Source organism: Triticum urartu, chromosome 1 (assembly GCF_003073215.2).
Source record: "Triticum urartu cultivar G1812 chromosome 1, Tu2.1, whole genome shotgun sequence".
NCBI lineage: Eukaryota > Viridiplantae > Streptophyta > Magnoliopsida > Poales > Poaceae > Triticum > Triticum urartu.
The window spans coordinates 21,736,006-21,808,094 of record NC_053022.1 but is presented as its reverse complement, the minus strand read 5'-3'; the positions used below and the strand labels follow the sequence as shown (position 1 = coordinate 21,808,094).

Genomic DNA, 72,089 nt, shown 5'->3' with positions numbered 1-72,089 from the left:
GGTTCGTCCATAGGCCGAGTGGCTGCCGAGCACTATTTTGAAGAAGTTCTTGAGGGCGCTCATACGATAGAGGCCGAGTGCTCGAAGAATATTATTTTTGAGTGACATGTATAACCATTGTAAAAACAATGTTTTATTGAATTTATCAAGGCTGTATTTATACTTTTGCCCGAAAGTATTGTGATGCCTCATGTGCGGCCGTTTATCTATACATGTATATAACCTAAAAGATTGCAGTCGTCGGCTTCAGCCCCCACGCATGTAATGCGGGGGTGTTCGTGGAAGACGCGTATTCACACTTAATCCAACGTCTTGGTCCTAATAAGGAGGTGATAGCACAGTGAACTAGGCAACCGGACTATAATGCTTTAACACTTTCACTTAGCCATAGGAGTTTGACGGTGGGGCTACTATATAGCCCCTGGTGGCTCCGCATTCGTCCGGATTCGGGGTGCGTACATGCCTGGCCGGGAAACGGCCCTTCGTTAATGCAGAGGAATCCTGAATATTCCAATAGGTCATCAAGTGGTTGACCAGTCTCATGCTATATCATGACAGTCAGTTTTCGGCTTTCTCTACTGAGGTGCTCGTCCGGATGAACCAGGGCACAATCGCAGTAGTTATACTAGTGCCGCCTTAGCCGATAGAGCGGAACGTAAGGCAGCAAAATACAGCAGCCGGGCAAACCCAACATTTCACCAAAGACATGATTCGGAGCTGATGCATATAAGGACAAACTCGTGACGCCGAACACTCCCTAAGGTATTCGGTCTTTATGGTGTAAACCGGGTATAAACAGTACCCTTTGTAATAAGCCCCTGTTGTCCAGGTACGTGCATTATTCTGGCGTGGCCACATGCCAAGACGTTAGCATCCTTCTCGGTTGTACTGAGAATCCGAGGGATGTAAATCAACAAGAGACGGTAAAAAAGGTTTACGCAGGGTCTTAATCTACAAAGAATCCTTGGAACGGGTCCCTGCTGCACGTCTGTGCCTGTGTCTCCGTTGGGCCGTATCCTAGACGGGTTTAGCACGATGGTCATCTGAAAAGAGAGGAACTTAATTGAAAAGTTGCCGTGCAAAAGTTAAGTTATACTAAATAAACAATATATAGTTGAAAATGAGTAAAGCTGAGCCTTATTGCCACTTTTGCGCGCGCGTTGAGCCACTTGTATTGTAATAGGGGTGTAGCCATGAAACCTATATCAATTACATATAGCTGAGCCGGACTCGTCTAGCCGTGTCTGTGGTCTTAACGACCTGTCAAATGCTTGAGTTGGTGAGGCCGTTTAGTGTGCGACGGCGAAGGCGGCCGCACCGTCTTCGGTGCGCAAGGAGCGCTCAATATTTCCATTTACTGTAATGATGTCGCATGGACCGGGCATCTTGAGCATGAGGGAAGCGTAATGCGGTATTGCGTTAAAGCGAGTGAAAGCTTCGCGTCTGAGTAGTGCTTGATAGCCACTTTGGAACGGAGCGACGTGGAAAGTTAAATTTTCGCTGCGGAAGTTATCGGGGAAGCCGAATATAACCTCTAGTAGCAGGGAGCCCCTGTAGTGAGACTCTGGGCCTGGCGTTACTCCTTCAAAGGTAGCATTGCTGCAGCAAATTTTTGTTGGGTCTATCCCCATTTTGCGGACTGTGTCCTGATATATCAGATTTAAACTGTTGCCGCCGTCCATTAGGACTCGGGTGAAGTGGTATCCGTCAATTATTGGATCTAATACCAAGGTAGCCCATCCTGCGCGCCGGATACTTGCCGAGTAATCCCGATGGTCGAAGGTGATCGGTTGGGATGACCGGTGGCGGAGCTCCGTGGTGATAGGCCCTAGGGCATGTTCCTCTAAAGGTGCTGCTTTGTTTCTCCCTTTTATCACGTGTAACACGTTGACTGTTTTGACTTCTGGTGGGAATTTCTTCTGTTCCCCTGTGCTTAGCTTGTGAGGCTCGTCCTCGTGTTCACTTAGTGTATCCTGCCCCTTGTGTTCGGCGTTGAGCTTGCCGGACTGTTTGAAGACCCAACATTCTCTGTGGGTATGATTTGCAGGTTTAGCAGGGGTGCTATGGATCTGATATATTTGGTCCAGAATTTTGTTTAGGCTGGACAATTCGTCTCTGTTGCCTTTGGAGGGCGGCTTCTGCTGCCCTGGCCGAGAGCTTCTAAATCCGGCGTTTACCGCCATGCTCTTCGGGCTGTCTTCTTTATTCCGACGCTTATTCTTGCTGCGTCATGATTTCCCATTTCCATCCCTGACTTCGGATGTGCTTGGGTCGCTGGTGCTGCATCGGGCTAACCAGCTGTCCTCGCCCATGCAAAAGCGGGTCATGAGGCTTGTTAATGCTGCCATTGTTCTCGGCTTTTCTTGACCGAGGTGTCTGGCAAGCCATTCGTCTCGAACGCTATGCTTGAAGGCTGCTAAGGCTTCGGCATACGGACAGTCAACTATTTGTTTCTTTTTAGTGAGGAACCTGTTCCAAAGTTTTCGGGCTGACTCACCGGGCTGTTGAGTTATATGACTTAAATCGTCTGCATCTGGTGGTCGGACATATGTCCCTTGAAAAATTGCCTGAAAGGCGTCTTCGAGCTCTTCCCAGCTTCCGATGGAGTTTTCAGGGAGGCTTTTAAGCCAGTGCCGAGCTAGCCCTTTGAGCTTGAGGGGTAAGTACTTGATGGCGTGGAGATCATCTCCTCGAGCCGTATGGATATGGAGGATGTAGTCCTCAATCCAGACCCCAGGGTCTGTTGTTCCATCGTACGCCTCTATGTTTACGGGTTTGAATCCCTCTGGAAATTCATGATCCAGCACCTCGTCGGTGAAACATAGAGGGTGTGCGGCACCCCTGTATTTGGGTGTACCGTGGTGTTCGGATGTTTGTTGTGTTGCTTTGTATGTTGGAGCGCGCCTGCGTGGTCCAAAGATGGATCTGGTTGCGTCGTCCTTTTGATGCGAGCCCTTACGCGGATCGCGTACTGGTTTATGTGCGGCATCGATTGCCGCTTTATGTTGGCTATGAGGTCGTCTATCCGATCGGATGGCCGTTTTATTCTTTAATTGTGGAGGATCTAAGGCCTCCTCATCAAATTCGCGTAGCAACTTTCGCTTCGGATAGCTCTTTGTGTGGCCAGGGGCATAACTTTCGATCTGCTCCAGATGGCCAAGCGAGTTGGCTCGCAGTGCGAAGCCGCCCAACACAAAGATCTGTCCGGGGAGAAAAGTCTCACCCTAGACTGCATCGCTATCGGTGATCGTAGGAGCCATCAAGCCTAATGGCGACAACACAAAGGAACTCTCAATGAAAGCACCAATGTCGGTATCAAAAACGGCGGATCTCAGGTAGGGGGTCCCGAACTGTCCGTCTAAGGCGGATGGTAACAGGAGGCAGGGGACACGATGTTTTACCCAGGTTCGGGCCCTCTTGATGGAGGTAAAACCCTACGTCCTGCTTGATTTATTCTTGATGATATGAGTATTACAAGAGTTGATCTACCACGAGATCGGAGAGGCTAAACCCTAGAAGCTAGCCTATGGTATGATTGTATGTTGTCCTACGGACTAGAACCCTCCGGTTTATATAGACACTGGAGGGGGCTAGGGTTACACAAGGTCGGTTACAAAGGAGGAGATATACATATCCGTATTGCCTAGCTTGCCTTCCACGCCAAGTAGAGTCCTATCCGGACACGAGACAAAGTCTTCAATCTTGTATCTTCATAGTCCAACAGTCCGGCCAAAGGATATAGTCCGGCTGTCCGGAGATCCCCTAATGCGCCAAGGAGGACGGAAAGTTGGCCAGTATGTGGATGACTTTAGTAAGCTAGCACGTTATGCCCCAGATGACATTGCTACGGATGCAGCTAAGCGGGAGAAGTTTCTGGAAGGACTAAATGATGAGTTGAGCATGCAGTTGATGGTAGAAAGCTTTAACAACTACCAGGAATTGGTAGATCGTGCTCTTATGATTGAAGGGAAGCAGCACCAGATTGAAAACCATAAGAGGAAGTATGGACAAGGGAAGTACAATTTTGGAGCTCAGCAGAAGCCGCGTTTTACCCCTAAACCGGGAGGACCTTTTCAGCATACCCATGGGGGAGGAAGCTCGCACAATCATAATGGCCCCAAGAAGGTAATGGGAATGGGGGAAGCAACGGCCAGAACCGTACCAACCCATCAACACCAACCAAGAGAGACTTGAGCCAAGTCACTTGTTTAAGTGTCAGAAGACTGGACATTACGCCAATGAATGTCCTGAATCCCAGAATGGAAATGGTAATGGAAGCTCTGGGAAGAAGCCGAACCCTTTCAATAGGGGACAGGTGAACCACATTAACGTGGAGGAGGTCGATGCTCGGCCAGATGCAGTAATAGGTAAGTTTTTGGTTAAGTCATTTATTGCACTTGTTCTTTTTGATACGGGTGCATCGCATTCATACATCTCAAGGGGATTTGTGGATAAGTATAAACTGCCAACCCAAGCCCTTAGGTCACCCATGTTAGTAACCTCGCCTGGAGTAGAGTATATGGCTAGTCTATGGTGTGATCGGTTAGCATTAAGGATTGGTAACTATGTATTTCCCTCGGACCTAATAGTATTGGAATCTCAAGGATTGGATGTGATATTCGGCATGGATTGGTTATCGAAGTATGAAGGGAACAATGAATGCGCTAGTAAGTCAATTTTGCTTACGACGCCAGAAGGAAGAAGGATCAAGTATGTATCCCAGCATGTGCCAAAGAGGACTCAAGTAAATTCCTTATCAGGAGTTGTGCAGGAGGAAGTACAAGTGGTGAAGGATATCCCTGACGTATTTCTAGAGGAGTTGCCAGGCATGCCACCGGATAGAGATATTGAGTTTTTGATTGAGCTTTTGCCAGGCACAGGGCCAATATCTAAGAGACCATACAGGATGCCCGCAAAGGATTTGGAGGAGATTAAGAAGCAGATTAAAGAGTTACTGGATAAAGGTTATATTCACCCAAGTTCTTCGCCTTGGGGATCGCCAATACTTCTAGTGGAGAAAAAGGATGGATCGTTAAGGATGGTTGTTGATTATCGAGGATTGAATGAAGTAACAATCAAGAACAAGTACCCACTACCGATGATCAATGATCTGTTTGATCGATTGCAAGGAGCTAAGGTATTTTCCAAGATCAATCTGCGATCAGGATACCATCAGTTGAAGATTCGAGAACAGGATATACCTAAGACGGCTTTTACCACCAGGAATGGGCTGTATGAGTATACTGTTACGTCATTTGGTCTGACTAACGCACTTGCCTATTTTATGAACATGATGAACAAAGTGTTTATGGAGTTTTTGGATAAGTTCATCGAGTTCATCGTAGTGTTCATTGATGATATCTGGTTTACTCGAAGAATGAAGAGGAGCATAAGGAGCATTTGCGTTTGGTACATGAAGCTCAGAGAACATCAGTTATATGCCATGTTAGCAAATGTGAGTTTTGGTTGAAGGAAGTTGGATTCCTCGGACACTGTTATATCCGGAGAAGGATATAGCAGTAGATCCCACCAAGGTTGTCACTGTGACAAATTGGGAAGACCAACAACAGTTGGAGAGATCCGGAGTTTTCTTGGACTCGCAGGATACTAGAGATTCATTGAAAATTTCTCGAAGATTGCAAAGCCTATGATGGAGTTGTTGAAGAAGGATACAAGTTCAAATGGACTGAGGAATGTGAGGCCAGTTTCCAGGAGTTGAAGAAACGTTTGGTTACATCACCAGTGTTGATTTTGCCGATCAGAATAAGGATTATGAGGTGTATTGCGACGCTTCACGTCGAGGACTTGGAGCAGTGCTTATGCAGGAGGGAAAAGTTGTTTCATATGCCTCACGACAGCTTAAGCCTCATGAGTTGAATTATGCCACGCATGATTAGGAGTTAGCCGAGGACCTTCGTGAGCTATGTTTGGAGATAGTTCCGAGAGGCTATGTAGTAGCATTGGAGATTCAGTCTACCTTGATGGATAAGATCAGAGAAGCTCAGAAGACTGACAAGGAGATTGCCTCTATAAAGGAGAAAATGAGCAAAGGAAAAGCTAAAGGATTTCGTGAGGATGAGCACGACACCCTATGGTTTGAAGACCGTGTTTATGTGCCCAATGACCCGGAGATCAGGAAGTTGATTTTGCAAGAGGCACACAGATTCACCATATTCGATTCACCCAGGAAATACCAAGATGTATTTGGATTTGAAGGATATTTTCTGGTGGACCGAATGAAGAAGGATATTGCGAGTATGTAGCAGTTTGTGATGTATGTCAGAGAGTAAAGGCAGAGCATCAGAAGCCAGCAGGATTGCTACAGCCATTGCCAATACCCGAATGGAAGTGGGATAAGCATGTATTTTATCACAGGTTTGCCCAGAACTCGTTCAGGCTATGACTCGATTTGGGTTGTAGTCGATCGTTTGACAAAGGTAGCTCATTTCATCTCAGTAAAGACTACTTACACCAGTGCTAAGTTGGCAAAGATATACATTACCAGGATTGTATGTCTGCATGGAGTTCCAAGGAGCATTGTATCAGATAGAGGAACCCAGTTTACCTCAAAGTTCTGGAATCAGTTGCACGGAACTTTGGGTACCAGGCTAGAGTTCAGCACAGCTTTTCATCCACAGACAGATGGACAGACCGAGAGAGTCAATCAGATTTTGGAGGATATGCTGAGAGCTTGCGCGCTAGATTACGGATCTAGTTGGGACGAGAATTTGCCATATGCAGAGTTCTCTTACAACAACAGTTATCAATCCAGTTTGAAGATGGCCCCTTTCGAAGCCTTGTACGGAAGGAGGTGCAGGACCCCATTGTCGTGGGATGAAGTTGGAGACCGCCAGTTGTTTGGACCGGATTTGATTAAGGAGTCTGAACAGAAGGTGAAATTGATTCACGACAGGATCAAGGTAGCCCAGTCCAGGCAGAAGAGCTACGCAGATTTTAAACGCCAGGAGACAGTTTACGAAGTCGGAGACCGAGTTTATCTTCGAGTATCTCCACTTCGAGGAGTTAAGCGCTTTGGAGTTAAGTGAAAGTTAGCGCCACGTTTTGTAGGACCATACAAGGTTTTGGAGCGTATGGGAGAAGTAGCCTACAAGTTGGAATTTCCTGAAGGATTGTCAGGAGTTCACGATGTATTCCACGTTTCCCAGTTGAAGAAGTGCCATGCTGAGATGGCTGATATACCGCTGAGAGATACAGTGCCGCTAGAAAAGATTCAGTTGGACAGTGATTTGACCTATGAGGAGAAACCAGTCAAGATTCTTGAGTATGCCAGGCGAGTCACCCGAAGCAAGGTTATCAAGTTTTGCAAAGTTCAGTGGAGCCACCACACCGAGGATGAAGCCACCTGGGAGCGAGAGGAAGAACTGCTGAAGGACCACCCTCACCTATTTTCTAGCCAACCCGAATCTCGAAGGCGAGATTCATCTTAAGGGGGTAGGTTTGTAACATCCCAAATTTTCAATTTGGAATGTTATACATTAGATCATCACTGCATATCATATTTTATTTGCTTTTGGGTTTGATCCTAAGAAATTCTACGCAACTCAAGGACCCTCGGAGAGAGTTGGGGATTTCGTAATTTTCATATTTGAGTTTTCTCAAATTTTGAAAATAGAATCATTTGATTTTATTTATTTTATCTTCAATTATTTCTATTATAAAAATATGAGGGAGGGAATAAAATGACTTTCCCGAAATAAAGAAATATTAAGATTTAATAATAAAATCAAATAAGATTTTATTTTGGAGTTTTGCTATTTTATTTGAATTTAGGAAAAATTTACGTTTTTCATAATTGCATTGAGGCCCCAAATAAATGTTCATCTTGTCCGGATTGATTTCGGAAGTCGGGGAAATTTTATTTCGGGATTTTTGGAGTCCGCTTAGTATTTCTTTTATTTGTTTTTCTGTGCGTAATTATTTAAAAAAACGCGAACCGACATTGGGCCATGTTGCGCCAGGACTCCGTTCGACCGGGCCTTTATAAGGCGCCACCCCCGAGCCCGTCAGCCCAAGACGCGCCACGCCAAAAGAACCCTAACCCTAGCCTCGATCCGCCGCGTGCCGCTGCCGCCGCCGGACCCCGCCGCCCGAGCCGCCGCCACCCGCCGCCGCCGGACCCCGTCGCCCCATCCCGCCGACCCAGCCGCCCGCCGCCGGAGCCACCCCGCCGAGGTTGACCACCGCCCCGTCGCCGGCGGTTTTCCTCGAGAAAACCGTTCGGTTTTCCGTTTGGTTTTCGTTCAGTTTTTTAGATCGGTTTTTTAATTAGATCGGTTTACTTCCGGTTTAGTTTATTTAGCGAGCGTTCGCTCGTTCATTCGTTTTAACGGACGCGTTCACCGTTTAGTTCTAGAAAATGAACATTCGTTTGTTAATCTGTTCGTTGTTTTTCTTTTTCTCGAATTTTTCGATTTTCGTTCTAGTATAATTTTTCGCTCGTTTTTCGGAATCAGGCGATTCAAGCGCCTGGAGTTTCGTCACGAAACCCTCTTTCCGTTTAACCAACTCAAACAAGATTTTGCTTCTGTAAAATTTGATTTAGGTCCAGATTAGTAAACAAAGTTTGTTTCTTTTGTCGTTTGACTTTCGTTGCTTCGTTCGATTTGATTCTTTTTGCAAACCGGAGTTCTTAAGTTGAACTTTCTGGTTAGATCTCTTATTTGAGTTTTACCTGTGCGTTATATGAGTACTTATTGTATGCTTGTTTGTTTGCGATAGAGTACCCGGAGTGCGCCGCTTGTTACTTTGAATCTCTAGGTTTCGCGGATCATCGGCAAGGCAAGTAACACTTTGGTCATATCTCTTTACTACCCAGTTTTTATTGCATTAGATCAATCCTCAAACATTTCATGATTATGATCTAATTAGATTGTGGGTTTTGGGAAGTAGATGAGGTAGTACCTATTTCCTGTTTTATTATCAAACTTTTGGGAGTTATTTCCGCGTTTGCTTATATTGCCATGCTATGCTAGTAGACGTGGATTGGGTGAGTGTATCCATGACAGATGTGACATTTGTAAATTAATGGTTTATTTAAGGTGGCAACTTAAACACACATCTGGGTGGATTGAGGCACCGGGTATTCCAGCGATTGCCTATTTTTCTTTATGGACCGCCACCCAGGCACAAAGGGATCATGAGATTATTCATACTAGAAACTTCCGTGTGCAGCCACAAGCTCCTATGGGCTCTAGCATAGTTGAGTAAGTCGTGCGAATTCTTACAGTGGTAGACTAGCAGATGTAGGGGATGCAGGTTGGTATTGTCTACCCGATCGTAAGGTGATAGCGCTTCTGAAAGACTATGTCTCGGTCATCCGTTTCTCAAACATCATGTAGTACGAGAATCCCAACGGAGGAGATCGAGTTTTGTGGGTAAAAGTGCGCAAACCTCTGCAGAGTGTATAAACTAATCATGGTTAGCCGTGTTCCCAGTTATGGACGTCTTGAGTATCTAGTACTTGGATTATCATGTGAATCTCATCATGTTACTTTAATTAATTTGTTGGGTTTTAATGTTGATGCTTAATTGGGATTGAGAGGATGTCTATCTTCTCAATGTTTAACAACCACCATGATAGTTAAATAAAATTTATTCCGTTGCAGTAGGGAAAAATTGGCTTTATGCAAAAACTATAACCATAGAGCTTTCCACCAGCCATATATGCATGTAGTATGGCTTTATTCTTTCATTACTCTCTATGTGTTACATTGCCAGCATATTCCATGTGCTGACCCGTTTTCGGGCTGCAACGTTCATGTTGCAGACTTTTCAGACGACGAGTAAGGTACCTTTAGGTCGTGGTTCTATACTCAGTGATGCCGTTGGAGTTGATGGACTCGCTTATTTTCCAAGCCTTCCGTTGTTACCGTTGTTAGATGGCTTTAAGCCATATTTATTGTAGTAAGTTCTCTTTTGAGACATTCGATATAATAAGTGTGTGATTGCTACTCTGTTATAAATCCTTCAAGGACTGTGCGTGTCAGCATTACTGATCCAGGGATGATACTGATGCACAGAGATCAGACAGGTTGAGGTCTGGTCGCTACACTACATTTATAGCACTAATAACAAGACTATATCGAACAACATTAACACGGGCCTGGCAAGAGATCATCATGACAACTTCATTGCAGGGGGGACCTGGACCTTGCCCCATGTTTCTTCGGTGGACTCGGCAGAAATAAATGCAATCCGTTATGGGCCGATTCTTGCTGCAAATATGGGATGCACAAAGTTCCCCATTGAATCTGATAGTATGGTGGCTCTCAAAGTGGTTTGCAACCCTGATGCGTACATGGGCACAGATGTGCCGATCAACATGGAAGCAACCCTGCTGGCTATGGATTTTGCAAATATTGCTTTTGTTCGATGATGTAGGGAAGCTAATCTTATTGCCGATTGTTTGGCAAAACACTGTTTTAGATCTAGTGTGTCTGAATTCTGAGATTCTATTGCCCCTGGCTTTATTCTTCTTTTTTTGAGGGAAACTAAGCTTTATTCATTCAAATTCCACAGTTTGTGGGATACAAAAAGGATCATGTGGGACCGACATCCAGACGTGCCTCCCTTGATCCAATGAATAAGCAAACTTGGCTAATCTATCAGTGCCATGATTTGCCGCTCTACCTTCGAACATGAAATTACATAAAAATGAGGAAGATCTAGCTATAATCTCAGTGATGATTGCACCATATCTCCCGTTGTTGCCTTTCTGAATATCACTAACGACTTGCTTTATTATTCTGCAATTGTAAATGATACGACTATTATTTGAGGAATAAAGTTATCTTATGTAAAAAAACAGGGCAACGATAGGCGCCGGTGCGCCGGCCCAAATTTGGGCCGATCGCTGCCCATATTGTCCGATTTGCCCTGTTACAACCGTCAGATCCGGGTTCTTCTCCTTCCTCCCTTCTGTCAACGCGCGTGATTTAGAAACAAAAAGAAATCCTTCGTGTTCGTCGGCCGCCACATTCGTCCCCCTTGCCAGCCACGCTTGCCGGCGACACCAAGCCACCCATGCCCGCCGTTTTGCTGCTCCTGGTCGCCAGCCACCCGTGTCGACCACGCTCGTCCCTCGGCCGCCCCATGCTTCTTACATTGGTGACTGCAGCTCACCCGCCGGCCAGTTCCAGCTCGCAACCATTGTGGCTGCAACATCTCCACGCGTCACGGCCTCCACTCCACTCGACGCCATCGTCCGCTCAGACCATCGTGTTCCCCTGCAAAAAAAAATCTCAGCCAAAACAAATAATCTATTGATTTGCCGGCAGTAGCAAAAACACATGCGAGTTGTAGCAAAAATTATCCATGTTTCCAGCAAAAGCACATTGTCGCCGCCGGTCATAGCAAGAACTCTCACGTGCCCATGCAGCAAAACATCTTGCCGGTTCCAGCAAATTTTTTGCCAGTTCCAGCAAAAACGAACTCATCACCGTCCGGTTCCAGCACATGCCAAAAGTGGTTGCAGCTTTTCTGCCGTCTGGTTCCAGCAATAAAAATCTCTAGTTGCGGCATCAGAGCTCGTCGTCTTCACCGCCGGTCGTGCTGGTTCACCAGCAGCAGCTGGTTGCGACAACAATGGCCGCCAGTGAGAGGAGCTTGTGGTGGTTCATGAGCAGCATGGAGGAGAGAAAATCGTGGTTGTGGAGAGCAGAGGATGCCGTGGCTGGAGGTTGAAGAAAAGCCAAATGGAAAGGTCAGGAAGAGGATAAGGATAGGAGTGGGGGCGGTTGTGTGAGGTCCACCACGTACACATGTCGTACGCTGGGGTTTGTTTCGTGGGCGTTGGAGCCAGCGTGGCGAGCGAGCCAGCCGAAAGTTCGGCCGATCTGCCGGCTTGCAACGTTTTCCAAAAAAACGTCCACCGGCACATTAGCCAGCCTACATCTACCCACCCAGCCTGCCCCTTGACCCTTGACCTAAACCTAACGCAGCGCCCGGGTCGCGCCGCCGGGGACCGCCAGTGCCCGTCGCCCTAGGACTGGACGTACGAGCGAGCTTTTCGGCTCGGCCCGAAGCTCGCTCCAGCTCGGCCCATTACAGCTCGGCTCGATAGGATTATCGAGCGGGCCGAGGTCTGAAAACAGGCCCGTTTCGCGACCGAGCCGAGCCGAGTTTCGGCCGGTCCAGCTCGGTGGCTCGCTTGCGGCCCAGCCCAATTCCACCATCGATCACAATAGCTAGCGCATTAGGGCAGAGCAACCACAACCAGTCTCTCGTCTCTCCCTTTCTCTGCTCTGCGCCGCCTTGCCTCTCTCTCGCCATGCCACAAATCTGGATCGACAGCGACGAGCGACTCCGCGCTTCCTCGCCAACCCGGCACCGACGGCGACGGGCGGCGCGACCGTTCCTCACCACACCGGACGTAGACGGACGCGCCTCCCCTGGTTTCTTGCGGAACGTGACGAGCCGGAGCAGGTACTTCCTTCGTTCCCAAATCCCAATCCCTAGCAGCAGCTCTCTGAACTTAGTACGCATGTGATGGATCAATGGATGGATGGATCCGTGGATGTAGTCATGTAGTTCGAACTTCCCAAACCCTAGCCGTAGTTGTCTGCACTAGTACACATCTGATGGATGGATGGACGGATGGATCGATGGACGTAGCCAGGTAGATGTAGGGCTAGATGGGTGGATCATGGATGGATGTATTGTAGTCTGTACAGCTAGATGTAGCAGCAACAGATGGATGGATCATCGATGGATGGAGTTGTAGTGCAGAATGGATGGATAGATCAAAATTTTCATTGATTCCATGTGTAATTAGTTTTCTGTTGTTGATGAACTAGTTGATGATCTACTTGCTGTAGCATAGCAGCTTGAAAAAAAATCTACTTGCTGGAAAATTACATAGACTCCATGTCTAATTAGTTTACTGTTGTTGATGATTGACTTTTTGTTGTTTGCTGATGTGTGCAGACGCCTATCGTCGCAACAATGGACAAGCAAAAGGGGAAGGCGAGTGGGGAGGAGAAGGAGAAAGAGAGGACGTTGGACTCCATTATGAAGAGAAAGTTGCCGGTCTCGGGGATGCAGAAGGGGAACGGGAAGGGCAATGGACAAGCAAAAGGGGAAGTTCTTTGAAACCAGAAATGGTGGAAGCCTTGGTGTGCGGTGCTAGTTATATCAAAGGTTCTCACAAGGACTTCAATGTGGTGGTATGATTCCTATCTTTTTCTTCTATGATTTCTGTCTATTTCTTGTATGTGGCTAACTTACAAATAATTAGGAGAGGGATGAAGATGAGGAGGACGATGTTGAGAATATCAAGTTGACCAAGATTGTTGATGTGGGGGGTGACAACAATTGGTAACTAATGTTTTTACATGTCTCAGTTTTCCTATCTTGACATAGTGAGAATATCAAGTTTACAAATCTGTGTTGCATGTAGATATTCACCATGTGGGTGTTGCTCTTGCTATTTTGAAGATGGATGTCTACATGATCTTCTCATGTGGATTGTTGAGGTCAACGTGATCATCTCGTGCCATTTCTTTTGTTGTGATGAACTTTGAATTATGTGTGCTGTTGTGATGAACTATGGACCTTGAATGATGTTGTGATGAACCATGCACTTTCAACAATGTTGTTGTGAACTTGTGATGAACTATGAACTTTGTATTATGTGGTGTCATTGTTTGGCTGTCAACATTTTCTTAGTTTTATGTCAAAGTGAAGTGTTATGCTATGCAAAATTTCCTTGTTTGGCTGTCAATATTTGATGTTTTCCTGTGTAAAGTTCAATTGAAGTGATGTCCCAAATTCAATAGAAATGGTGCCCAATTCTTTCTCTCATATGTGTTCCATTGTTACAATTTTTGTAGAAGAATTCATATAAGAACATTATTTTTCATTACTATGACCATTTTTTAAAACAATAGACTGCTGGATTGTTCATTTTTAGTAGTATAAACTATTTGTTTTCCAAAATATAGGTTTAATTGCTCAAGTATATGCACTATATACAGAGGTCTGTACTATTAAATGGTTCTGGGAGAAACTGGCTTACGAGCCGGCTCGGTCTGAGCCGAGCCCATAGCCAAAGCGAGCCGAGCCGGTTGAAGTAGGCTCGTTGTCTGAGCGAGCCGAGCCGAGCCGAGCCACTCCAGAGCGAGCCAAAGCCAGGCCTCGGATCAAGCTCGGCTCGGCTCGGCTCGTGTCCAGCCCTAGCCCTACGTCGCCCTATCTCCTCCCCTTCCTCTTGACTCTCCCTTGCCTTTTCCCGAGCGCCTCGCCTCCTTCCCTGCCCACCTCGTCCGTGCGTCTGCCGCTGGATGCCGGCCACCAATTCTTCTCATCTTATTACGACTCGGACACGGATGCGTCACCGATTCGTATTGCTAGCGATATTCCCTTTGTAAAACTGAGTCACAACAGAGGAAACCCTCCATCGATCGATCAGCCCAATCTCTTGCCTCTCCCATGGTGGCGATGTCGCAGGCTGGCCAGGCCGGGCCGGCGGCGCCGGTGGCGAAGGCTGACCTGGAGGCCGACATCGCGGCGCTGCTCGGCAGGAAGCAGCGCCTGCGGGAGACCTTCGACCGCCTCGTCGCCTGCGCGCCGCTCCATGCCCGGCTCCCCTTCACCTGGGAGGATATCGATGCCCATGTCTCCTCCCTCCACGCCTCCTTCTCCCTCCGGTTCCGCCAGATGCAGCAGCAGCCCCGTCCCATCGTCCCCGTCCCCGTGTCCGTCTCCTCTACTCACGACGATGAACAGCCCCACCCAAGCACGCCTGTGTACCCTACCGCAACCCCTGACGGCGACCAGCCCCACCCCGGCGTCCCTGTGTCTGCAACCCATGACTCCGAGTCCATCCAGGAGGACGAGGAGATCCTTAACAAGGATGAAGAAAACAGCAAGGATGAAGACGCGTCTCGGGTTCAAGAGAAAAAGGAAGATCAAATGGAGAAAGTTAGGGAGGGCAAGAAGGTGAGCCTCGCTACTCTAGAAGAAGGAATTGGTTCTGTGGTGGCGCCACGCCACAAGGTGGGAAGAACTCGTGAGCATGTGCCGAGGATCAATCAGCGACAACCATACATGGCGTACCATCAAGAGTTTCCTCCTGCATTGCTGATGTATAACAGTATGCCTATAATGGTCCAGTAGCTGCCATACGTGCCGTATTTTAGGCAAGAGTTCCTCCCTGATGTGGTGAGGCAAGAAGCCCCAATGGGCATTGACCATGTACTCCAGCAGCAGCAGTACATGGCGATGGCGCACCATCAACCCTACTTGCCACAGTAGGTGCATCATCAACCTTACTTCCCTATTGCGGCGAGCAATAGCCATGCGCTCGGGCAGCCGCACATGGCCACGCCATCACTCATGGTATCTCACTGGTCGTCATCTGTGACTAAAGGGCACGCCGCTAGTGCTCAGGTATCAAACGGTAAGCATTGTCGACTCAGCAGGACTACTAATGAGGACGTCATCAATGTGCTTGTCAACAAGCCAAGTAAGAAGAGCAAGACTATCAACAAGCACAATGCTAAACGAAAGCCAGACAAGCCAAAACACAATGCCAAACCAATGCCGGAGGAGCCAATTGAGAAGAAGGCCGTATACGATTATTTCTAAGAGACAACAACCAAGCAAAAACCTTTATACATGGATGCGCAAACTAGTTAGCAAAAACTACTCCAAAGGTAGCACCTGGTGGACAACATTGGCAAAGGCCTACTAAACACGAACCAGAAAGACATGACAATCCACACAATGCTACTGATGTGATGGGCTGACGGCGGGCAACGGCAATATATCACGACAGAGCAATGCTTGCAACGATGGTGGGACACCGGTGACATTGCTCTTCTCAATGTGAGTCATGGAGGGGAGGCGTGTGGGGGAGATGTTTGGTGTCTTTTTCGTTGTGTCACAGGGGTGTACCCAGTCTGCAACTCATCCAAGGACAACACCTGTGGTCATTCAACAACTCGGTAGGATGCTGGTCAATGCTTCCCATCACCCGGCCCGCCCCTAGCATCGGCAAAACAAGAGTCACAGACCTAGGCTTGAGAATAATACCATTCTCTCCATGAGCTTATTTTTTTAGATTTGGATGTACTTATTTTTTTAGTTCAATGGCAACAATGGTGTCATTTTGCGGCGATTCAAATGTGCAAATGCCCTTTGGCATGATTTTCAACATACTTTTATTTTCAGTACTAAAAAATGCCATTTTACCTTACTCAAAACCTTCTTCATAAATCATATTTTTAACGGCAACAACGGTGTAATTTTGTGATGATTCGAATGTGCAAATGGCCTTTGACATGATTTTCAACATATTATGATTTTCACTTCTAAAAAAAGTCATTTTATATAATTCAAAATTGTCATCGTAGATAATATTTTGAACCTTTGTGAGTTCATACAACATTGGTAATAGGGTTGCAAAAAAAATTGGACGTAGCAGCAAAAACCATATGGTGCAATTTACAAGGCTAACAAGTAGTAAAAAGTGTGTCGCGATTTGTGGATAGAGGTTTAAATTGCACTATGTTTGTATATATTGTTTTTATAATGGTTATATGCCAAGTGCAAATAGGGTCAATGGCGAGCGATAGTTGGGGATAGCTCAAGTTTGGGAGAGGGAATAAGTTTGTGGAGAGAGAAAATCCTGATAGCGGATACATCACCTTTATATGCATCATCGTGGCCCTATCTAATAGCCTATTCCCGTGCTGCCTTCTGACAGTGGGATCCACCTTAGCCTGATGGCACCATATGTGTCGCAATGCGTGCGGCTCACTCACCGGCCTTCCAAACTGAGCTATTTGGTTCCATGGTTGAAGCAACGACATCATCCATCACGTACGCAACAAGGTATCACGCCCACAACTTCTACGCTTATGTTCTATTGTATATGCACTAATGTCTTGCTTGGAGATGAGGAACTTGAAAGCTCAACTGTTGAGATGCTTCTGGATGTCCTTCCTGACATGTATTTGATTGCACTAGACCGGCTGAAATGTATGTCTGTCCAAATGTTATAGGACAATTTGTCGGTAGATGCAGTATCCCTAGAGTTGAAAAAAGTGCATTTTCCCAGCAAAATAAGAAAATGAAAAGGTGCATTGAATTCTTGGTTGGGGAGAAGAATTCAAGATGGTTGTCTCCGGGCACGAGTCATCGATGCGGCTCACTCACACCAAGTACACACACAGACACGACGCTCATGCACTGATTACGAGGAGTTTAGCGCCTCAGCGGGAGAAAACGTTTCGTTTGCGCACGGGTGGATGGGCATGTCCGCGACTTTTTTGCGTGCGCGTGGAGCCGGATTTCAGAGGTATATTCCAAGCATATGGCTATCATTATCTCATCTCATCCCAGTTCGCCCACAAACCAAACGGCTGCTATCCAGTAAAAAAATGGCTATCCCTGTCCCTTGGATGGCTATCTCGTGAACCAAACGCACCCTAAAAGAACCGGCATTTTTTAGGACTTCTTCTAGACCCTAGTTAGAATGGACATAACAACAAGAGTTAGCTCGCGAGAGGGGGGTAACCTATCACAGTGGAGGTTCTTCATAGATATCTAATCCATATAATTCTCTACATGCATGTGTTTTCAAATATTTCTACAGTTTTTAAGGTTCATAGTTATTTCAATTAAAGAAAATAGATGCATAAGATCCAATAGCATAAAATCACTATGTCACGGAACACAAAAGATAATAACTACGTATGAAAGATAACACAAGCAATAACTATGAGACTTGTATGTTAATTTTCCTCAGTATTACCTATTGCATGCCACAGAACACAAATGGCAATACTCCTTTACCTTTATCAGTTTTGCCAGATTTTTGGGAACCGAGCCAACCGAGGTGGGGGGGGGGGGGGCATGTTGTGCTAACAGGAAAGTTTCATGTACAAGAAGTTAAGACGGAAGAGTTGCTTCGGATTTTTATGATACCCCACTAGTTTCACATTGGAATTTCTTATCTACTATTTCGTTTTAACTGGCGGGGTGGGTTTTATGGGAATCCGCTAGAACTACCATTATAAAATAAACTCCTAGCCACTTTTATTACAAAAAATGTGTATGCAAATATAATTACTTCTCTATCCATTTGAGTTTCCGTCGGTCAGTCGATGTCGAATGTGATGAGTTGAAGAGTTCTTTTGTACCTATGCGTTGCCTAAGAGCGAGGCTTTACTGAAAGAACTAGCATATTTGGTACTTAATCTGGACACTAATTAAAATTGATTAATTGACTCACCGGAGGTCATGTGCTGAAATTGTCTCAATAAAGTACACAAATATTGTTTCAGTGAAACTATCAGCTAACTGCCTGCAAAGTATTCAACATGTCCACACGGTATGCTTGTCATTTAATTTTTCTTCACAACAAATAGTATGTATACTAAGATACTCTAGTGGAAAGCGCATATCCTAGATACCTTATTGTTTTCCTAATACTACAACAGAAACCATGGTAGTATTCATTTCTACGTCTCATTTATCCCTTCCATTTCTCCTGTCTATTTCTTCAACCCTTTGCCCCAGCAAATTTCTGCTGCTCATTCCCCTCCCCCTATTATCCCAGCCGATTTCTCCCTCATTTGTCACGCCTTTTCCCCATAGATTTACCCTCTCATTCCTCTCACAATATCTCCCACCCTATTTTCTCAGAATTTCTCCCATCCTATCTTCTCACAAATTTCTCCCGCTCATTACTTGTTCCCTATTTTCCCTCAAAATTCTTCCTCTCATTTTCCCTTCCCATTTCCCTGCTCCTTTCTCGCCCCTTTTTCCCGCCAATTTGTTACCCTCATTTCTCCTTCCCTATTTTCTCTACCAATTTTCTCGCTATTTATAATACCATATTTTACAGTCATACTTCTAGTCATTCTCCTGCCCTTTTCATCACGCCGTTTTGCCCCACCCTTTTTTCCCGCTCATTTTTATTGCCGTATTTTCTCGCCGATTTCTCCCGCTCATTTCTCCTAGCCATCTTTTCCTTCGATGTATCCGGTTCTTTTTCCTGACCCAATTCACCGGCTAGATTTTCCCACCAATTATCCCGTTAACTTATCATACCCTATTTTTTTGGTCGACTTCCACACTTAATTTTGCTCGGACATTTTCCTATCGTTTTTCTTTTCATTTTTTCCACCCTTTCTTTTTCATTTGTCTTCCTCTATTTTACCGCCAGTATATCACTCTTGTTTCTACGACCCTTTTATTCATGTCTATTCTTCAACAATTTTCCCCACCTATTTCTCCCGCTAATTTATTCAAACCTAGTCTCTCGCCAATTTCTCCCAGTCATTTGCCACCCTCATTTTCACGCCAAATTTTCCTCCTCATTTCTGCCACATTTTCATCGGCAAGACAATCAACATAAGAAATTCATTGATTTATCCAATGCATGTAGTTAAGAATATTATTCCTAAGTCCAATCCATTGCAAATGCAACAGCTGGGATGTGGGCTATTTTAATAGCCATAGCTAGATTAGCAGTATTAATTAGCTAGATGTGTATCATAAACATCTCATAAGCATCATATTTAATTAATGTTAGTTTCAAAATAAGAATAATTCTAACCCTCATCTTTTAAAGGGGTTGAAACCTGATATTTTTGGCCTAAACTTTGCATATGTGCATATGACTCAGCCAAAAGATCACATAGGTTGGAATGGTGGAAATCCTCAAACAATATTTAAAAGTCCCAGTTAAATTAAAATATAGATATTTGATCTATTTATATTGAGGGACTTTCACTTGGCGGAATATCTTGAAAGACTATATTTAGCCTTCCAATATTATTAGGAAGGAACCAAAACTATTCCAAGATCTTTGGAACCATCTATCACAGATTGGTATATTCAACCCTATTAAATAAATAATTGTGTTTATATTTCTACAAAATATAAATATAAAACTTAAAATGTTGAATATTTTGTGTGGCTTGGATCTCGAACTTTTTTGAATAATTTGGATTGGGTAGCACATATGTCACCAACTAATTTCAAACATGATCCATATTTTTTAGTGGGAGAGATAGAGAACTAGAGAGAGAGAGAGAGTACTAGGAGAGAGAGAGAGCACTGCGTGGGCCAGCCCAACAAGCTATAGGTGGCAGATGACCATCCAACGCCTAGTAGAGACACTGATCCTATTTATGGCGCACCACGACTGATACACAAGAGACACACACCCTCCTCAAACGCTGGGTGCATATCAGCAATGTAGGTCCGCAAAGCTGCATATCAACGATGGAGCCACGCCGAGCTCGGATGCGTAGGTGATTTTTCATTCTTTTCTTCGGTGGTTGTTGTGGTGGTGCTAGAGGCAGGTGATGGGCGTTGATGTCAAGCTTAGATATGTTCTTCTATCTTTTCAGTTTTGTCATGTCGGTGTTTACGTGACTTATACTTTGATCTTATGGTTTCTCCTGTATGAGCTTCCCGCCGTTCTTGGTAAGCTTCTCGAACCTTCCTTGATTCGGGTTTCTTTTCTTCTATGTTTCTTTCTATTGGTTTTTTTCCCAGTTTTTCTGGCATTTTTATTTTCTATATTCTTTCTTTATTTTTTCCTTCCGTTGTTTATTTTAAATTCTTGAAGATTTTTTTAGATTCATATTTCATTAACTTTTATTTGATTCTTGAATATTTTCTCAAATTCGTCAACATTTTTAAAATTTGCAGAAGAAATTGAGTCCATGAACATTTCAAATATTCATAACATTCTTTTGAGTTGTGAACACTTTCTAAAATTCAGGAATATCTTCTAATCTCAGATTCATTAATACTTTTCAAATTCATGATTATTTTTAGAATTCAGGAACATTTTTTCAAATTCATGATTTTTGTTGAATTCACGAACATTTTCCTCTATCCATGAACATTTTTGCAAATTCATGAACAACCTTTCAATAAAGGAACACTTTCTGAATTCAAATATATATATTTGAATTCACCGATATTTCCTGAAATTCACGAAGATTTTCTTGCAGAGCATTCTTTCAACTTCAAAACATATTTTAAATGTAGATACAGTAGCGATCAGAAACAGTCGAACGAGGACCAAAGAAAAATGAAACCGTCGAGTGAAACGTTAGCTCTAGAGCGTCTACTAGTGAGGGAATATGGGCCATCGCGCGTGTGCGATAGAGGTGCTGCCGGGAAGTAAGTAGAGTGAGAGCGACTAATGAAGGGGTAGTAGAGTGAGTACAGAGTAGCACATCAGCTAGTGGGCAGCAAGTCGGCCCAACTCAGGAGCCATCCCGCCTCTGCATGTGCCGCTCATCCCACGTGCGTGTGCGCTGCTAGCCACTGGATGGCTGCCGTACCGCCGCCCCAGCCGAATAAAGTTGTCGCCCGATGCCCTAGGGTTTCCGCCCTCGCCCCCAACCCTAGTCCCCCGCCTCCAACATCTCTCCCGCTCTCTACCTACCCACTCTTGCCTTCGGCCACCCACCTTCCTAAGCCAATGCATGATTATAGTTGATTTTTTTGGCAAGATTTGATTTGATTTGGGTATAAGTAATGGAAGGCATGGAAAGTTTGGATTTAGTTGATATTTTATTAAGATTTGATTCAAATGAATTAATGCATGATGTTCTTTTTATTAAATGTCCATTTTTTTTAAGATTTTCTTAAGATTTGATTTGAATGAGTCAATGCCTAGCATTACTTTGGGAAAGTGTCGCTTGATTTGAATGAGTTAATGATTATGTTGTTTTTTCTAATTGTACATTTGATTGAGAATTTCTTAAGATTTGATTTTGAATGAGTTAATGCATGACCTTTGTTTTGCGAAAGTGCCAATTTGATTAAGTTCATGCATGCGTCAAATGGGCCAGCCCAGATTGGTTGCGCTTGAGCGAAATGTCGCATGTAAGACGCTCACAGACAAAATATAAGGATGGTTGAAAGTGAGGCGAGACTAGTAACTCCTCCTTTAGGAGTAGAGATTTTGTCGTTCGAAAATTAGCTTTTGCGTTTATAAAATTCTTGAACATTCAAATTCATCAATAATTTTTTAATTCAGAATATTTTCATAATTCATGATGTTTTTTCTATTGGGGAACGTAGCATGCAATTTCTAAAAAATTCCTACTATCACCCAAGATCTATCTAGGAGATGCATATCAACGAGATGGGGAGAGTGTGTCCACATACCCTCGTAGACTGAAAGTGGAAGCATTAGTTTAACACGGTCGATGTAGTCGAACATCTTCTTGATTTAAGCGATCAAGTATCGAACGTACGGCACCTCTGAGTTATGCACACGTTTAGCTCGATGACTTCGCTCGAACTCTTGACCCAGCAAAGTGTCGAGGGAGAGTTTCGTCCGCACGACAGCACCCTGCCACCGTATATAAAGGAGGGAGAGGGGAGGAGGCCGGCCTAGGGGCGTGCGAAGTGGGGGGAGTCCCACTTGGACTTGGGACTCCTAGTCCAATTCGCCCCCCCTTTCCTTTTACTGGAAGGGGAAAGGGGGAAGGAGAAGGAGGAGGAGAAGCAAAGGTGGGCTCCTGATACGTCCCCGTCGTATCTATAATTTTTGTTTTTTCCATGCCAATATTATACGACTTTCATATACTTTTGGCAACTTTTTATACTATTTTCGGGGACTAACATATTGATCCAGTGCCCAGTGCCAGTTCCAGTTAGTTGCATGTTTTTTGTTTCACAGTAAATCCATATCAAACGGTGTCCAAATGGGATAAAAATTGAGAGAGATTTTTTTGGAATATATGTGATTTTTGGGAAGAAAATTCAACGCGAGACAATGCCCGTGTGGGCCACGAGGCAGGGGGCACGCCACAGGGGTCAGGCGCGCCCTGGGCCCTTGTGGCCACCCCGTAAGGCAGTTAACGCCCTTCTTTCGACACAAGAAATCTAATACCCGGATAGAGATCATGTTAAAATTTCAGCCCAATCGGAGTTACGTATCTCCTGGAATATAAGAAACGGTAAAAGAGCAGAATCTGAGAACGCAGAAACAGAGAGAGACAGATCCAATCTCGAAGGGGCTCTCGCCCCTCCGCCTCCATGGAGACCATGGACCAGAGGGGAAACCCTTCTCCCACCTAGGGAGAAGGTCCAGGAAGAAGAAGAAGAAGAAGGGGGGCTCTCTTCCCCTCGCTTTCGGTGGTGCCGGAACGCCGCCAGGGGCCATCATCATCACCGCAATCTACACCAACACCTCCGCCAACTTCACCAACATCTCCATCACCTTCCCCCCTCTATCTACAGCGGTCCACTCTCCCGCAACCCGCTGTACCCTCTACTTGAACATGGTGCTTTATGCTTCATATTATTATCCAATGATGTGTTGCCATCCTATGTTGTCAGAGTAGATTTTCGTTGTCCTATCAGTGGTTGATGAATTACTATGATTGATTTAATTTGCTTGTGTTTATGTTGCTGTCCTTTGGTGCCCATCATATGAGCGCGCGCGTGGATCCCACCATAGGGTTAGTTGTATGTTGATAGGACTATGTATTGGAGGGCAAGAGTGACAGAAGCTTCAACCCAGCACAGAAATTGATGCATACGGGATTGAAGGGGGACCAGTATATCTTAATGCTATGGTTGGGTTTACCTTAATGAATGTTAGTAGTTGTGGACGCTTGCTAATAGTTCCAATCATAAGTGTATAGAATTCCAAGTCAGGGATGACAAGCTAGCAGTGGCCTCTCCCACATAAAACTTGCTATCGGTCTAGTAACGTTGTCAATTTCTCAAGGACAATTTCGCAACTCCTACCACCACTTTTCCATACTCGTTATACTAACTTTATTGCTTCTTTACCTAAACAACCCCTTGCTTTTATTTACTTGAATTTCCTCTTCCTACCGTCAAGAAGAAATATGATATTCTTATTGTTGGGGATGTGCATATCCCCGTTGAGGTAACCTAGTGTCCTTCGAAAATTCTCCGGTTCCATGTTAGTCAGAATGAATTTGTTAACAAGACTTGATCAATCTTGTTAGTGGATTCCTTTTGATGATCATGAGATGGATGAATTTAGAAAACACAACTCTCCGTACCCTCCTTTTACTTTCTGTTATTTATATTAAATAAAATAAAAAATATTTGCTGTCTCTTATCTGAATTATCCGTGCAATATAAAAATACCCCAAAAAATAAAAGTTCTCCAAATGCCCTGAAATTTAATTTTTTTTCTGGAATATTTGAGAATATTTGGCACTGAGAACACATCACGAGGGGCATCCACCTGGCCACGAGGGTGGAGGGTGCGCCCTACCCCCCTGGGCGCGTCCGCCTGCCCACGGTGGCCCTCCTCCACTTATTCCTGCACCCACACACTCCTTCTTCCTCCCACAAACACCATTATCCAGCTCAAACCCGAGTCCAAGCTCATTTTGCTGCCATTTTCGATCTCCTTGCTCAAAGCACCTCCCACAAAACTGCTTGGGGGATTGTTCCTTGGTATGTGACTCCTCCATTGGTCCAATTAGTTTTTGTTCTAGTGCTTTATTCATTGCAAATTTTTGCTACCTAGGTGACCCTGTTCTTGAGCTTGGATGTCAAATTTATATGGTTCCAAGTAGTTTTGATGCATGATATAGGCTCCAGGCACTTGTAGGAGTGGTTGCTATCAATATTGTTGAGTTTGGTTTACTTTTATTTGAAGTTGCTTCTGCTACTGTCACCTCCTTTGATGCTGCAGGTACTTATGGCACTTCCACGCACCTTTGGTCTCTTGCTGACACTGAAGCTCTCAATGTTCAGGCCAACACTGTCACAATTACTGAGCTCAATGATGATCTGGTGGCACCTTCTGATGCTTTAGCGCTGACTGGTTCAGATTCGGTGCCTGGGACCTCCTCTGCTGGAGTGCCTAAGGGCAAGCGTGGTAAAAACAAAGCCCCAATCTCTGTCATGCAGGTTCACCGCAGCAACCGCTCGAACAAGTACGACGGCTTCAGGGTGCCTCTCATCTCTGATAGCAAGGCCAAGACCTCCAAAGTGAAGTCAAGAGTGATCCCAAATATGGCCTCTGCAGTTGTCATAACTGAATTATCTGACGACCACGATGCTGAAGTGCCCCCACCACTGTCTATCCAGGAGATACAGCAGATTGGATCCACTCGGTGTGCCATTCCCCCTGAAGAACTCACTGAAGAGGTGCTTCTCGCTGATCAGGAGGGTGGCCCATCCAATGCTTAATTTCCTCTTGTTTCTTATCTAGCTTTTAAATGGTACTTCTTTCGAACTGGAATGTGCTTTGTTGGAACGTCAGGGGCCTGAACTCCGACCCTAAGCTTTTGGCCTTATCGAATGCTGTTTCCTCTAGTGGATGTGCCGTGATTTTCATGCAAGAAACCAAAAAGCCCTCTTTTGATAATATGTTCCTTAAGTCTTGCTGTCCTAAAAGATTCGATAAATATGCCTATATTCCCTCTCAAGGAGCCTCTGGAGGTATTGCAACCATTTGGAACAGCTCTATTTTTCACAGGTACGGTACTTATGGAGGAAGAATTCGCTCTAGTAATTAAATTCAAATCCACACAATCGGCCCAAGAATGGACCCTAGTGAACATTTATGGACCCTGTCAAGGTGATCTCAGAGTGGATTGCACAAATTGGCTTCTGAACTTAAACATTCCTTCTTCTGAAGATTCGCTCCTACTTGGCGATTTTAATTACATACGAAGCCCTTCTAATCGCAATAAACCAGGTGGTAACATTAATGACATGATCACATTCAATGACTTTATACGGTCTCAGGGACTTATTGAACTACCAATTAAGGGCAGGGCATATACATGGAGTAACATGCAACAACAACCTTTACTTGAACAATTGGATTGGTTTCTAACTTCCACTAATTGGACTATCACATATCCAAAGACTTTGGTTAAACCCCTCGGGAAGCCAGTCTCTGATCACATTCCCTGTGTAGTGACCATTGAAACTACTATTCCAAAAAGCAATATATTCAGGTTCGAATCCTTCTGGGTGCAGCACCCGGGGTTTATGGAGCTAGTCTCAGAGGTTTGGAATAGACCAGTTAACTCTACAAATGCTGCCACTGTGCTCTGCCGCAAGTTTAAAATGCTAAGATATGAACTCAAGCACTGGAGTAAAAGGATATCTAAACTTAGCATTGCAATCGAAAATTCAAACTCCACTCTGGCAGATCTAGATGCTCGAGAAAATAAAAGGGTTTTGACAATTCCAGAACGCAACTTTAGGACAATCCTTAAAAAACACATTCTTCGTCTATTAAACTATCAGCAACAATACTGGAAGAAAAGTTGCACAATTCGATGGGTTCAGTTTGGTGATGAGGACCCTAAATTTCTCAAAGCCCTTGCTTCTGAAAGGTATAGAAGGAATAATATAACAAATCTTCGCCATGACAATGGCACATCTGTGTAAGACCATGCTGGTAAAGAAGACCTTATTTACCATACATACAAGAACAGGCTAGGCTCCTCTCGAGGCTACTCTATGAAATTTGATCTCCCTAATATCATCAAATGATCAGATGACTTGGACCTGCTTACTGCTCCTTTCTCCAAACAAGAAATTGATGATGTTGTGAAAGAAATGCCGGCTGATAGAGCTCCGGGCCCTGATGGATTCACGGGTAACTTCATTAAATCTTGCTGGCATATAATCAAAGAAGATTTCTACAATCTTTGTGAACCGTTTCATGAAGGGACCATCAACCTGGAAAGTATAAATGAGGGTTTCATCACACTAATTCCAAAAGTCCCCTCGCCTGAGACCCTCAATGACTTTCGGCCTATCACATTACTAAATTGTTGTCTCAAAATAATCACCAAACTTTTGGCCAATCGACTGCAAAAGATCATCCTCAAGTAGGTTCATCGCAATCAATACGGTTTCATCAAGCGAAGAACTATACAAGACTGCCTTGCTTGGGCATTCAAGTACATCCATCAATGCCAAGTGTCCAAGAAGGAAATAATTCTACTGAAGCTTGATTTCGCCAAGGCATTCGACACAATTGAACATGGTGCTATGCTTGAGATTATGAGGCATATGGGATTCAATGACAGGTGGCTTTCATGGATCAGTTCTATCTTTTCTTCTGGTAAATCCTTTGTGCTTCTAAATGGTGTTCCAGGCAGACAATTCCAATGCAAAAGTGGTGTTCGGCAAGGAGACCCCTTGTCCCCACTCCTGTTTGTTATTGCAGCCGATCTCCTTCAAGCTGCAATTAATGACGCCTTCCGACAAGGAAAGATCCGCCTACCCTTTGAAAGACAACGACAGCTTGATTACCCTGTTATTCAATATGCGGATGACACAATAATTATCATGCCAGCATGCCCAGCTCAAGCACATACTATGAAAGGGATCCTTAATGATTTCGCCACTTCCATTAGTCTTAAGATAAATTTCCACAAGTCCACACTCATACCGATGAACTATGACGATGCCCTTACAAATGAACTTGCTGACATCTTTGAATGCAAAGTTGGCACTATGCCTTTCACTTACCTTGGTCTTCCCTTGGGGACCGGTAAGCCCTCTGTTCAAGACCTAATGCCGATGGTATGCTCTGTGGAAAGAAGATTATCCTCTACTCTATCTATGATGTCGTATGGGGCCAAACTTTCACTACTAAACACTGTCATCACCTCTCTCATCATCTTTGCTCTATGCACACTCAAATTTCCTCCAAAAATCTTGGAACTACTGGACAAGCTTCGGCGGAGATGTCTTTGGACAAAAAAGACGGAGCAGGGGGAGAAATGCAACTCTTTGGCTGCCTGGGACAGGATCTGTCGCCCAAAAGAAAGTGGAGGCCTCGGGATCATCAATTTAAAACATCAAAGTGACGCTCTTCTCATTAAATATTTGCACAAATTCTATAATTAGCATGACCTCCCCTGGGTTGATCTCATTTGGTCCACATACTACACAGACAAGATTCCGCATGCTTCTGATCCATGTGGCTCATTTTGGTGGAGGGATGTCCTCAAACTAACTCCAATCTATCGTGGCATCTCCAAAGTTGAGGTTAACCGGGGTGATAAAGTACTCATGTGGAAAGATCTCTGGCTTGATCAGCCCCTAGCAGACTCACACCCGCGGGCCTTCTCATTTGCCAATAACGAGGATGTCTCAGTCCAAAATTTTCTGCGCATCTCTTCCTTAGATGAGGCGTTTCATCTACCCCTCTCCATTGAGGCCCATGCAGAAGTTCGTGACATCCAGCGTCTTGTGGCCAATATTGTCTTAAATGATGACCCGACCACTAAAGACTTCTGGTCTTATTCCTGGGGCTCTACAAAATATACTGCACGAAGATTTTATAAGTTCTGCTTCAGAGATGTCAAAGCTCACAAGACATACCATTGGCTGTGGAAATCCAAAGTTACAATCAAGATAAAAGTTTTCGGTTGGCTTCTCCTCTCAGATCGCCTCAATGCAAGAGAAATGCTCAAGAGAAGACACTATAATGTGGGAGATGACCTAACCTGCCTCCTTTGCGGGCAAACAGAAGAAGATGTGGACCACATGATCCTGAACTACCCGTTCAGCAAGTACTGTTGGACAAAACTTGGGATGAACCCCGAACATCATACCACTCGACTGACATGGTTGGAAACAGAAAAACGTAATTGGCACAAACCCATGTTCATGGAGGCCTTTCTACAAGCATCTTGGAGTATATGGAAGGAGAGGAATGACAAGCTTTTCAGAAATATCAGCCCCTCCTACAACTCCTGGCTAACTAGATTCAAAACAGACTTTGGCTTACTTCAGTATAGAGTGAAAGATAACATGAAGGATTTCATCTTCCTACTCCTAGACTCTCTACCTTCTGACTAGTTTTGTTTTCTAATTTTTTCTCCCCCCCAATAACCACAAAAGTGGTAGGGGGTGCTCTATGTAAATTTTGAAAAGTAATATATCATAGTGGGAGCCTCTCCCACTGTCACAGGTTTCAAAAAAAAGTTACTAAAAAATTTAGAAATTTTTCAGAGGAAGAAATATGTTTAGGAAAATGTACCAAGGTTGCTCTTCAAGGAAACAAGAACCCAGGCTTGCAATGCGTGATGCTGATGATGAGCCACCAAAGGACGCTCCAGTGCGGCCCTGTGAATGGCCTTCATAGGACTTTATGGATCGAGCGGAAATCAAGGAAGAATTTAACGCATATTTGCGTAATGCTGATCTTGTGAGCTTCGAGGAGGAAAAGTGCCGCCAGTACCATTATCTCACTAGTTCCTTTGTGAGGAGGTTTGAATTTTCATCTTCACGCAATTCTCGAACTGTCCTGTTTGATCTTTATGAAAAATCTAATACGATGGACTTAGAGGATTTTACCACTGCTTGCAAACTTCCACAACGGAGTAGTGTTAGGGAACCTTGCAAATCTGAATTTAGAGATTTTCTTGCTAGTATAACTGTGGGGGAATCTAGAGATATAATACAAGCTACCATAGGGAGCATTCACTTTCCTGCTATACATTATTTTGCTCTCTTCATAGGTAGATGCATTAATGGTAAAGATGAGGCATGTCATATGTGTGTCCCTGACCTCAGTATTCTTAGGAGTGCTGTGTTATGAGATAAATCTTATAATTTGGGAGCCATTGTTGCACGTAGGTCGCATCTTAATAGATTTAATGGAGATTTTTTTATTGGAATTTATGTAACCCGCATAGCTAATTTTCTTGGTATAACCATACGTGAGGATGATATTGAGTTGCCTCCTGCTTATTTGGATTATGAGGCTATGGTTCGTCATCAGTTTGTTGAGAGGAACGACCAGTTCCTCCAGTACGGACTAATCTTTGACAGACGATGCACCTATCACGTCGCTCTCCCTGCCTCTACTTTCTTTGACTTTCAGGCAAAAGGGAGATATTTTATAACCAGAGAGGAGGCAGAAGAGTATAAGAGGAGAGCTGAGATAGCTCGCCTCCAAGCTGCAGCCCACGATGCAATGACTGCTGCATCACAGTACGACCCCAACTATTATTATGGATATCCGCCAGGCCAACCGTGGCCATAGACCAACTTAGGCTAACAGCCTAAGCATGGGGGAGTACGTATTTCTCACGGACATTACATTTATGTTCACACACTCATTGCTAGATGTCGGTGCTCATAATTTTTCATTGTATCATCCATGCTAATTTATTTTCTATTTTTATGCTTTCTTTTTGTGTGTTTAATAAACCTTAAGAAAAACCAAAAAAATTAGTGGTGGCTTTTAGCTAGTTTTAATTTACATGCTTGTAGTAGTAATTAAAAAGAAAACCCAAAAAGATTTCCTATTCTTCTTTTGCTTGTTGGGAGCTTTCCCGTGTAAATAGTTTTATTTCTTTTCTTTTCTTTGGGGGTCGATAGGAGAAGATCATGATTAAATTGTTGAGGGGGCTCTTATATGCATTATTGTTAATCTGACAAAAGAGCCCATATTGCCTTGTCTTCTCTTGTTTACTGAATGCTTGCAGATTCCAGTTTAGTCCAATGCACGTGCACTATTATTATTATCCACATCGTTCGGTCGTGCAAATGAAAGGCAATTATGACGATATATGATGGACTGACTGAGATGAGAAAAGCTGGTATGAACTCGACCTCTCTTGCTTTTGTAAATATGATTAGTTCATTGTTCCTGATTCAGCCTATTATGAATAAACCTGTTTGCAATGACAACTAGAGATCATAGTTTCTTGTGCCATGCTTGATTAGCTAGGAGCTTATAATGGCTTACCTTGCATGCAAACATGCTATTAAAATGATTGTGATGTGGTATGATAGGGTGGTATCCTCCTCTGAATGATTTAAGTGACTTGACTTGGCACATGTTCACGCATGTAGTTGAAACAAAATCAACATAGCCTTCACGATATTTACGTTCATGGTGGATTATATTGTACTCATGCTTGCATTCGGTGTTGATTAATTTTAATGCATGTTCATGACTGTTGTCGCTCTCTAGCTGGTCGCTTCCCAGTCTTTTTCTAGCCTTCACCTGTACTAAGCGGGAATACTACTTGTGCATCCAATCCCATAAACCCCAAAGTTATTCCATATGAGTCCACCATACCTACCTATATACGGTATCTACCTGCCGTTCCAAGTAAATTTGTATGTGCCAAATTCTAAACCTTCAAATAAACATTCTGTTTTGTATGCTCGAATAGCTCATGTATCAACTAGGGCTGTCCGTATCTTCCATGTTAGGCGGGTTATTCTCAAGAGGAGTGGACTCCGCTCCTCACTCACGAGAAAATGGCTGGTCACCGGGATGCGCAGTCCCATGCTTTATGCAAATCAAATCAAAATAATTGCAAACAAAACTCCCCCTCGGACTATTGTTTGTTGGAGGCACTCGTTGTTTCGAGGAAGCCATGGATTGATGTTTGTTGGTGGAGGGGGAGTATAAACTTTACCATTCTGTTTGGGAACCGCCTATAATGTGTGTAGCATGGAAGATATCTCCATCTCTCGGTTGTTATGTTGACAATGAAATTATACCGCTCAAAATATTATTCATATCTGTTTCAAAACCGAGCTCTGGCACCTCTACAAATCCCTGCTTCTCTCTACGAAGGGCCTATCTATTTACTTTTATGTTGAGTCATCATCCTCTTATTAAAAAGCACCTGTTGGAGAGCACTTTTGTCATTTCCATTACTGTTAGTTTACATTGAGTATGACTTGACTGGATCTCTTTTACCATGAATTACAATGTCTAGTTAGTCCTTGATCTTTAAAGGTGCTATGCATTTATGTTTTGCGGTCTCAGAAAGGGCTAGCGAGATATCATCTTGTTATATCATATTATGATTGTTTTGAGAAAGTGTTGTCATCCGAGATTTATTATTATTCCTTGATAGTTGATTATACCATTGATATGAGTAAACATGAGACCTATGCGTTATTGTGAATATGGTTAGTTCATAATCTTTGCTGAAAACCTGAATGCTAGCTTTACATATTTATAACAACAAGAGCAAACAGGGTTTGTAAAAGTTTTTCTTTATCACTTTCAGTTTGTCAACTGAATTGGTTGAGGACAAGCAAAGGTTTAAGCTTGGGGGAGTTGATACGTCTCCGTCGTATCTACTTTTCCAAACACTTTTGCCCTTTTGGACTCTAACTTGCATGATTTGAATGGAACTAACCCGGACTAATGCTATTTTCAGCAGAATTGCTATGGTGTTATTTATGTGCATTAACAAAAGTTCTCTGAATGACCTGAAACTTCACGGAACGTATTTTTGCAAATAATAAAAAATCCTGGCAAAAGATCAAGACCAGGGGGCCCACACCCTAGCCACGAGGGTGGGGGCGCGCCTCCTACCTCGTGGGCCCCCTGGAGCTCCTCTGACCTCAACTCCAACTCTATATATTTGCTTTAGGGGAGAAAAAATAGAGAAGAAGGATTCATCACGTTTTACCATACGGAGCCGCCGCCAAGCCCTAAAACCTCTCGGGAGAGGTGATCTGGAGTCCGTTCGGGGCTCCGGAGAGGGGAATCCGTCGCCATCATCATCATCAACCTTCCTACATCACCAATTCATGATGCTCACCGCCGTGCGTGAGTAATTCCATCGTAGGCTTGCTGGACGGTGATGGGTTGGATGAGATTTATCATGTAATCGAGTTAGTTTTGTTAGGGTTTGATCCCTAGTATCCACTATGTTCTGAGATTGATGTTGCTATGACTTTGCTATGCTTAATGCTTGTCACTAGGGCCCGAGTGCCATGATTTCAGATCCAAACCTATTATGTTTTCATGAATATATGTGAGTTCTTGATCCTATCTTGCAAGTCTATAGTCACCTACTATGTGTTATGATCCGGCAACCCCGAAGTGACAATAATCGGGACCACTCCCGGTGATGACCGTAGTTTGAGGAGTTCATGTATTCACTATGTGTTAATGCTTTGGTCCGGTACTCTACTAAAGGGAGGCCTTAATCCCTTAGTTTCTGCTAGGACCCCGCTGCCATGGGAGGGTAGGACAAAAGATCTCATGCAAGTTCTTTTCCATAAGCACGTATGACTATATTCGGAATACATGCCTACATTACATTGATGAATTGGAGCTAGTTCTGTGTCACCCTCGCTTATTTACTTTCCCGTTGCTATTGTTACAATCACTACAAAATACCAAAAACATTACTTTTGCTATCGTTACCTTTTTCCACCATTACCACTACTATCATATTACTTTGCTACTAAATACCTTGCTGCAAATATTAAGTTTCCAGGTGTGGTTGAATTGACAACTCAGCTGCTAATACTTGAGAATATTCTTTGGCTCCCCTTGTTTCGAATCAATAAATTTGGGTTGAATACTCTACCCTCGAAAACTGTTGTGATACCCTATACTTGTGGGTTATCAGTTGCGGGGGAGCCATAGTGTGGGGTGAATATTCTCGTGTGTGCTTGTTTGCTTTATCACTAAGTAATTTTTATTTGCTGTTCTAAGTGTTTTTCTATCTTTAGTTATGGATAGGAAATGCAAAATACCAAAAAAATTAGTTGTACCTGCTACACCAATGGTTGAAGAACCACTCAAAATCTATCACACAACTAAAGCTTTTTACTTGTATCATCTTCGATCACTTTGTGCTCGTGTTGAAACCCCAACTAGCTTAGTTGAGGGCAAATCTTTAGATGAGCATGCTTGTTATGTGTGACACCGCTTATCTCAAAAAGGGAAACTTTACTGGATCAAATTCATCATTTGGAGTGTTATGCTTGGAATTATGTGAAATATATGATGTTACTTGTTGTTCTGAAAACCCTAAGAAACACCTTCCCTACCAATGTGAGTTTAGCGATAATGGAATCGTATCTTCGTATGCTACGGGTATTTATAATTACTATGATGTTCAACAAATTAAAGAATTTGATGCTTTTAAGGGTGCTTATGAAATTGCTTCTTTGATTGAAAAGTATGATGCTACTCTTTACAAATCTGAAAATTTTGCCATACTTAAATATTGTTATGATAATTATGCTTCTAATGCCTATGTTAAACCATATATTGAGGACTCCTCCGCTGTCCAAGAAGAGACTAATATTTTGCATGAGTTTATGGAAGAAGAAATTAATGAAACTGTGAGCTCATTGGATGAAAAAGATGAGGAGGAGAGTGAAGAACAAAAGCAGGAAGAGCGGATTGATCACCCGTGCCCACCTTCTAATGAGAGTAACTCTTTATCCCATACAATGTTTAATTTCCCTTCATTCTTACCGAAGGATGAATGCTATGATGATTGTTTTGATCTCGTTGATTCTCTTGAAATATCCCTTTTTGATGATGCTTGCTATGCTTGTGGCCAAGATGCCAATATGAATTATGCTTATGGAGATGAACTTGCTATAGTTCCTTATGTTAAACATGAAATTGTTGCTATTGCACCCACGCATGATAGTCCTATTATCTTTTTGAATTGTTCAAACTACACTATATTGGAGAAGTCTACCCTTATTAAGGATTATATTGATGGGTTGCGTTTTACTATTACACATGATGATTTCGATAGATATAATATGCATGTGCTTGATGCTCCTACTTGCAATTATCATGAGAGAGGAACTATATCTCCACCTCTCTATGTTGCCCACACGAAAAAATTGGAAGAAACTGTTTATACTATGCATTGGCCTTTACTATGTGTGCATGAATTGTTCTTTTATGACATGCCTATGCATAGGAAGAGAGTTAGACTTTGTTGTTGCATGATATATGTTACTTTGTGCTCACTACTAAATTACAAATCATTGTTGATTCAAATTGGCTTTGATATACCTTGGGATCTGGGTGGATCCATTACTTGAGCACTATATGCCTAGCTTAATGGCTTTAAAGAAAGCGCAGCCAGGGAGACAACCCGGCAGTTTTAGAGAGTCATTTATTTCTGTTGTGTGCTTTTATAAAGTTTAAAAATAAAAATAATGTTCCAAGGTTTTCCTTTAGGATGTTTTAGATTACTTGTTGGTTTGTACGGTGCAGGACAAAAACTTTGGCTGTAGTGCGCGATTTTACATTTTTTACTGGAACGTCAAACGGTTCTGAAACTTTTTGCACTGTCTTTCTATATAAACTGTTTATTTTTCCTAATTTTGGTAGAATTGTTGGAGTATCAGAGGTATGGTGAATGTTCAGATTATTACAGACTCTTCTGTTTTAGACAGATTCTGATTTTGATGCATAGTTTGCTTGTTCAAATGAAACTATCAATTTATATTAGTGGATTAAGCCATGGAAAAGTTATATTAAAGTAGATACAATGCAAAAAGAAAATATGAATTGGTTTTCAACAGTACTTAGTGTAGTAATTTGCTTTATTATACTAACGGATCTTACCGAGCTTTCTGTTGAGTTTTGTGTGGATGAAGTGTTCGAAGATCGAGGAGGTCTCGATGTGAGAAGAAGGAAGAGAGGCAAGAGCTCAAGCTTGAGGATGCCCGAGGCACCCCAAGTAAATATTCAAGGAGACTCAAGTGTCTAAGCTTGGGGATTCCCCGGAAGGCATCCCATCTTTCTTCAACAAGTATCGGTATGTTTTCGGATTCGTTTCGTTCATGCGATATGTTCAATCTTGGAGCGTCTTTTGCATTTAGTTTTCATTTTTATTTTATGCACCATGCTGGTATGAGATAGTCCTTGGTTGGTTCATAGAATTCTCTTTGCACTTCACTTAAATCTTTTGAGTATGGCTTTATAGAATGATTCATGTGCTTCACTTATATCATTTGAAGTTTGGATTGCCTGTTTCTCTTCACATAGAAAACCGCCATTTATAGAATGCTCTTTTGCTTCACTTATATTTGTTAGAGCGTGGGCATATCTTTTGTAGAAAGAATTAAACTCTCTTGCTTCACTTATATCTATTTAGAGAGATGACAGGAATTGGTCATTCACATGGTTAGTCATAAAATCCTACATAAAACTTGTAGATCACTCAATATGATATGTTTGATTCCTTGCAATAGTTTTACGATATGAAGATGGTGATATTAGAGTCATGCTAGTGAGTAGTTGTGGATTGTAGAAATACTTGTGTTGAAGTTTGTGATTCCCATAGCATGCACGTATGGTGAACTGTTATGTGATGAAGTCAGAGCATGATTTATTTATTGATTGTCTTCCTTATGAGTGGCGGTCGGGGACGAGCGATGGTCTTTTCCTACCAATCTATCCCCCTAGGAGCATGCGTGTAGTACTTTGTTTCGAAGACTAATAGATTTTTGCAATAAGTATGTGAGTTCTTTATGACTAATGTTGAGTCCATGGATTATATGCAGTCTCACCCTTCCATCATTGCTAGCCTCTTCGGTACCGTGCATTGCCCTTTCTCGCCTCGAGAATTGGTGCAAACTTCGTTGGTGCATCCAAACCCGATGATATCATACGCTCTATCACACATAAGACTCCTTATATCTTCCTCAAAACAACCACTATACCTACCTATCATGGCATTCCCATAGCCATTCTGAGATATATTGCCATGCAACTTCCATCATCATCTTATACATGACTTGAGCATTTATTGTCATATTGTTTTGCATGATCGTAAGATAGCTAGCATGATGTTTTCATGGCTTGTCCGTTTTTTGATGTCATTGCTATGCTAGATCATTACACATCCTGGTACAACACCATAGGCATTCATATAGAGTCATATCTTTGTTCTAGCATCGAGTTGTAATATTGAGTTGTAAGTAAATAAAAGTGTGATCATCATTATTAGAGCATTGTCCTAGTGAGGAAAGGATGATGGAGACTATGATTCCCCCACAAGTCGGGATGAGGCTCCGGAGGAAAAAAATAAAAAAAGAAAAAAAAGAAAAAGAAAAAAGGAGAAAGTCCACAAAAAAAGAGAAGGCCCAAAAAATGAGAGAAAAAGGGAGAAGGGACAATGTTACTATCCTTTTACCACACTTGTGCTTCAGAGTAGCACCATGTTCTTCATATAGAGAGTCTCTTGAGTTATCACTTTCATATAGTAGTGGAAATTTTCATTATAGAACTTGGCTTGTATATTCCGATGATGGGCTTCCTCAAATGCCCGAGATCTTCATGAGCAAGCAAGTTGGATGCACACCCACTTAGTTTCAGTTTGAGCTTTCATACATTTATAGCTCTTAGTGCATCCGTTCCATGGTAATCCCTACTCCTCATATTGACATCAATTGATGGGCATCTCCATAGCCCGTTGATTAGCCGCGTCGATGTGAGACATTCTTCCTTTTTGTCTTCTCCACACAACCTCCATCATCATATTCTATTCCATCTATAGTGCTATATCCATGGCTCATGCTCATGTATTGCGTGAAGTTGAAAAGGTTTGAGAACATCAAAAGTATGAAACAATTGCTTGGCTTGTCATCGGGGTTGTGCATGATTTGAATATTTTGTGTGGTGAAGATGGAGTATAGCCAGACCATATGATTTTGTAGGGATAACTCTCTTTGGCCATGTTATTTTGAAAAGACATGATTGCTTTATTAGTATGCTTGAAGTATTATTGTCTTAATGTCAAATGATAGACTATTGCTTTGAATCACTCGTGTCTTAATATGCATGCCATGATTAGATATATTGTCAAGATTATGCTAGGTAGCATTCCACATCAAAAATTATCTTTTTTATCATTTACCTACTCGAGGACGAGCATGAATTAAGCTTGGGGGTGCTGATACGTCTCTCTATAATTTTTTATTGTTCCATGCCAATATTATACAACTTTCATATACTTTTGGCAACTTTTTATACTATTTTTGGGCACTAACGTATTGATCCAGTGCCAAGTGCCAGTTCATGTTTGTTGCATGTTTTTTGTTTCGCAGTAAATCCATATCAAACGGAGTCCAAACGGGATAAAAACTGACGGATATTTTTTTTGGAATATATGTGATTTTCGGGAAGAAAAATCAGCGCGAGACGATGCCTGAGGGGGCCACGAGGCAGGGGGCGCACCCCAGGGGGTCAGGCACGCCCTGGGCCCTCATGGCCACCCCGTAAGGTGATTGATGCCCTTCGTTCGCCGCAAAAAAGCTAATATCCGGATAGAGATCATGTTAAAATTTCAGCCCAATCGGAGTTACAGATCTTCGAGAATATAAGAAACGGTGAAAAGGCAGAATCTGAGAACGCAGAAACAGAGAGACATATCCAATCTCGGAGGGGCTCTCACCCCTCCGCCTCCATGGAGGCCATGGACCAGAGGGGAAACCCTTCTCCCACCTAGGGAGAAGGTCAAGGAAGAAGAAGAAGAAGGGTGGCTCTCTCCCCCTCGCTTCCGGTGGCGCCGGAACGCCGCCGGGGGCCATCATCATCACCACAATCTACACCAACACCTCCGCCATCTTACCAACATCTCCATCACCTTCCCCCCTCTATCTACAACGGTCCACTCTCCCGCAACCCGTTGTACCCTCTACTTGAACATGGTGCTTTATGCTTCATATTATTATCCAATGATGTGTTGCCATCCAATGATGTCTGAGTAGATTTTCGTTGTCCTATCGGTGGTTGATGAATTACTATGATTCATTTAATTTGCTTGTGTTTATGTTGCTGTCCTTTGGTGCCCATCATATGAGCGCGTGCATGGATCACACCATAGGGTTAGTTGTATGTTGATAGGACTATGTATTGGAGGGCAAGAGTGACAGAAGCTTCAACCTAGCATAGAAATTGATGCATATGGGATTGAAGGGGGACCAATATATCTTAATGCTATGGTTGGGTTTTACCTTAATGAACGTTAGTATTTGCGGACGCTTGCTAATAGTTCCAATCATAAGTGCATAGAATTCGAAGTCAGGGATGACATGCTAGCAGTGGCCTCTCCCACATAAAACTTGCTATCGGTCTAGTAACGTAGTCAATTGCTTAGGGACAATTTCGTAACTCCTACCACCACTTTTCCACACTCGTTATACTGACTATATTGCTTCTTTACCTAAACAGCCCCTAACTTTTATTTACTTGCTCTTTATTATCTTGCAAACCTATCCAAAAACACCTACAAAGTACTTCTAGTTTCATACTTGTTCTAGGTAAAGCAAACATCAAGTGTGCGTAGAGTTGTATCGGTGGTCGATAGAACTTGAGGGAATATTTGTTCTACCTTTAGCTCCTCGTTGGGTTCGACACTCTTACTTATCGAAAACTGTTGCGATCCCCTATACTTGTGGGTTATCAGCGCCGCCCCCTCCTCTAGTCCAATACAAACTACGAAGCATCTTCAGTCAACAAAACACATAACTCATAATACAAATCGTCATCGAACGTTAAGCGTGCGGACCCTACGGGTTTGAGAACCATGTAGACATGACCGAGACACCTCTCCGGTCAATAACCAACAGTGGAACCTCGATGCTCATATTGGTTCTCACATATTATACAAAGATATTTATCGGTCAAACCGTAATGACAACATACGTCATTCCCTTTGTCATTGGTATGTTACTTGCCCGAGATTAGATCATTGGTATCTTCATACCTAGTTCAATCTCGTTACCGGGAAGTCTCTTCACTCATTCCATAATGCATCTTCCCGTGACTAACTCATTAGGCACATTGCTTGCAAGTCTTATCATGATGTGCATTACCGAGAGGGCCCAGAGATACCTCTTCGATACTTAGAGTGACAAATCCTAATCTCGATCTATGCCAACCCAACAAACACCTTCAGACATACCTGTAGAGCATCTTTATAATCACCCATTTACATTGTGACGTTTGATAGCACACAAGGTATTCCTATGGTATTCGGGAGTTGTATAATCTCATAGTCAAAGGAATATGTATAAGTCATGAAGAAAGCAATAGCAATAAAACTTAACAATCATTATGCTAAACTAACAGATGTATCTTGTCCATCACATCATTCTCCTAATGATGTGATCTCGTTCATCAAATGAGAACATATGTCTATGGTTAGGAAACTTAACCATCTTTGATTAACGAGCTAGTCTAATAAAGGCATTCTAGGGACACTTTGTTTTGTCTATGTATTCACACATGTATCAAGTTTCCGGTTAATACAATTCTAGCGTGTATAATAAAAATTTATCATGATATAAGGAAATATAAATAACAACTTTATTGTTGCCTCTAGGGCATATTTACTTCATTTTCAAATTCATGATTTTTGTTGGATCCACAAACATTTTCTAGTACTCGTAAACATGGTTGCAAATTCATGAACACTTTTTCAATTCACGAACACCTTTTGAATTAATTTTTTAATTCACGGACATTCTTCGAATCTGCGATCATTTTTTGTAATTCACAAGCATTTTATGAAATTTGTGAACATTCTTTAAACTTCAGAAGATATTTTGAGACATAGAAAAAACAGCGATCCGAAAACACTAGCGATCAGAAAAATAGTAGACTAGAAATAGTCGGACAGAAAAGCGATTGTTTTCTTCCTTCATGTGGAAGAGGACCCTTTTGGCTAGAGTTTCTCGTGCCTCCCGCTGGAACTGCCGCCAGTCTACCTCGTCTCATGTGGTGTTAGGGCCATGGAGGCGTGGTGTAGCGCCCCGTGACCGATGTGACAGGTGTCCTCTAGTTATTCGTTGTTGTTGGCCTTGTCTTTGCTTGCGTGTCATGCATTGCATATCATGTCATCATGTGCATTTCATTTGCATACATGTTCGTCTCATGCATCCGAGCATTTTCCCCGTTGTCCGTTTTGCAATCCAGCGCTCCTATGTCATCCGGTGTCCCTTTCTACCTCTTTTCGTGTGTGGGTGTTAAACGTTTTCAGATTGGACCAAGACTTGTCATATGGCCTTGGTTTACTACTGGTAGACCGCCTGTCAAGTTTCGTTTCATTTGGACTTCGTTTGATACTCCAACGGTTAACCGAGGGACCGATAAGGCCTCATTTGTGTTGCAGCCCAACACCCTTCCAATTTGGCCCAAAACCCACCTAAACCTCCTCCATCATCTCGGTCGTTCGATCACGATCGCGTGGCCGAAAACCGCACCTCATTTGGACTCTCCTAGCTCCCTTTACCTATAAATATCTGCTCCCCCCGAAATTTCTCGCAGTACAAACCCTAGATCCAACTCCCTCCGCGCCGCTGGACATGTCCGCTCGCCGGCGGACGCGTCCATCTTGCCGGCCACATCACTGCAGCCAATCGTGAGGCGCCACGTCGTCACCGCCGCCTCCCTCCTCCACTCAGGCGCCGCCACCTGGCCCTGCCTCGTCGCCTCTCCCGCACGGGCCCGGGAGGCCCAGATCCGCCCCCCCGGCCTGGTGCGCCGCCGCCGCCCGAGGCCCTCGCCTCCCCGTGCGCCTCCTCGCTTCAAGCCGCCCGCCGCCCTTCGCCGCACTTGCGCCGGCCGCCGCGCCTCCTCCTGCCGGCGACTTCCGCCGGATCTGCGCCGCCGCCCGCCGCCTCTCTACCGCGCCGCCGCTCCGGTTCCTCGCCGGTGCCGCCATCCGCATCGCCGCGCCGGTCGCCTTCCGCCGCTGCCCACGGACCTCCTCGCCGGCGTCGTCCAACGGCGCCGCCCCCTGCCCCATGCTCGCTGGAGCTCCACCGCCTCCACGCGCCTCGCCGGAGTTCGAAGTCCGGCCGGATCCGCGGAGTGGGATGAGATCCACCACTCCCCCGAACCAAACGCACCCTCGCCCGATCCGGATCTCGTCGTCTCGGATCCCTCCATACCGTTGACTTTTCGCGGAGGTAGAATTTCACTAAGTCCCCCAAATTTCCAGATTCATATGCCCATATTCATCATGCCCTAACTCCGCATCCGTATCTCCGTTTTGGGCGTGTAGCATATCAAAATGTTCGTCTCGAAGAGTACGTCATTTCATCTCATTGCATCATTTTCATTTGAGCTCATCTTGATGCCCGAAATGCTGTTGGAAGAGGGCTATGTGATAAAATTGCCAGATCTGTTTCATCAAATAGATATTTGTCATTTTTTGCCATGATTATTGTGTGCATGATATGATCCTGAGCTCTACATGAGTTTTGTTATATGCCATGCCATCTTTACAGAGGTGCTTACCATGTATTTTTGTGATATGTGTGGTGACTAGCACAAGCTTGCAAAGTAGCGTAATCGGTAATGCTGATTTCAGGGACTTATAATTTCTCTAAAGTCCTTGTCCTGATTTTGTCGTTATGCCATATGTTCTTATTGTTTCCTAGTGATCCATGCCTCTTTTGAGGTTGATCAGTAATGATGTTTTGTTAATATTGTGGTGCTCTATCCATCCATGTCTTTGTTTGCATTATGGAGCACCCTAGCTTGAGCCAATCGAGCTCTACTTTTGCTATTTCGTGAATCTTGTCAGATTGTTGACTTGTTAGCGATTTTACTGAGGATGTTGCTATTGATCCGTGCATGCTATGTTGTTGTTCTTGCCATGTCTAGCTTTTATACCATGTCTTCTTGATGGGTGTATGCTTAGTTTGTCATGCCATGCTCTGTAGTGAGTGCATCGAGGTCGTAAACATGCCTACTCGTTAACTGTTTTGCATGCTCCAGTTTTTCACTAAGTCTGAATCTGTTTATGTTTTTTTGCCATGTTCACATGCTTGCAATTGTACTTTCTGATCCCTTTTGGCTCAAGGTCACTAAGGGACTTTTGTTAAGTGCTTTGAGTAGCTTCATTCCATGCCTTGCTTTGCCATGTTAAGTTCCTGTAGCATGTAGTTTGCATGCTCTAAAGTGTGCTTCCTGATGATAAATTCCAGACTTGTGTTAATTTCACTAAGTCTGAAACCTATTATCTTTTGCACTTTTGCCATGCTTGTTTGAACCTGTTAATGGATTAATTAGCCGTAGCTCAGTGTTCATCTTTTGTCGAGCATCTTGAGTGGATCCCTGCCATGTATTTTTTTGCCATGTTTAACTGTTGTAGCATATTTATCTTGTTGCATTTAGTTGGTTACTTGCTGTTTATCGCAGACCGGTGCCATATTTGTTTTGCTTGCCATTTCCAAACCGTGCATCCGATTCCGGTGATCTTTATATCGATTTCAACCGAAATCACCTCACCTTTCCAGTGGCACTCTTGGATTTCCAAGTTGAGGCCAGGTTCAATCTTTCCTTTGCAAATCATGCATATCCATCACATACCGCATCCCGCATATCATATCATGTTCATGTGTTGGTTGTTTACTATTGTTGTGTGCTTCTTTCCGGTGTTGCTTCTTCGGGTCGGTTCCGATGACGTCGCATTTGTGAGGACCCGTTCATCTACGTCCGTTTGTCTTCTTAGTGGACTCATTCTTCTTCCTTGCGGGTTTTCAGGCAAGATGACCATACCCTCGAAATCACTTCTATCTTTGCTTGCTAGTTGCTCGCTCTTTTGATATGCCTATGCTGCGATACCTACCACTTGCGTATCATGCCTTGTATATTGTTGAACCAAGCCTCTAACCCACCTTGTCCTAGCAAACCGTTGTTTGGCTATGTTACCGATTTGCTCAACCCCTCTTATAGCGTTGTTAGTTGTAGGTGAAGATTGAAGTTTGTTCCTTGTTGGAACATGGAGATGTTGTTCCTTGTTGGAACATGTTTACTTGTTGGGATAGCACAATATATCTTATTTAATTAATGCATCCATATACTTGGTAAAGGGTGGAAGGATCGGCCTTATGCCTGGTGTTTTGTTCCACTCTTGCCGCCCTAGTTTCCGTCATATCGGTGTTATGTTCCCGGATTTTGCGTTCCTTACGCGGTTGGGTTATAATGGGAACCCCTTGACAGTTTGCCTTGAATAAAACTCCTCCAGCAATGCCCAACATTGGTTTTACCATTCGCCACCTAGCCTCTTTTTCCCTTGGGTTCTATAGACTGAAGGGTCATCTTTATTTTTAACCCCCCCCCCCCGGGCCAGTGCTCCTCTGAGTGTTGGTCCGAACTGGGCAGCCTGCGGGGCCACCTCGGGGCAACTTGATGGTTGGTTTTACTTGTAGCTTGACCTATCTGAGTGTGCCCTGAGAACGAGATATGTGCAGCTCCTATCGGGATTTGTCGGCACGTTCGGGCGGTGTTGCTGGACTTGTTTTACCATTGTCGAGGATGTCTTGTAACCGGGATTCCGAGTCTGATCGGGTCTTCCCGCTAGAAGGAATATCGTTCGTTGACCATGAGAGCTTGTGATGGGCTAAGTTGGGACACCCCTGCAGGGATTTGAACTTCCGAAAGCCGTGCCCGCGGTTATGGGCAGATGGGAATTTGTTAATGTCTGGTTGTAGAAAACCTGAAGTTGACCTTAATTAAAATGCACCAACCGCGTGTGTTACCGTGATGGTCTCTTCTCGGCGGGGTCCAGGAAGTGAACACGGTGTTGGAGTTATGCTTGACGTAGGTTGTTCTAGGATCACTTCTTGATCATAGATGTTCGACTGTGCTTTTGCCTTCCCTTCTCGCTTTCTTTTGCGTATGTTAGCCACAATATATGCTAGTCGCTTGCTGCAGCCCCACCTCATACCTTTTACCCTTCCTATAAGCTTAAATAGTCTTGATCGTGAGGGTGTGAGATTGCTGAGTCCCCGTGACTCACAGATACTTCCAAAACCAGTTTGCAGGTGCCGATGTTACCGAGCAGGTGACGCAACCAAGCTCAAGGAGGAGCTCGATGAAGATCTTGTCCTTTATGTTGTTCCGTTTCCAGTTGATCAGTAGTGGAGCCCAGTCAGGACGATCGGGGATCTATGTAGCTTTTGGGGTAGCCTTCTTTTATTTTGGTTCCGTAGTCGGACCTTGATTGTATCTGGTTGATGTAATGCTTTATTCATGTAATTGTGTGAAGTGGCGATTGTAAGCCAACTATGTATCTTTTTCCCTTATGTATTACATGGGTGGTGTGAAGATTACCTCACTTGCGACATTGCTTTCAATGCGGTTATGCCTCTAAGTCGTGCTTCGACACGTGGGAGATATAGCCGCATCGAGGGCGTTTCACGTGGTGGATCTCGGCCCTTGCCTGTGGAAGGGCTCCGTTTTTCATGCTCTTTTGAGTTTTGCTAGGGTCTGTGTCCTGCTCAGAGAGCGTGAGGTGGCGCGCGGCTCTCTGAAGCTGGAATAAGGTTTTCCCCGCCTAGTCCCCGTCCCTGTGGTGTTTCTAGCATCGTCGGAGGGCGTGTTGAGGTTTGTCTCTAGCAGATCTCGCAGGATTCGGTCGACGTGTGTATTCGATGGATCCACGTGGATCCTGTCTTCGTTCGTCTGTGTTTGCGTGTCTACATGTTTGATCCTTCCGATCTACGCTTCTTTTCATCGGCGGCGGTTGCTGTTCTACCACACTGGTCCTATGGATCTTAGCACCACGACTTGCTGACGGTCAAGTACAACAAGGTTTGCCCGTCACCGATGAGGGAGGGGTGAAGAAGGCGGCACGCCTTCGGCTCACTCCAGTGCTAGTAGTCGTCGCTAGGTGGTCTATAGACATAGATGTAGTTTTACTTCTGCTTAACTAGTCCCTGTCCCTGTGGTGTTTCTAACATCGTCGGAGGACGTGTTCAGGTTTGCCTCCAGCAGATCTCGTGGGTTTCGGTCAGCCTTTGTCTTTGGTGGATGCTGTCTTCATTCGTCTGTGTTCGTGTGTCCTGTGGCAGAGCCAGAAACTCAATATAGAGGGGGCCAAACATGTCATATGATGTTAGAGAGGGCCAAATCACCTAAATCTAGCTAATTTTGCTTGACAAATGAAGGATCTGGAGCACATATAGTTGTGTTTGGGGGGGGGGGGGGGGGGGGGGGGGGCAGGGCCCCTGCCAGCACCTCTGCCTCCGCCACTGTGTGTGTCTACATGCTGGATCCTTCCAATCTGCGCTTTTCTTTATCGGCGATGCTTGTTGTTCTAGTGCCCTGGTGCTATGGGGTCTTAGCACCATGACTTTCCGACGGTCAATTTTCAAACCTAAGGGTGGATCAAAAGGCACCGGTATTCTCTAATCTAACTTGAATTCAGATCAATAATGAAGGGGCACAAGAAGAAGGCAAGAGCGTGGTCCCGACTAAAACCAACTCCAGTGCTGGTAGTCATCGCTAGGTGGTCTACGGACATAGATATGTTATTTACTTATGTTTACTTCTGGTGTTCTTTGTACTATCTTGTCAGTTGATTATATTTCGAAAGGTATCCCAAGAAAAATAGTCGAAAGAGAAAAAAAAAGAAACAGTCGAATGAAACGTTAGCGCCTAAAAAAAACACTCTAATAGCGAGCGGAATATGGGCCGTAGACTGAGTCGAGTGAAAGCAACTAAAACAAAGGCAGTAGAGTGATTAGACAGCAGCACAGCAGCTAGTGGGCAGCAAGTCGGCCCAACCCAGGAGCCATCCCGCCTCTGCACGTGGCGCTCATCCCACGGGCGCGCGCGCGGCCACCCACCGGATGGCCGCCGTACCCGCCGCTCCGGCCGGATAAAGCCGTCGCCCCGACGCCCTAGGGTTTCCGCCCTCGCCCCCCACCCTAGCCGCCCCCCCCCCACCCCTCCCCCCCCCCCCCCCCCCCCCCCCCCCCCCCCCCCCCCCCCCCCCCCCCCCCTCTCCACTCCCGCCGTCGGCCCTCGTCCGCGCGGCCACCCACCTTCCCGATCCCCACCGGCATGCCGTCGAACTCCGCCTGCCTCCCCTGACCCTCCACGCCGGACAAATCGCCTCCTGTCGTCCCCTTGGCCCTGCTTTCCCCCGCCTCCGGCGATTCGTCGCCGTCGCTGCCCCCCTCCCCAAGCTCCTGCGCCCCTCCTCCTTGACTCGTCCGTCCTCGTGTGTTCCCCATCCCATGGCGGACATGTCGTCGCCGACTGGCCAGGCCCGGCCGGCGGCGCCGATGGCGACGGCTGACCTGGAGGCCGCCATCGCGGCGCTCCCCGTCAGGAAGCAGCGCCTGCGGGAGACCTTCGACCGCCTCGTCGCCTGCGCGCCGCCCCATTACCATCTCCCCTTCACCTGGGACGACATCGACGCCCATGTCTCCTCCCTCCACGCCTCCCTCTCCCTCCGCTTCCGCCAGATGCAGCAGCAGCCCCACCCCGGCGCCCCCGTGTCCGCAACCGCGATCCACGACGCCGAGCAGCCCCACCCCTGCGTGCCCGTGCCCGCAACCGCAACCCCCGCCGACGGGCAGCCCGACCCTTGCGTCCCCGTGTCCGCAACCCACGGCGAGTCCATCCAGGAGGACGAGGAGATGGTTATGGAGGATGAGGACGCCTCTCCTGTTCAAGAGGATGATAGAGTGGAGGACGCAGGCATGGGCTTTGTGGGGGCGCCATGGCGCCAGGCCGGAGGAACTCGTGATCAAGAGTTTCCGGTTCCGGCGCGGGCTCACGCCCTGGACGCCGGCAGCCCTATGCTTCGGCAGCCATACACGGCGTTCCCGCCTGAAGTGCATAGCCAGCTGAATCTTCCTATGCTCCAGCGACAACAACCATACATGCGGTACCAGCAGCAGGAGTTTCCTGCCATGGCGGTGGCCAGGAATACCTACAATATTCCTCCGATGGTCCAGCAGCCGTACCCGTACCACAATATTCCTCCGATGGTGCAGCGGCCGTACGTGCCGTACTTCAGGCAAGAATTCTCCCCTGATTTCAGGCAAGAATTCTTCCCTGATGATGATGTGACGAGGCAGCCCTTCAGACAAGAATTCTCCCCTGGTTTCAGGCAAGACTTCTTCCCTGATGATGATGTGACGAGGCAGCCCTTCAGGCAAGAATTCTCCTTCAGGCAAGAATTCTTCCCTGATGTGACGAGGCAGGCCCGGATGGGCATTGACCATGTGCTCCAGGAGCAGTACATGGCAATGGCGCACCATCGACCGTACTCCCCACAGCAGCAGTACATGGCGCACCACCAGCCACACTTCCCTGTTGCACAGGCTCCTAGTGCTCATGGTCAGGGATCAAACACTAAGCGTCGACCACCGAGCAAGACTACCGATACGGACAACATCAATGTTCGTAGTAGCAAGCCAAGTAAGAAGAGCAGGAGGAATTTCCACAAGCACCATGGCAAACCAAAGCCAAACAATGAGCCATTTCAAAAGAAGACCATATATGATTATTTTTGATAGACAGCAGGAGCATTGCCATGATTCCGGGAGACCTCCGTTGATTTAGAGAAACAAGTGAATACCATTACAGATGAAAAAACAAGTGAAGACCATTACAGACGGATTCCCAAACTAGCAAACACAAGTCCAAAGGCACCACCGTGTGGGCAACATCCGCAAGGGCAACATTTGTAAAATTTGCTGTGTTATGACGGTCGGCAGTGGCGGCAGGTCACTACGGAGCAATGCAAGCGTCCACGAAAGTGTGATGCCGACGACATGCTCTTCTGGATGTGAGCCGTGGAGGGGACGTATGCGGGGAAATTGCAGTGGCATCTTTTCCTTCACAAGGATGTGTGGGTGAGAAGGATGACCCACTCTGCATATCATTCTACGCATACACGTGCTTCAATTTGATGGCTTGGTAGGCTGCCGGTCAGTGCCTCGCTTTGCTGGGCCGACACATAGCAATCAAATATGAATCACATGCCTAGCATTGAGAATAATACTATCCTCTCCCTAGGCTTTATCATTATATGTTGACATATGTTTTTAGTTCAACACAAAAAATGGTGTCGTTTTGTGACCATTTGCCTTTTGACATGATTTTCATCATACTATTATTTTCACTATTAAAAAAGTATTTTTTTATAATTGTAAACCGTCATTATAGATGATTCCATGAGCTCATTCGACTGAGGTAATAGGGTTGCAAAAAAATTCGGAGGCAGTAGCAAAAACCATATGTTTTAAATGGCAAACAAGCAGTAGAAATTTGTCGGCCATTTGTGGATAGAGGTTTAAATTGCACTACCCTTGCATGCATTGTTATTACAAGGGTTGTTGCAAGTGGGATCTACTAGAGTACTGCTTCATCAAAGGTGATTAGAGCGATGATTGGGGTTGTGACGAGTTTGCGGAGAGGGAATAAGTTGCTGGAGAGAGAAAAGTACCTTTATATGCACCATCCTAGGCCTATCTGATAGCCTTATTCCCTTGCCACATTTTGACAGTGAGATACATCTCGGCTACCAGCTAGATCAGCGACTGATATGTCATTCATCATCAATGGACAAATGTTCTTAGCATTCCGAGCAATGCATGCGGCTCACTCATCAGCCTTCAAAGCTGAGCTTCTTACTCCATGGTTGAGGCAGATGCATTATACATAACACCCACAACTTTTACACTTGTGTTTTATTTTATATACAATAATGCCTTGCCTAGAGATGACCAACTTGAAGACTCCGTAGTTGAATGCTTCTGATCCCACTAGTAGAAAAAGGGGGCTTTGGTCCAGGCCGGGTAACCCCATTAGTCCCGGTTCGTGCGGCTAAGGCATTAGTCTCGGTTCACCTGGGCCCTTTAGTCCCGGTTCATGCCACGAACCGGGACTAAAGGGTGCGATGCCCATTAGTCCCGGTTGGTGGCACCAACCGGGACTAAAGGTCTAACCTTTAGTACCGGTTGGTGCCACCAACCGGGACTAATGGCCTTTGAGGCATTAGTACCGATTCATGGCACGAACCGGTACTAAAGATCCAATTTTCAAACCCCCCCGGACCGCCTTTTCAGTTTTAGAAAAAACAAAAGAAAATGATGGAAATGTCAATAAAATAAAATAAAATAAGTTTCCCATGTGATATGTGGTCTAGTTGTTGGGAAAATTTACAAATATGAATTTCGACTTTATTTACAAAATCTCTCTGGAATTTGTAAAATGGGCATAACTTTTGCATACGAACTCGGATTAAAAAGTTTTTTATATGAAAAATCATCTACTCGAAAAGTTACATCCGATGGAGACGGCCTATGGCCTGTTTGCCAATTTGTAGAATCCTCAAATTCCAAAAGGAAAAAAAGTTATTCTCAAATTTTAGTTTTTTTTAATTTTCATTAAATCTGGTCAAACTATGGTCAAACTACTTATTCAAGAAGTATTAGTGTTACTAAATAATTATTCAAGAATATTAGTGTTATTAAATAATTATTTCAGTTTTTTTGAATTTTGGTCAAATCTGGTCAAACTATGGTCAAACTATGGTCAAATAATGGTCAAACTACTTATTCAAGAAATATTAGTGTTACTAAATAATTATTGTTTTTTAGAACAATAGTTTCAAACTCAAACAGTGAAATGTGTGACTTCATGCTCAAGCTAAAATCCTGAGGCTTAATAGGATTAACATCTTACTATTGTCAGGAAAACAACGAGTGCAGACTTGGAAACGAGGGAGAATAGAACCTGGAAGTTAAGCGTGCTCAGGCTGGGGGAGTGGGAGGATGGGTGACCGTCCGGGAAGTTAGATGATTTGGAATGATGAGGGGTGATTAGAGATTAAATTGAGCAGTGATGAGAGGGGTGATTAGAGATTAGAGGTTAAAAAAAAATCAGAAATTTGAAAATAAAAAAGTTTCAAAAAAAATTAAAAAAAATTTCAAAAAAATTTTCAAAAAAAAAATCAGAAAATTACCTTTAGTACCGTTGGTGTTGCCAACCGGGACCAAAGGTGGACCTCCAGGCAGCGGCCACGTGGAGGGCCTTTAGTCCCGGTTCTTGAACCGGGACTAAAGGCCCTTATGAACCGGGACTGCAGGCCCTTTTTCTACTAGTGTCCCCTTTGCTGCCGCAGATTTGTTTGCACCAGACTGGCTGAAATGTATGTGTGTCCAAATGTTATGTGTGTGTTGGTAGATGCAGTATATTTTAGCTTGTGCTAAAATGTACAAATGCCTAGAGTTAATAGAAAAGGTACATTCCCCCGCAAAAAAGATAAAGAAAAGGTGCATTGACATCTTGGTCGAAGAGAGATTTCAAGATGAATGTGCTAACCAAGGGTTTCACGCTGTTAAGGCCATGTTTGGTTCATAAGTCCTATGACTTTTTTAGTCCCAACTTATAAGTCCCAAGTCCCTAAAAAGTCTCTACCTGTTTGGTTCCTGGGACTTATAAGTCTCTATAAGACCATATTACAACTATAAGTTTCTATAAGTCCCTTCTTGAGAGTCTTATTTCATAAGTCCCAAATGCCCACTTTAAGTCCCTATAAGTCCCTCCTGTTTGGTTTAGATGGGACTTATAGGGACTTATTTAAGTCCCTAGACCAATAAGTCCCTGGAAACAAACACCCTCTAAGAAAGAAATTCCCCATGTGTTATTGCTGAATTAGAGAGAGAAGGTTCATGCATAAAATAGTACTGGAGACATCTTTGCATTTTACAGTTTCAAACATTCAAAGATAGGCATGGTGTTCTGATAATTTGTACTTTCGGCGAGTGTCATATCTATTTGCAGTATTGCGAAGTTTTTAGGCTTCTTCAAAAAATAGAGACTCCCAAATCTAAAACAAACTCTCCTGGCCGCGTGAACAACACCTCTGCTTCTGATGAAGTAGGGACGATGGTTCAGAGAAGGAAAACTGATGGTGGCGGCATGAATTTGTTGTCTAGTTTGAGAGAGAGATAGATTTGTTTTCCATGGAGGAGAAAGAGTGAAAGTAGAGATTTCCATGCCGTAATTTTAGATTGATTTTTCTTACTAGAAGAGGATGGGATGCTGGAGCAGAATTGTGGGCTTTATCTCTTTAGGTTTCTTGGTTATAGTATTTGATTTCCTATAGTCGTGGAAAGGATGGTGCTTTTAATCAAAGAATCCAATTGATCTTGCGGCCTCTCTTGCCGTTGGACGGAACATGATGTGCCGTCAACCCTCGGCTGGACGTCTCTTCTTGCGTCGTTGCTGGCATCGTTCGCCATTGTTGCCGGACAAGGACCGACAGACTCAATTTCTGACCAGATCAATGCTCTCCGCCTACCCAGTTGTTGTGGCCACTCTCCCATGGCAGATGATCACAATGCTCGCTGGACACCGCTTCTTCTCGCAACATCCAATGACGAGATGTACAAGTAAGCTGTCAGCACTATCGTTCAATTTCTAGAGCAATCTTGAATCTTCCTCTCCCTGAACACGTGTTATGTTGCTGTTGGTGTATACACCTTTAGTGTGTTAGACGAAATTCCAAACCATGATGGTATATAAACAGGACACCACAACCGTCCTATCTACTTTCCATACATAGCTATGTGCAGTTCACATTGTTGTTAATATATTGTTTCTCTTTTTGTTTATAATTAATATATAAAAATAGGAGCCTCTCTTGCTGTTTTTACTGGTAAAAAAATGTTTCTCTTTTAAAATTAAGCTTGGTCACTCATGCAACCAGTAGTATAGTAAACAGATTGCTTATTAGAAAGGACATCATTGTCCTTAGTGATTACCATGGTAGTTTAGTCAGCTAGAAATAACATCCTGACTATAGGTGCATACATATGCATGTTTCCGAGTTCCACACACTGACATGAAAAGATAATACTCATCCACTCGATCTCCGGAAAAGATGCCAAAATAAAGTGGTGGATGGGATGCATCGAGAATTAACGTGATGTATGTAGTGATGGCAAATCTACAATGCTTCCCTTTTTATGTGTCCCTGCTTAATTAGCATATCTAGTATGTACTGTCTCACATGAATCAATAATAAATGAAAATTCTTGCTTTTATGACAACTTCAGTTTCCTTTACTAGGTCAGCCCACTACTCGGTGCATTCAGCAATATACAGTTCACTTCATAGTCAAGCATGTCACTCCTGTTAAAGTTAAGCTTGGTCTTTATGTAATGCAACTGGCACCATGCTGATTACTTAGAGAGGGAAACTTAGTCTTTTTGTAATTACCGTGGTAGTCTAGTCCATCGGATACCATATTTTACAAATGCACACATAATGTTTAAGGTGTGTATATACAAAGATGGCAACATAATACACATGTTGTAACCGACAAAGTTGTCAAATATTCATTGGTGACGGTACATATATACACGATTATTCTGTCCTTTTAGTATGTGGTGGAAAAGTAGCAATGATTCTGTATCTTGGTGGTACCTTTTCTTTTATCTTAACTAACATATCTCCCATGATTGGTCCAACATGAATCAGTGAAATACAGAAATTAATGCCCACCCCCGCCGAATGATCGGTATATAACTTTTACTCTTTCTAAGCTTTTCTGGAAATTGTGTGCCGTTCATATTTCAACATTTTTCTTCATTTTTGAAAGGTAGTTGTGAGTACGTGATTGTGGTTCAAATAGTTCTTTCACTGGAGATGCCCGGCCACTATAGTTTGCCTGAGAGGCAAAACTATTTCAGTGAATAAAATTCTTGATGGTCATGAAGAAAAGTTCTAATCAAAGTTATTTTCTTATCTGAGCACATTCAGTTTTTTGGTTGCATTCAATATTACTTGCTACACCATTTTCCATTATCAAGTATCATCTACTAATCAGTAATCACCCATGATCAGATCACTTCGACAGTCCAATCTCAACCATCTATTTGATGGGGCTGATTTTAACTATGTTATAAGATATCTTTAGCAAAGTGTACACACAGGATAAATGAGTTGTGCACATGGGAAGAAATTGCAAGTGTTAATAGTTTCTCTAATGATATTCCTATATTTGTTCCAATTGTGTAAAATACAATCGTGCTTACAAAAGATGAAGATTTATCTCAACCTTATAGCTCAGTGAAACTTTTACTCTCAGCAACCGGTTGAAGGAAACAAACTGTGCTGATGCATGGTTTTGGAACTTGCACCCAGCTGCAGCTTATTAACAACAAAAGGAAGTTCATAAGATATATCTGTGGTTAGAAATGAGGTTTACATTGATGCTGTCGTGTGTTTTGTGTAACTGAAATTGGGCTGAATGTTACAATTTGTTTGGTCATCGTACTGTGTTTACTCAATTTAGGATAGTCAAGTTTTGGTTCTTTGTTTTTTCATCAACAATTGTGGGTTGGCAAAACATGTTCAATTGTTTTATGCTACATTGGTTTCCTCAGTTTCAATGAAATTTTCAATCTAGGCTGTCGTGCTTGTGGTGGTGTATTTTCCTAAACAATAGTGGTCTTATATGACCCTTTGCTGTCCATGATAAGCACGGCCATAGATGTTGAGTTACATGATAGCTATTCCTTAGCCATCCAGTGGTTGGCGGTCCTTTGATAGTAATTTCGAAGGTCAAGCGTGAACTGCATCAGGAAGTATATGGTAAAATAGTAATATAAATTTATGCGCGACAGCTTTTGTTTTTGCACACCATGGTGCTGTCTAGCTAAGAATATTTCATAATACACTAATGATTTCTCTTGCGGGTTATTTTTTGTTGTTTTAATTTCTACCATTGGAGATGTTATGATATTTTTTCATTTCGATTGTACCATATATTTAGGAAAGCAAGAATATCAATTTTGACTGGATCAGCTAATGATGTTTTATTACTTCAGCTGTGTCATTTGTGAAAGAATGTCATTTTTTTCAGGCTGCACAACTAATGATAAATACTCCCTCCGTTCCAAAATAGATGACCCAACTTTATAGGGTCATCTTTTTGGAACGGAGGGAGTAAGTATTTCATCGAACTCAGGTTTGTCCTGTATTAGTAAATCAATATTTCCTTCCTGTTGCTGTCAGTTTGTTCTCCACACACTGGTAGAAAAAGGGCCTATAGTCCCGGTTCGTAAGGGCCTTTAGTCCCGGTTCAGGAACCGGGACTAAAGTGTCGGTACTAATACCTCCACCCTTTAGTCCCGGTTCAATCCAGAACCGGGACTAAAGGCCCTCCACGTGGGCAGTGCGCAGAGCCCAGTCAGGAGACCCTTTGGTCCCGGTTGGTGGCACCAACCGGGACCAAAGGGTCTCCTGACTGGGCTCTGCGCACTGCCCACGTGGAGACCCTTTGGTCCCGGTTGGTGGCACCAACCGGGACCAATAGGCATCCACGCGTCAGCACTTCTGTGGCTGGGGTTTTTGTTTTTTTTTGGGGGAAAGGGGGGGGGGTTGGGGGTTTTAGGGGGTTAATTTAGGTGTTTCATATATTGTGTTAGCTAGTTATAATTAATAGAGAGAAGTGTCCTCTGTTATGTCTGTGCTTGGTCGATGCTACGTACTATACATACGTATATAGAGAGGACTAGACACGCTAGCTAGCTAGTAAGCAAACGAAGGAAACAGAAGATCGTCATGAACATATATGCATATATACAGAGAGAAGTGATATCGACCACCTCTCCTTCTCCGAGAGATTGGTCGAACAACAAGTTCTCGTATATCTATCTGACACTACCGGCTACATATATACAGTAATTATCTCTTACAAATATAATCATACGAACTCAGGGTTAACATAGAGTTCTCCGTCTTCAGGGATCACGTGGTCAAGAAAGAATACCGCCAATTCCTCTTGAATTCCTCGCATGCGAGCTGGTGCTAGGAGTTCATCCCGCTTTCGAAACATCTAATTTAAAGAAGGGGGTCAATACATATATATATGAATGAATGAAACTCAACACAAATGATGGTAATAAAATAAAATTGTGAATGTTGTTATTTACGTACTTCATATTGTTCGTCAGTATAGCCCCGCTCACAGGTCGTGTGGCGGATGGACTCGCAAACATAGTAACCACAGAAATCATTCCCTTGTTGCTGCCACAACCACTTTACAAGAAATACAGGTTAATCAAACTGATAAGCAAGAATGCCAAATGGTATTGATGAAACTAGCACTTGAATGACTAGTAGATGCGCTTAAAATGCTACTATAGCTAGTACTTACTTTCGGGTGTCTAAATTGCAGCTCCTTCGGCAGTCCCGGAGCTTTTCTGGTGAATTTTCTCCAAACCCTGCCGGACAAAGAAAACAATTACTTGATATATCAGGAAATGAACAAAGTTGCTGATATGGTGGATAATGATCGATTTAACTTACTTCTCGAGTATTTGAGTCATGTCGGCATAGTCCTTGGGATCTTTTCGTCTTGAGTCTAAGACGGTTACTAGTCCCTGCTCAAGCTTAATATGTAGGAGAATATAGTGGAAACTGCACACGCATGCATAACTCATCAATTACATTACTATAACCTTGACTAATATATAAGGGAAACCGAATACGCACAAGACAGTAACACTCACTTGAAGTTGTAAGGAAAGAGTATTATATCTTTGTTTTGATTTATTATCAACGATTCTAGCATGCTGGCCTCGGTTTCTGCGGCATGAAATTTAACCTGAGTTGCATCTATGAGATTTGTGTTAATGAACCCAATATCACCGACTTGTCTTTTCTTCAATTCGATGATCTTCAATCTGCATAATATAGTGAGGATGATTATAAATACATGCAATGAAAGAGTTAAGCTATATAGAGAAACTTAATGACAGAAGTAGTACTACTTACAGACAGTAGCAGGTGACAGTTGCTTTATCGAGGGCCAATTGATTGAAGAACTGATAGAACTCCTCAAATGGAACAGGCAACAGATCAATTCCAACGAGGTCATGCTCCGGTTTAACTCTCGCATACAAAGTACTCCTCCCCCAGAGTCTCTGCAGATTTTCAAGTACCAATCATGCAATCTTCGCATCATCGTTGATAGAGATCTTTCATCTTTGACGAGAGGCTTCCCATACTCGTATCTTTGTATCTGCACGTCCATGGGGTCATAATGTACTTCGTCGGGCAGGTAATCTGCAGGATTGCTATAACCGGGCACCATCCTCGGATCATTATCGACGTTGTGGCTAGGCACCTTGAGCGGGGGCACGATTGCTTCGCTTGTTTGCCGAGCTGGGCAATTTGTTTCCCAGCTCGTCGTTGTTTCAGCCTTTGATCACTGACAGTAATTCCCGACCGCTCTGCTTCGGCAAATTCCTTTCCAATAATGCGGTCATATTTTCCTTTCGGCGAATCAGACTTCGGTGGTTTTGTCAGGGCAGCCAGAGTGCGCTTCACTTTCACCCGATCTACCTTCTCCTCTGGAGGTGGATGTTTCTTTGCTTTCACCCCTTCAAAGAATTTCTTCACTTCTTCTCGCGCGATCTCGGCGTTCTCCTCCTGGGTCCTCTCGTATGGTAACTTCTCTGGAGTCTTCAGAGAAGGACCGAATCTGTATGTCCTCCCGCCTCTGGTTGTACTGCTAGACGCCGACCGAGCAGACGTAGCGGTTGTCTTCTTTACTTGTTTAAGCGGCGGAGGAGAAGGACTACGACGCGCCGGAGCAGCTGGAGCGGCGGCAGGTCTCTTCCGCCCTTGCTGACGAGGCGGAGAAGGAGGAGGCGGGCTGCTCGGGCGCGTCGGCGCAGGCGGAGAAGGAGGCGGAGTGCCGCCACGCGCCGGAGAAGGAGCCAGCCGAGGGCCCTGATCGTCACTCGCCGGAGGAGGAGGAGGCGGTGGAGGCGGAGTGCCCTGACTCGCCGGAGGAGGAGGAGGAGGCGGTGGCGTCCAGTTCGGAAGGTTGATGAGGTCCTTCCGCCATAGGCATGGAGTCTTCAGAGCAGACCCCAGCTGAGTCTCCCCTTCACCGGTAGGGTGGTCAAGCTGGAGGTCCTCAAATCCCTCCGTTATCTCATCCACCATCACCCTAGCATATCCTTCTGGAATCGGCTGGCAGTGAAAAGTTGCGCCGGGTTCAGTAGGATAAACAGAGCCAACAGCCGCCTTGACCTTCAAATTCATCCATTGCGTCATAAGGTGGCAATTTTGAGACTCCGTGATAGCATCCACGGGATAGCTGGCAGGAGCCGTCAAGGCATGCTCTAGCTGAAGCAGCTCGGTGGAAGCCACGCTGCTTCTGCGCTGAGATGGCGGGGTAGCTTCGGGGGAGGTTTCGGTAGTACGTTTGCTGCGATTTGCTTCTCGTTCCTCTATCGCGTCCACCCTTGCTTGCAGCGCTTGCATTTGGGTCTGCTGCACTTTTTTCCTCCTCTCATGGGATTTGTAACTGCCTGCGTCCGGAAACCCAACCTTCCACAGAACGGAGCCTGGCGTGCCTCGTGTCCGTCCAGGGTGCTCAGGATTCCCGAGGGCCACTGTGAGCTCGTCGTTCTCTCTGTCTGGAAAGAACGTCCCTTCCTGCGCTGCTTCGATATACTGCTTAAGCTTACTGACTGGTATGTCCATTTGATCGTTCGTCCAAATGCACTTCCCTGTTTCAGGGTCCAGGGTTCCGCCAGCCCCGAAGAACCAAGTCCGGCAACGGTCTGGCCAGTTAATTGTCTCTGGTTCGATCCGTATTCAGGGGGCACATAGTTGTCATCGTACTCTTCTTCTTCGCCGTCTTCCATCATAACCCCTATTTCTCCGTGCCTTGTCCAAACATTATAGTGTGGCATGAAACCCTTGTAAAGTAGGTGGGAGTGAAGGATTTTCCGGTTAGAGTAAGACCTCGTATTCCCACATTCAGTGCATGGACATCACATAAAACCATTCTGCTTGTTTGCCTCAGCCGCATCGAGAAACTCATGCACGCCCTTAATGTACTCGCGGGTGTGTCTGTCACCGTACATCCATTGCCGGTTCATCTGCGTGCATTATATATAATTAAGTGTCCAAATTAATAGAAGTTCATCATCACATTAAAACCAAAGTGCATACATAGTTCTCATCTAACAACATATAGCTCTCCAGAGCATCTAATTAATTAAACCATACATTGAAACTATGTAAAACATTTCAATGCGAAAACAAATGCGATCATAATCGCAACCAAGGTAACAATTGATCCAACGGCATAATGATACCAAGCCTCGGTATGAATGGCATATTTTCTAATCTTTCTAATCTTCAAGCGCATTGCATCCATCTTGATCTTGTGATCATCGACGACATCCGCAACATGCAACTCCAATATCATCTTCTCCTCCTCAATTTTTTTTATTTTTTCCTTCAACAAATTGTTTTCTTCTTCAACTAAATTTAACCTTTCGACAATAGGGTCGGTTGGCATTTCCGATTCGCATACATCCTAGATAAATAAAATCTGTCACGTTGGTCGGCATAATTTTCATAAACAATAAATGAACCAATAGTTATGAAGATAATATACATACCAAATCCGAATCATAGACAGGACGAGGGCCGACGGGGGCGGATACCAAAACCATCGCACTATATAAGATGCAATAATAAATGTAAGAAAATGATACAAGTATCTATCTAAACAGACAAGTAAGAATATTTTTCCTTTCAGAAAGAAGATAAGAACAAGAGGCTCACCACGGTGGTGTCGGTGATGAGATCAGCGCGGGTGATCGACGGCGGTGAAGACGGGGACGGGGCGTGACGGACCGCTAAATCTAGAAAAATCTCGAGGAAAATGGAGCTTGGAGGTCGAGCTTCGAGAGGAGAAAGTTTAAGTAGTGTGGCTCGGACATTCCATCGAACACCTCATGTGCATAGGAGGTGAGCTAGAGCACCACAAACCCCTCCCCTCGCCGGCCAGAGAAAAACAGAGCGCTGGAGTGCTCTGCTCGCGGGCGAGGGTATATATAGGCACCTCATTGGTCCCGGTTTGTGGCAAGAACCGGGACTAAAGGGGAGCCTTTGGTCCCGGTTCAGGCCACCAACCGGGACCAATGGTGGTGGGCCAGGAGCGAGGCCCATTGGTCCCGGTTCGTCCCACCAACCGGGACCAAAAGGTCCAGACGAACCGGGACCAATGGCCCACGTGGTACGGCCGCCCCCCTGGGCTCACGAACCGGGACCAATGCCCACATTAGTCCCGGTTCAACACTGAACCGGGACTAATGGGCTGAGCCGGCCTGGACCATAGCCCTGTTTTCTACTAGTGACATCGGATAAATATGTAATACATTTTATATTGATTATAGGAACAAAGCGTATCTTGGACTATGCATCCATGTAAAAACCCATCTTGCCGTTTCCTCAAATTTTGTAAAGTATACATTTTGCATGCATTCAGACTAACCACCAAATTCCCTCATTTATGTATAAACATTGATATCTGAGTTTATTTTCATCATTCCTAAGTCTAACATATATTTATAAGATAATTTATTTCTGATTAATGCACACATGTCTATATGCTTCCTTGATGAATTTCCTTCTATATTAGCTATCCATGCAAGAATCAATCTATCAGTTGTAGGTAAAAGCCACTTTATGGCATTTATATTTTCCATCGGCCCGTCATATGAGTCCAAGTTGATTACTAATTTTCCCCTAATATGTTTATTATGTGCATATGAGGTAAGTACTTCTTTAACAACACGGGAACTTAAATATTGTTTGCAATAAAAAAGCATGTGATGACTTGAGAGTCGACTAGCTGAAGTTGAGTCCAGAGGTGATAACAAGTACCGGGCAAGTATGCCTCCGGATGCCTCTACATAAAATGTCACCCGGTGTAAGTTATCATCATGAAGATATGGTTCATGCACGTGCTAAACCTGTTTTTTTTATTTTCTACATGCACTTTAATTATTTGATATACGATACGATCTCTTACAATTTGCATGATACATGAGCGGTGGATTCTACTGATTGTTTGCAAAAGTGTGGTGGTGGTGATAATTGCTGGCATATATAGCATGTTTATGTTCTCTTTGTGGTCTTCTAAACAGAATAAAACAACACCTAAAAAATATGATTAAGTGCAGAAAATCACATACTAATAAAAACCTGAGTGCATCAGAAGTCATAAATTGATACAGATAAGAGCAAAAATTCTCCACGTCAATCATGAAAGCAAACATCTAGCAGTTTCATGACTAGAAAATTAACTTATGTTCAATTAATTTATCCCACTTAAGGCATCAAAATAATATATAATAACCCTTCTGATGTTCTATGTGCATAGAATATGACATGTTACTGACAGAGCGCCTTGCATAGTTCTTCTATTTTATACACATGTTTTAATCCAATGAAAATGGATGCTATTCTCGGTTGTATATTAGTTGATACTCCATCTGTAAAGAAATATAAGATCGTTCAGATCACTACTTTAGTTCTAAATGATCTTATATTTTTTTTACAGAGGGAGTACTAATCTGCAAATGTACGATTATTACTTCTCCATATTTTAAGCTCAAATTAACTCTGACAAACTCCACCAGGTTTTTATGCCAAAAAGGAAACATATGCTAAAATAGATCATTTGATTTTAGGACATTCCATAGACTATTAGACATAATGTGCATAAACAATATAAGCACAAATTGGACGGAGGCGTGTAACTCCACGCATATGCCTAATTTAAAAACGCTGTTTACATGCATATAAAATCTGATTCCTTATGATCTTTCTAATTCATACAACCTCTCCTCCAACAAATATTAATAGTGCTAGCCCGTGCAGTTGCACGGATTGATCTTAATACAAAATGAGACGTTCAATTCGGTGAGCGTTTGAGGGAAAAAATGCCAAGTTGATGGCGTAGACGATTACTTTAAAAATCAGTTGTAAATTTTCATCTATGAGTGTAACTTTTTATTATTAACATGTTTATTCATAATACAACTAATCTTACTCAGTAAGAAATCCTCTACTAAACTAGAAATTGTCGTTGCTGATCGGCAACTCCCTCACGCTCACAGAGGTGGAAGAGCAAGAACGATACACGCACACACGCTCAGGTTTTTCTTTTGCGTTCTGCCCAAACTGGCTCACAACTTTTCTGTTTTCTCTTCATCTTATTTAGGGCTTACAACGCGGATCGCCGGCTGACCCGGCTCCATCGCCACGCCGCGCTATGATCGCGTTATCCCACGATCTCCACGGCGTGGCCTAACAAACCTAGCGCTAAACCCTTGGTCACAGCGTGAACGCAGCACGCCTCTGACCCAAAGCAAATCTTAATGAATAAGCAAACTTGATGGGCCTACTAACTAATGTAGTCCACTTAACAGAAAAAACAAATAAACTGGCCACGTGATTAACACAACAAATCACCCCCTTAAGCACGTCGCTTCCTCTTGAGCTCGATGATCCCCATCTTCTGTCGCAGCTCCAAGAACCTGACTCGCCCCAATGGCTTTGTTAGAATATCCGCCACCTGCTCACTTGTGCTCACGTGCTCCACCTCAACTTGCCCGTTTTCAACACACTCTCGAATATAATGATATCTGATATCTATGTGTTTAGTGCGCTCATGGAACACTGGATTCTTACTCAAAGCTATGGCAGACTTGTTGTCAATCAGCAGCCTCCATCTGTCAGATTCAGTCTCTTGTAGATCAGCCAACAATCTGCTCAACCAAACTCCCTGGGATGCTGCAAGTGCGGCTGCAATATTGTAACACCCCGGATATGATTTACCTAATATGTAATCCAACTCTTGCCGTTTCCGGCGTTAAGTTATTTCATTTTCTCGGGTTCGGGTTTTTTTGTCTTCGTGTGTTGTTGTTGTTGTCATGCATCTCATATCATGTCATCATGTGCATTGCATTTGCATACGTGTTCGTCTCATGCATCCGAGCATTTTCCCCGTTGTCTGTTTTGCATTCCGGCGTTCCGTTCTCCTCCGATGGTCATTTCTACTTTTCTTTCGTGTGTGGGGGTTAAACATTTCTAGATTGGACCGAGACTTGCCAAGCGGCCTTGGTTTACTACCGGTAGACCGCCTGCCAAGTTTCGTACCATTTGGACTTCGTTTGATGCTCCAACGGTTAACCGAGGGAACGAGAAGGCCTCGTGTGTGTTGCAGCCCAACACCCCTCCAATTTGGCCCAAAACCCACCAAAACCCTCTCCATCATCTAGAGCATTCGATCATGATCGCGTGGCCGAAAATTGCACCTCATTTGGACACTCCTAGCTCCTCCTATGCCTATAAGTAGGTCCTCCTTCGAATTCCCGGATCTCCTTCGTCCCCAAACCCTAAAAATCGCCTGTCGCTAGCCGGACATGTCAGCCGCGACGGACACCGCGTCCGCCGCCGCCCATCGCCACTGAGGCTCTGCCACGTGGCACGCCGGGCTCCTCCCGCAGCCGGCCCGTCCCGGCCCGAAGCCGGCCCTCCGCCGCTCCCGCCTGGGCCAGAGTCGCCGCGCCCCGCCGCCCGGCTTCTTCCCCGCGCCCCGCCGCCACTTCGCCGCCCGGCGCCATCTCCGGCGAACTCCGGCGCCGCCCGGCTGCCTCATCGCTCCGCCGCGCCGCCCCGGCCTCGCGCCGCCCGCCTCCTCCTCCCGCAGCGGCGAGCGCCGCCACCGGACGCCACCACGCCGCCGCAGGCCTCCGGCGCCGACCCTATTGGAAATATGCCCTAGAGGCAATAATAAATTGGTTATTATTATATTTCCTTGTTCATGATAATCGTTTATTATCCATGCTAGAATTGTATTGATAGGAAACTCAGATACATGTGTGGATACATAGACAACACCATGTCCCTAGTAAGCCTCTAGTTAACTAGCTCGTTGATCAATAGATGGTTACGGTTTCCTGACCATGGACATTGGATGTCGTTGATAACGGGATCACATCATTAGGAGAATGATGTGATGGACAAGACCCAATCCTAAGCCTAGCTCAAAGATCGTGTAGTTCGTATGCTAAAGCTTTTCTAATGTCAAGTATCATTTCCTTAGACCATGAGATTGTGCGACTCCCGGATACCGTAGGAGTGCTTTGGGTGTGCCAAACGTCACAACGTAACTGGGTGGCTATAAAGGTACACTACAGGTATCTCCGAAAGTATCTGTTGGGTTGGCACGAATCGAGACTGGGATTTGTCACTCCGTGTAATGGAGAGGTATATCTGGGCCCACTCAGTAGGACATCATCGTAATGTGCAAAATGTGACCAAGGAGTTGATCACGGGATGATGTGTTACGGAACGAGTAAAGAGACTTGCCGGTAACGAGATTGAACAAGGTATCGGGATACCGATGATCAAATCTCGGGCAAGTATCGTACTGCTAGACAAAGGGAATTGTATACGGGATTGATTAAGTCCTTGACATCGCGGTTCATCCGATGAGATCATCGTGGAACATGTGGGAGCCAACATGGGTATCCAGATCCCGCTGTTGGTTATTGACCGGAGAGTTGTCCCGGCCATGTCTGCATGACTGCCGAGCCCGTAGGGTCTACACACTTAAGGTTCAATGACGCTAGGGTTATAGGGAAAGTATGTACGCGGTTAACGAATGTTGTTCGGAGTCTCGGATGAGATCCCGGACATCACGAGGAGTTCCGGAATGGTTCGGAGGTAAAGATTTATATATGGGAAGTCCTGTTTTGGTCACCGGAAAAGTTTCGGGTGCTATCGGTAACGTACCGCGACCACCGGGAGGGTCCCGGGGGTCCACCAGGTGGGGCTACCTGCCCCAGAGGGTTGTGTGGGCCAAGTGTGAGAGGGGACCAGCCCCAGGTGGGCTGGTGCGCCCCCCCACCAGGGCCCAAGGCGAAGAGAGAAGGGAAAAAGGGGAAACCCTAGCCTCAGATGGGCCTAAGGCCCACCTAGTGGTGTGCCCCCCTCTCTCCCCCCTTGGCCGCCCCCTAGATGGGATCTAGGGCTGGCCGCCACCCCTAGGGGTGGAAACCTAGGTGGGGGCGCAGCCCCTCCCTTTCCCCTATATATAGTGGGTGTTTTGGGCTGCCATACACACGAGTCAATCTCCCTGTTGGCGCAGCCCTACCCCTCTTCCTCCTCGTCTCTCGTAGTGCTTGGCGAAGCCCTGCTGGAGTCCCGCGCTCCTCCACCACCACCACGCCGTCGTGCTGCTGCTGGATGGAGTCTTCCCCAACCTCTCCTTCTCCCCTTGCTAGATCAAGGCATAGGAGACGTCACCAGGCTGTACGTGTGTTGAACGTGGAGGTTCCGTCCGTTCGGCACTAGGATCATCGGTGATTTGGATCACGACGAGTACAACTCCATCAACCCCGTTCACTTGAACTCTTCCACTTAGCGATCAACAAGGGTATGTAGATGCACTCTCCTTCCCCTCGTTGCTAGATTACTCCATAGATTGATCTTGGTGATGCGTAGAAAGTTTTGAATTTCTGCTACGATCCCCAACAGTGGCATCATGAGCTAGGTCTATGCGTAGTTTCTATGCACGAGTAGAACACAAAGTAGTTGTGGGCGTTGATTTTGTCAATTTACTTGCCGTTACTAGTCTTATCTTGATTCGGCGGCATCGTGGGATGAAGCGGCCTAGACCAACCTTACACGTACTCTTACGTGAGACTAGTTCCACCGACTGACATGCACTAGTTGCATAAGGTGGCTAGCGGGTGTCTGTCCCTCCCACTTTAGTCGGATCGGATTCGATGAAAAGGGTCCTTATGAAGGGTAAATAGAAATTGGCAAATCACGTTGTGGTTTTGGCGTTGGTAAGAAACGTCCTTGCTAGAAACCTATAGCAGCCACGTAAAAACTTGCAACAACAATTAGAGGACGTCTAACTTGTTTTTGGAGCATATGCCTTGTGATGTGATATGGCCAAAAGGATGTGATGAATGATATATGTGATGTATGAGATTGATCATGTTCTTGTAATAGGCACGACTTGCATGTCGATGAGTATGACAACCGGCAGGAGCCATAGGAGTTGTCTTAATTTATTCATGACCTGCGTGTCAACATAAACGTCATGTAATTACTTTACGTTATTGCTAAAGCATTAGCCATAGTAGTAGAAGTAATAGATGACGAGACAACTTCAAGAAGACACGATGATGGAGATCATGGTGTCATGCCGGTGACAACGATGATCATGGAGCCCCGAAGATGGAGATCAAAAGGAGCAAAATGATATTGGCCATATCATGTCACTATTTGATTGCATGTGATGTTTATCATGTTTTACATCTTATTTGCTTAGAACGACGGTAGCTTAAATAAGATGATCCCTCACTAAAATTTCAAGAAAGGTGTTCCCCCTAACTATGCACCGTTGAGAAAGTTCGTTTTTTCGAAGCACCACGTGATGATCGGATGTGATAGATTCTAACGTTCGAATACAACGGGTGTAAGCCAGATTTACACAGCCAAAACACTTAGGTTGACTTGACGAGCCTAGCATGTACAGACATGGCCTCGAAACACGGAAGACCGAAAGGTCGAGCATGAGTCGTATAGAAGATACGATCAACATGAAGATGTTCACCGATGTTGACTAGTCCGTCTCACGTGATGATTGGACACGGCCTAGTTGACTCGGATCATGTTTCACTTAGATGACTAGAGGGATGTCTATCTGAGTGGGAGTTCATTAGATGAACTCAATTATCATGAACATAGTATGAATTGTCTTCGCAAATATGTTGTAGATAAATAGCTCACATTGTAGCTCCCTGTTTCAATACGTTCCTAGAGAAAGATTAACTTGAAAGATATTGTAAGCAATGATGCGGACTAGGTTCGTAGTCCGAGGAGTGTCCTCACTACTACACAGAAGGCTTACGTCTTTGATGCACCGCTCGATGTGCAAACCCCTACAACGTCGTCTGTGGATGTTGTGAAGACCTGACAGATACATCCTGATGACTACTTGATAGTTTAGTGCACCATACTTTACGGCTTAGAATCGGGATTCCAATGACGTTTTGAACGCCATAAGACATATGGGATCTTCCAAGAGCTGAAATTGGGATTTCAGGCTCATGCCCGTGTTGAGAGGCGTGAGACCTCTGACAAGTTCTTTTGCCAACAAGATGGAGGAGAATAGCTCAGCTAGTGAGCATGTGCTCAGAATGTCTGGGTGCTACAATCACTTAAATCAAGTGGGAGTTAAACTTCCAGATAAGATAGTGATTGATAGAGTTCTCTAGCCACTATCACTAAGCTACTAGATCTTCGTGATGAACTATGACATGCAAGGGATGGAGTTGATCCCGGAGCTGTTCGCGGTGCTTAAGACCGCAAAAGGTAGAAATCAAAGAAGGAGCATCAAGTGTTGATGGTTTAACAAGACCACTGGTTTCAAGAATGGCAAGGGCTAGAAGGGAAACTTCATGGATGGCAAACCAGTTGCCGCTCCAGTGAAGGAACCCGAGGTTGAACCCAAAGCCGAGACTAAGTGCTTCTATTGTAAGGGGAACGGTCACTGGTAGCGGAATTACCCCAAATGCATGGTAGATAAGAAGGCTGGCAACTTCAACAAAGTATATACGTGTTATTAATGTGTACCTCGCTAGTACTCCTGGTAGCACCTGGGTATTGGATACTGGTTCAGTTGCTATTACTGGTGACTTGAAGCAAAAGCTACGGACTAAACGGAGACTGGCTAAGGGCGAGATGACGATGTGTGTTGGAAGTGTTTCCAAAGTTGATGAGATCACCATCGCATGCTCCATCTGCCTTCGGGATTAGTATTGAACCTAGATAAATGTTATCAGGTGTCTACGTTGAGCATGAATATGATCAGATCATGTTCATTGCAATACGGTCATTCATTTAAGTTAGAGAATAATGGTTATTCTGTTTACATGAATGATACCTTTCATGGTCATGCACCCTATGTGAATGGTTCATTGAATCTCGGTCGTGGTAATACACATGTTCATGCCAAAAGATGTAGAGTTAATAATGATAGTACCACTTTCTCGTGGCACTGCCGCTTAGGTCATATTGGCGTAAGATGCATGAAGAAACTCCATGTCGATGGATGTTTGGACTCACTTGATTTTGAATCGCTTGACACATGCGAGCCATGCCTCATAGGCAGGATGACTAAGACCCCGCTTTCAGGTACAATGAAACGGGTAAGTGACTTGTTGGAAATCATACATGCTAATGCGTGTGATCCAATGAGAATTGAAGCGTGCGGTGGATATCGCTATTTTCTCATCTTCACTGACGATTTGAGTAGATATAGGTATATTGACTTGATGAAGCACAAGTCTGAAACGTTTGAAAAGTTCAAGCGATTTCAGAGTGAAGTTAAGAATCATCATAACAAGAAGATCAAATTCCTACGATCTGATCAATGAGAATATCTGAGTTATGAGTTTGGAAAACACTTAAGACATTGTGGAATTGTTTCACAGTTGAAGCCACCTGGAACACCACTGGGTTATGGTGTGTCCAGACGTCGTAATCGAACCTTATGAGATATGGTGCGATCTATGATGTCTCTTATCAATCTACCGTTTTCATTTCGAGGTTATGCGTTAGAGACAGCTGCATTCACTTTAGATAGGACACCATTTAAGTCCGTTGGGACGGCGTCGTATGAACATTAGTTTGCCAAGAAACCAAAGTTGTCGTTTCTTAATGTTTGGGGCTGCGATGCTTAAGGCTTCAGCCGGAGAAGCTCGAACCCAAAGCGGACAAACACATCTTCATAGGATACCCAAAGGTGACAGTTGGGTATACCTTCTATCTCAGATCCGAGGGCAAATTGTTTGTCGCTAAGAACGGGTCCTTTCTCGAGAAGGAGTTTCTCTCGAAAGAATTGAGTGGGAGGAAGATAGAACTTGATGAGGTTGTCGAACCATTATTTCAACCAGAGAATGATGCAACACAGAAAGATGTTTTCTGTGGCACCTACGCCTGTTGAATAGGAAGTTAATGATAGTGATCATGAAGCTTCGGATCAAGTTGCTATCGAACCTCGTAGGTCGACAAGGATATGTACTACTCCTAAGTGGTACGGTAATCCTGTCTTAGACATCATGTTGTTAGACAACAATGAACCTACGATCTATGGAGAAGTGATGGTGGGCCGGTATTCCGACAAATAGTTAGAAGCCATGAAATCCGAGATAGGATTCATATATCAGAACAAAGTATGGACTTTGGTGGACTTGCCCGATGATCGGCAAGCTATTGAGATAAATGGGTCTTTAAGAAGAAGACGGACGTGGGTGGTAATGTTACCGTCTATGAAGCTCGACTTGTGGGAAAGAGTTTCTTCACAAGTTCAAGGAGTTGACTACGATGAGAATTTCTCACCTGTAGTGATGCTTAAGTCCGTCGGAATCATGTTAGCATTAGCTGTATTTTTCGATTATGAAATCTTACAGACGGATGTCAAAACAAGTTTTCTTACCAGTTTTCGTAAGAAAAGTTGTATGTGATACAATAAAAGGTTTTGACGATCCTAAGAATGCTAAAAGGTATGCTAGCTCCAGCAATCCTTCTATGGACTAGAGCAGGCATCTCGGAATCGGAATATATGTTTTGATGGAGTGATCAAAGCTTTTAGGTTTATACAATGTTTGCTAGAAACTTGTATTTACAAGAAAGTGAGTGGGAGCACTACAACATTTCTGATAAGTATATGTGGATGACATATTGTTGACCCGAAATAATGTAGAATTTCTGGAAAGCACAAACGGTTGTTTGAAGAGTGATTTTCAAAGGAAGACCTGGATAAAGCTGCTTACATATTGGGCATCAGGATCTATAGAAATAGATCAAGACGCCTGATGATACTTTCAAAGGACGCACACCTTGACATGTTTTTGAAGGAGTTCAAAATAGATCAGTCAAAGAAGGGGTTCTTACCTGAGTTGTAAGGTGTCAAGTTGAGTAAGACTCAAAGATTGACCACCGCAGAAGAAAGAGGAAGGACGAAGGTCGTCCCCTATGCTTTTGTCATAGGCTCTGTACAGTATGCCATGCTAAGTGCCGCACCTGATGTGTGCCTTGCCACATGTCTAGCAAGAGGGTACAAAGGTGATCTAGGAGTGGATCACCAGATAGCGGTCAAAATTATCCTTAGAGGAATAAGGAAATGTTTCTCGGTTATGGAGGTGATAAAGAGTTTGACATAAAGAGTTACGTCGATGCAAGCTTAACACCTATCCGGATAGCTCTTAGTAGAGATACCGGATACGTATAATGGAGCAACAATTTGGAATAGCTCCAAGTGGAACGTGGTAGCAGCATCTACGATATAAAGTTTTGCGAAATACATAGGGATCTGAATATGGCAAGACCCGTTGACTACAACCTCTCTCACAAGCATAACATGATCAAACCCAGAACTCTTTGAGTGTTTATCACATAGTGATGAGAACTAGATCATTGAGTCTAGTAAACTCTTGGATGTTGGTCACATGGCGATGTGACCTATGAGTGTTAATCACATGGCGATGTGAACTAGATTATTGACTCTAGTGCAAGTGGGAGACTGTTGGAAATATGCCCTAGAGGCAATAATAAATTGGTTATTATTATATTTCCTTGTTCATGATAATCGTTTATTATCCATGCTAGAATTGTATTGATAGGAAACTCAGATACATGTGTGGATACATAGACAACACCATGTCCCCAGTAAGCCTCTAGTTGACTAGCTCGTTGATCAATAGATGGTTACGGTTTCCTGACCATGGACATTGGATGTCGTTGATAATGGGATCACATCATTAGGAGAATGATGTGATGGACAAGACCCAATCCTAAGCCTAGCTCAAAGATCGTGTAGTTCGTATGCTAAAGCTTTTCTAATGTCAAGTATCATTTCCTTAGACCATGAGATTGTGCGACTCCCGGATACTGTAGGAGTGCTTTGGGTGTGCCAAACATCACAACATAACTGGGTGGCTATAAAGGTACACTATAGGTATCTCCGAAAGTATTTGTTGGGTTGGCACGAATCGAGACTGGGATTTGTCACTCCATGTAACGGAGAGGTATCTCTGGGCCCACTCGGTAGGACATCATCATAATGTGCACAATGTGACCAAGGAGTTGATCACGGGATGATGTGTTACGGAACGAGTAAAGAGACTTGCCGGTAACGAGATTGAACAAGGTATCGGGATACCGACGATCGAATCTCGGGCAAGTATCGTACCGCTAGACAAAGGGAATTGTATACGGGATTGATTAAGTCCTTGACATCGCGGTTCATCCGATGAGATCATCGTGGAACATGTGGGAGCCAACATGGGTATCCAGATCCCGCTGTTGGTTATTGACCGGAGAGTTGTCCCGGCCATGTCTGCATGACTGCCGAGCCCGTAGGGTCTACACACTTAAGGTTCAATGACGCTAGGGTTATAGGGAAAGTATGTACGCGGTTAACGAATGTTGTTCGGAGTCTCGGATGAGATCCCGGACATCACGAGGAGTTCCGGAATGGTTCGGAGGTAAAGATTTATATATGGGAAGTCCTGTTTTGGTCACCGGAAAAGTTTCGGGTGCTATCGGTAACGTACCGGGACCACCGGGAGGGTCCCGGGGGTCCACCAGGTGGGGCTACCTGCTCCAGAGGGTTGCGTGGGCCAAGTGCGAGAGGGGACCAGCCCCAGGTGGGCTGGTGCGCCCCCCCCACCAGGGCCCATGGCGAAGAGAGAAGGGAAAAAGGGGAAACCCTAGCCTCAGATGGGCCTAAGGCCCACCTAGTGGTGCGCCCCCCTCTCTCCCCCCTTGGCCGCCCCCTAGATGGGATCTAGGGCTGGCCGCCACCCCTAGGGGTGGAAACCTAGGTGGGGGCGCAACCCCTCCCTTTCCCCTATATATAGTGGGTGTTTTGGGCTGCCATACACACGATTCAATCTCCCTGTTGGCGCAGCCCTACCCCTCTTCCTCCTCGTCTCTCGTAGTGCTTGGAGAAGCCCTGCTGGAGTCCCGCGCTCCTCCACCACCACCAGGCCGTCATGCTGCTGCTGGATGGAGTCTTCCCCAACCTCTCCTTCTTCCCTTGCTGGATCAAGGCATAGGAGACGTCACCGGGCTGTACGTGTGTTGAACGCGGAGGTGCCGTCCGTTCGGCACTAGGATCATCAGTTATTTGGATCACGATGAGTACGACTCCATCAACCCCGTTCACTTGAACGCTTCCGCTTAGTGATCTACAAGGGTATGTAGATGCACTCTCCTTTCCCTCGTTGCTAGATTACTCCATAGATTAATCTTGGTGATGCGTAGAAAATTTTGAATTTCTGCTACGATCCCCAACAGACCCCCTCACTCTGGCCGCCCCCGACAACTCCGGTGCCGACCTCCCCGGCGATCCTCGGGAACCGTGCTGCTACAGTACCCCCCAGATCCAGATCTGCATCTTGGGTTGACTTTTATCCCCAACCCTAATTATTTTGCTATGTTCATCATGTCGTAACTTTGCATCCGTAGATCCGTTTTGGGCATATAGCATATCGAAATGTTCGTCTCAGAGAGCACATCATTTCATCTCATTGCATCATTTTCATTTGAGTTCATCGTGATGCCCGAAATGCTTTTGGAAGAGTGCTAATTGAGATAATTATCAGATCTGCTGCTCCAAATAGCTATTTGT

The 72,089-nt window shown here is 44.5% G+C and overlaps 2 protein-coding genes across 2 annotated transcripts; both read left to right on the top strand.

The window, feature by feature from the left end:
- Window positions 1-14,457: 14,457 nt before the first annotated feature.
- Window positions 14,458-15,606, top strand: LOC125532587. Its single transcript, XM_048696592.1, has 3 exons — window positions 14,458-15,015; window positions 15,136-15,269; window positions 15,441-15,606. The coding sequence occupies exons 1-3, from the start codon at window positions 14,458-14,460 to the stop codon at window positions 15,604-15,606; spliced, it is 858 nt and encodes a 285-aa protein (XP_048552549.1).
- A 30,914-nt stretch (window positions 15,607-46,520) lies between these two features.
- On the top strand, window positions 46,521-48,675 carry LOC125543363. Its single transcript, XM_048706721.1, has one exon. The coding sequence runs from the start codon at window positions 46,762-46,764 to the stop codon at window positions 48,046-48,048; it is 1,287 nt and encodes a 428-aa protein (XP_048562678.1). The 5' UTR covers window positions 46,521-46,761; the 3' UTR covers window positions 48,049-48,675.
- The last annotated feature ends 23,414 nt before the right edge of the window (window positions 48,676-72,089 follow it).

Coding starts and splice junctions, on each gene's coding strand:
- LOC125532587 (XM_048696592.1), top strand. CDS start 14,458: ATGTCGCAGGCTGGCCAGGCCGGGCCGGCGGCGCCGGTGGCGAAGGCT. Junction 15,016..15,135: donor TGGTGGCGCCACGCCACAAG/GTGGGAAGAACT, acceptor ATGGTCCAGTAG/CTGCCATACGTGCCGTATTT. Junction 15,270..15,440: donor CATCAACCCTACTTGCCACA/GTAGGTGCATCA, acceptor TCGACTCAGCAG/GACTACTAATGAGGACGTCA.
- LOC125543363 (XM_048706721.1), top strand. CDS start 46,762: ATGGCGGACATGTCGTCGCCGACTGGCCAGGCCCGGCCGGCGGCGCCG.